The sequence below is a fragment of the Cannabis sativa genome, chromosome 7 (assembly GCF_029168945.1).
Source record: "Cannabis sativa cultivar Pink pepper isolate KNU-18-1 chromosome 7, ASM2916894v1, whole genome shotgun sequence".
Lineage (NCBI taxonomy): Eukaryota > Viridiplantae > Streptophyta > Magnoliopsida > Rosales > Cannabaceae > Cannabis > Cannabis sativa.
The window spans coordinates 10642502-10714590 of NC_083607.1; the positions used below are offsets into that span (position 1 = coordinate 10642502).

General features: G+C 31.8%; 5 protein-coding genes across 5 annotated transcripts; 3 read left to right on the forward strand and 2 right to left on the reverse strand.

The window, feature by feature from the left end:
- Positions 1 to 11800: 11800 nt before the first annotated feature.
- On the forward strand, positions 11801 to 12154 carry LOC115696398 (glycine-rich cell wall structural protein 1.8-like). The gene has a single exon (XM_030623299.1). It carries the CDS (start codon positions 11801 to 11803, stop codon positions 12152 to 12154), a length of 354 nt encoding a protein of 117 aa, XP_030479159.1.
- Positions 12155 to 24232: 12078 nt separating this feature from the next.
- LOC115696399 (uncharacterized) lies at positions 24233 to 27035 on the forward strand. The gene is made up of 2 exons (XM_030623300.1): positions 24233 to 24293; positions 26782 to 27035. Exons 1-2 carry the CDS (start codon positions 24233 to 24235, stop codon positions 27033 to 27035), a joined length of 315 nt encoding a protein of 104 aa, XP_030479160.1.
- Positions 27036 to 29057: 2022 nt separating this feature from the next.
- Positions 29058 to 31828, reverse strand: LOC115696859 (uracil phosphoribosyltransferase-like). Its single transcript, XM_030623741.2, has 9 exons — positions 31674 to 31828; positions 31400 to 31477; positions 31225 to 31306; positions 31069 to 31117; positions 30854 to 30915; positions 30636 to 30703; positions 29600 to 29655; positions 29471 to 29518; positions 29058 to 29351 (listed from the first exon to the last, which is right to left on the reverse strand). The coding sequence occupies exons 1-9, from the start codon at positions 31722 to 31724 to the stop codon at positions 29300 to 29302; spliced, it is 546 nt and encodes a 181-aa protein (XP_030479601.1). The 5' UTR covers positions 31725 to 31828; the 3' UTR covers positions 29058 to 29299.
- Positions 31829 to 33131: 1303 nt separating this feature from the next.
- On the forward strand, positions 33132 to 33419 carry LOC115696401 (uncharacterized). Its single transcript, XM_030623301.1, has one exon. It carries the CDS (start codon positions 33132 to 33134, stop codon positions 33417 to 33419), a length of 288 nt encoding a protein of 95 aa, XP_030479161.1.
- A 1864-nt stretch (positions 33420 to 35283) lies between these two features.
- On the reverse strand, positions 35284 to 39276 carry LOC115698078 (uracil phosphoribosyltransferase). Its single transcript, XM_030625258.2, has 12 exons — positions 39048 to 39276; positions 38831 to 38926; positions 38462 to 38540; positions 38312 to 38370; positions 38038 to 38115; positions 37861 to 37942; positions 37699 to 37747; positions 37484 to 37545; positions 37266 to 37333; positions 35790 to 35845; positions 35661 to 35708; positions 35284 to 35538 (listed from the first exon to the last, which is right to left on the reverse strand). Exons 1-12 carry the CDS (start codon positions 39186 to 39188, stop codon positions 35487 to 35489), a joined length of 870 nt encoding a protein of 289 aa, XP_030481118.1. The 5' UTR covers positions 39189 to 39276; the 3' UTR covers positions 35284 to 35486.
- Positions 39277 to 72089: the final 32813 nt, after the last annotated feature.

The following is a 72089-nucleotide window of genomic DNA, read 5'->3' on the forward strand; positions in this document are numbered from 1 at the left end:
ATTGAGCATCAATGGTTGGCTTTGCCCCTTCCTCATCAAGATTTTATGCATCATAGTTTAGGGGCTGATCCCCTTGATATTTGCCAATGTAATCCAATGGCTCTCATGTGTTTCCTTATAACCCTCAACAACTTTTCTATCTCCGTAGTAGAAAGGGAAGCTGACACAATGACTAGAAGTGTCTTATTTTCTCCCAAATACTCATACCTCAAGTGATCTCGCAAAACTTTTAATTCAAGTTCTGGTGACTTCTCGATAGATGGAACTGACTTTGTTGGAATGACTCCTAGCTCTTCATAATATTTTTTGTTTAATGGCCCATAAGAGTCAAGCCACATAGCATATTCCATCACTTTTTTACCATCTTGTTCAACCACCTCCTCTTACACAAGTTAGATTAAAAGGGTCTTCACTTTATTCTTTGTACTCCACCAATTTGTCTACCGTATCAATCGAAAAACAATTATCACTAGCTTTAGGATAACTCATCGCCTTGAGTACATTAAATACTACATCATCTCCTTGAACTCTAAGATTTAACTCTCCCTTTTGAACATCAGTTAGTGCTTTCCCTGTTGCCAAGAAAGGTCTTCCCAATATGATAGGAACATTGTTGTCTTCTTCCATGTCAAGGACTATAAAATCAGCAGGAAATATAAACTTGTCCGCCTTGACAAGGACATCTTCGATTACTCCACTTGGATGGGCTAAAGAGCGATTAGCTAGCTGTAGTGTTACACTTGTTGGTTTTGCCTCTCTGAGTTGTAGCATCTCAAATACTGACAAAGGCATAAGGTTGATGCTAGCCCCCAGATCACAAAATACATGGATATTTTCAAGCCTCCCAATAGTGCAAGGTATGGTAAAACTTCCAGGATATTTCAGTGTAGGAGGGAGTTTCTTTTAAAGAATTGTACTACACTACTTTGTTAGAGCTACTGTCTCAGATTCTTCCATCTTTCTATTCTTGGATAGAATCTCCTTCGTGAATTTGACGTAGCTTGGCATTTGTTTCAAGGCCTCCGCAAAGGAAATGTTGATATGCGGCTTTTTAAATACTTTAAGGAATTTACTAAACTTCTTATTTATGTTATTCTTACGCAGGCTTTGAGGATAGGAAATTTTTATGTGATGATCAATTCTAATAGGAGGTGAAGTTTCTTTTTGTTGAAGACCGTGAGTAGTCTTCTTCTTACCTTGTGTTGGTGCTAATTCTTGTTGATCATTATATTCATCCTCTGACTAGTCTTGGCCTTGCCCGGCATAGCTCTTACCATTTCTCAAGGTAATTACCTTACAGTTCTCTTTTGGATTGACTTCAGTAGTGCTAGACAAGTTACCTTGAGACTTGTTAGTATTTTGAGTAACCAACTGCCCCATTTGAGTTTCCGAGACATTAATGGAAGATTTAATCTCTGTCATAAATTGTAGTAACATATATGTCTTAGGATTAGACCCTCCACTAGATCCTTGCTTTTTTTGATTCTATTAACTTTGATGAGACTGATTTCTCTCTGGGTAGAACCCTTGCTGCTGCTGGTTTGGAGACTGCCCTTAAAAATTTTGCCGACGACCCCCTTGGTTGAAACCATGATTGTTGTTCTGATAGTTCCCAATGGCTTGGGCTTGCTCCATTGGCAAACTGACTACATCTACCAGGCAAGTATCATAAGTATGAGGTCCTCTACATAGCTCACAAATAACTTGAGCTTGCTTTGCCTGAGCAGTGACCAACTTAGTTAAGGCCTCCACTTGGGCTGTCAACTTTGTTATAGCATGAACTTCATGCATACCTGCAACTTTTTTAGATTGGCTTGTTGACCATTGTTGGTTAGTCATGGCCATCTCTTCAAGTAGTTCAAAAGCCTCATTTGCACTTTTCCTCATAAAAGCCCCACCAGTTAGGCATCTATGAGTGTTCGGGTGTTTCCAACCAATCCATTTGTAGAAGTTGTGCACTTGCATCCACTTTTCAATCCCATGGTTCGGCCACTTTCTCAATATGTCCTTGAACCTCTCCCAAGCTTGGTACAGAGATTGTTTGTCATGTTGGGTGAAGTTGTTGATTTCAGATCTCAACTTGCCAATCTTTGCAGGAAGAAAGAACTTGGAAAGGAATTTTAGAGCCAATTCCTCCTAGGTGTTGATAGAATTGGGTGGCAACGATACCAACCAACTCTTGGCCCACTCTGTTAATGATAATGGGAACAACCTCAGTCTAATGGCGTCATCACTAACTCAATTCATCTTAAATGTTTGACAAAGCTCTTCGAAGTTAGGGAGATGCAAGTTTGGGTCTTCTGTTGGCAGCCTCCCAAACTAGACTGAGGATTGGACCATCTGCAGTATGGTCGGCTTGATCTCAAAATTTTGGGCATGAACCAAAGGTGGCCTTATATAGGATCTGGCCCTTGTCATTTTGGTTACGGCCATTAACTTGGTCTTAACAGCACCTCCACTTTTACCATTGTTGTCGACGTTGACGTTGTCAACCATAACTACTTCTTGTTCAATCTCTATGGTAGCTTTTTCCAATCTTTTCCTTCTTTTATTCTGTCTGCAAGTATTCTCAATTTCAGGATTAATAGGCAATCTGATAGTTTCTCCTTGACGTCTCATAAACTAGTTGTTCCAGAGAAAAGAGAGAAATTTGAAACAAACAGAATTAGTACTAAAATTGAAAAGAAAAAAACTAAATTAGAACAAAATTTAGTTTTTAATAATATTACCTAACAATCCCCGGCAACGGCGCCAAACACTTATTGTGGTATTTTGGACATGCAAGTATACATATAGTTAACAAGTAATAGACTCACAAAGAGTGAGGTCGATCCCACAAGGATTGTAGTTAAGTACTTTAAAATTAAACATTTACTTCTTTTTGGCTATGTCAAAATTAAGAGAAAATTAAATTTAGAAAACAATAAAGATACAATGAAAATAAGAAGCAAATAAATCAATAAGAAAATTAACGATGATTAAAAGTTAGTACTTTCGATTTCAATTGCATCTATTGATTATGGTTTAACATGATTCTATTTCTATTACCGAATTCTATACAACAGCGGGTTTACTAAGGTAATTTATAGTCTTCTCAAATATATAAACCTTAAATACATGCAAATTTTTTACTCTCGTGATAAATTAAACATGTAAAAGGCATTAAACACAAAAACTCTATAAGCTATCCAAGCCATATAGGTACTCTCATCCTATATCAAAATTTGGTTCTATCTCACTATAGCATAATTGACACTCCTTAGATTTTATATCAAAATCATAAACAATTAATTGATGGTCAGGCAATTGAAAGAAATTAAGTACGAATAAAATAGAATACATAGAAATTGAGGAGAAATTAAATCATATCAAAACAAAAAATTAATGTCAAACAATCTCCATCTAAACCCTAATGAACTATTTAGCTACTCATGTTCATCGTAGCAATTTCATAGATATTTATTTAAGAATAAAAGAAGAAAATAGAGAAGAAAAGAATGATGAAAACCCTCTTAAAAAAGCCTCCCATATTGAATTTAATCTCCAAAATTCATACTCCTTGATTGCTTCTAAATTTCCTTTTGAATTGCTTGTTGAAAATAATTGAAGTCCACTTCTTTTATAGCCAATAAGGGATAAAAAAAAGATAACCCACACAGAAAACCTATTCTGCTTTCTATGTCACGACCCGTGTTCTGATTCCATGCAGCTCCAGGCTTGCCTTGACACGGGCCTAGGCATGGGATTTCCATGCATAGGCATGACCGCTATTTTGCGCACAATTATCTTTTATTTGATCGTTTTTTTCTTTTTTCATCTTATTCCTTCGATATTTTCTATTCTTCTTCTATTTTAAATATGCAAAAGAAAAAAAGATGAAAAGCGTAAAATTGCTCGAAACAAGAGTAAAACTAAATTAAAAATACACTACAATTAACCTAAAATTATCCTCTTTGGTTACAATAGTCCAAACATACTTGAACATTGCTGCTTTGTTCCACTTAGCTACATTCTTGAAACCAATGCATCTAGCTGTTGGAAATTATTTTACAAGGATCTTAGATCTACTCACAAGTATGTTGATTAACACCCTAAATATGAACTTCTAAAACGATTATAAATTAAACACATATAAAGTATGAGAAACCTTACATTGGGCGCAGCAGAATAATATGTCTCCTTCCACTCAGAACTCTAACCCTTGTATCCTTTCTGTATTATCAAGATCTGAGCCCGAATGTCCTTCTTGTTGAATGTCTTTCTTCACGATCTTCCTCACTATGATTGAGGTACTACTTGTTGTGTGTGGGCACTACTCTATCACTAAGAGGTTTGAAATTTACAATGAAGAAGAAGGAGAGGAAGGTGGCGGCTAGGTTAGAGTGAAAGGCTCAGGTTTTTCTCTGAAGGAAACAAGATGTGAAAGTCACTTTTTCCTGAAGCCATCACTATCTATTTATAGCATGCCACATAGGGTTAGGTTTGAATTATTTGGCATTGAAATAATGAAATATTAAATGATAAACCCTACAAAGGTGGCCGACCATGGCTAGTGGATTTGGGCCTCAGTTTTGCAATTTTGCTGTTTTATCATTTCTGCATCTCATTTTCTCAAAAACGCCAATTTTCAAATTCAACCATTTAAATGACAATTCTAACTATTTAATAACTATAAATAATTATTAAATAATATTGTCATTTATCATATTTATTAATTGGACCATACAAAGTATCTTAATTAACAAATATACCCTAAAAACTCTTTCTTTACAATTTCGCCCTTGCTTATTGAAAAATTCACAAATAGACATAGTCTAATTTGAGAATTATAATTGATTAATCAAAACCAATTAAATGAGTCTTACAAGTAATATTGTCTCAACTAGTTGGGGGACCATGGGTCTATATATCCGAGCTTCCAATAAGCAGATCAAGAATTTACAACCTAAATTCACTGACTTATTAATTCTTCGTTGAATCCACACATAGAACTTAGAATTGCACTCTCAGTATATAGAACGCTCTATATGTTCCACCATATAGACACGTCATTAGTTATCCATTGTTATAATCCTAATTTCATCAATGATCCTCTATATAGATGATCTACACTGTAAAGGGATTAGATTATCGTGACACCCTACAATGTATTTTATCCTTAAAACACTTAACCCTGTATAAATGATATTTCAGCTATGTGAAATGAGTACTCCACAATTTATTTTCGTTTGGTCAAGCTCGAAGGAAATTATCCTTTACTTTCTATTTGCTAGATAGAAGCTATAGATTCCATATTTATGTTAGCGCTCCCACTCAATTGCACTACCGTGTTCCCAAAATGTACGTATCACCCTGACCCAAAAGTAGGCTTAACTAACAAATCAAAGCACACGAATAACACTTTTGAGATTGAACCTAATCATATTAGGATTAAGATCATTTGATCTAGGATCAACTAGGCGATATTGACTTGAATAGATATTACAGTAAGTTTAATAAATCTATGTCAAAGTTCAATATCGGTCCCTTCCGATGCATACTCCATGCACCCAACCCAAGCTTTACTTTAACCAATGCTCTGGAAAGAACATAGCATTTTACCAAATGCAAGTAAACTCTGTTGTAGATTATCATATCAGTAAAACCCCGTGTTCTGATAAATCTAGGAATCTTTATTCACATAGTCATGTTTACTTTCCACTGTGTTGACAACACAATAAACAGGATCAAGTATGTGAAAAGGGTTTGGATGAATTTATAAATCAAATAGACAAGCAATTGATAAGATGAACCAAAACATACAAATGAATGAAAAATACCTCTGTTTCTTTATTGATATTGAATAAAATGGATTACATTGAAATGGAGTTTTATTTAGGGCATAAAACCCAACACTAGCCTCTTCAGGCTTGCAAATACTATCTCAGGCTATTTGTCTTGCACCAATCATCATATGTTGTCCCTTCCATAAGAAAGCTCTGCATATAGCCTCAATTTCTTTTAGAATATTCTTAGGTAGTAGCATGACCTGACTCCAATAAGAATGTATTGTAAGAAGCACCGAGTTAACTAATACTGCCCTGCTCGCAAAAGAATTATTCTTAGTGCTCTAGGATCTAATTTTATTAGTCATTTTATCTACCAATATGTTGCATTCTTTAGAAGAGATTCTTTTAGCACAAAGTGAAATCCCTAAGTAGGTAAATGGTACTTCACTCCTTGAACCCCGAGGCATCAAGTATGCGTTTTACCTCTTTACAAGACATCCCACTACAATATATAGTAGACTTGGAAGCATTAGGCTGCAAACTAGAGGTTTGAGAAAATAGCTTGAGGCCTTGTAAGAGATAATGTATGCTCTTATAATCCCTATTGCAATACAGTATTACATCATCAACAAAGATAAGGTGATAAAACTTTAGATCTTTACATCAGTCATGAAAAACAAAATCAGACTTCTATCAAATCTTCCCAGAATTCTAGTTAGGTACTCAATTCCCAAAACAAAAATTACTGGTGACATCGGATCCCCTTGGCAGAGCCCCCTCTTTGCTTCAAAATAACTGTGAAGTGAGCTATTGGTCAAGCGGGAGAATTGAAGGGTTCGAACACAAGTCATAATAAGCTGTATAAATTGATCAGGGAATTGAAATCCATACAACATTTTTTCCATAAAGCTCCATTCAATTGTGTCATAAGTATTTCGCAAATAAATATTGGGTTGGGAATAATATTTTACCAAGATCTAGATTTACTAACAAGTATGTTGATTAACATCTAAATATGAATATCTCTAAAACAATTAAATTAAATACATAAGATTTTAGGAAACCTTACATTGAGTGCAGCAGAATATTATGACTCCTTCTGCTCAGATCTCTAACCCTTGTTCTTTTTTCCCAGAGTATTATCAAGATCTGAGTTTGGATCTCTTTCTCTCCTTCAGGTTTTTGTTACCACCGTCTTACCCACTATGATTGAGTACTTGACTTTCTATGTGTGGGCATAGGACTCTATCACTAAGGGCCGACTATGAATTAAAGAAGGCTTGAAAAATTGTATAGAAGGTGTCTGTCATCTACTAGTTGTCTGACAGAGATAGAAACTAGATTTTGGCAGGTTAAAAAGTTGGATGAGATGAGAGCATCATGTTCCTTATATAGTGTTTCAACTAGGACCTAGGTTTAAATTATATGGATTAAAAAAAGAATTAAATAATGGGCAATAATTCACACTAGTGGCCGGCCATAAAGGGACCATTCTCTAGTTACAATTTTGTCACTTTATTTTGACCACTTATTCTTCTTTCAATAATACCATATTTTCCAATTCAATCCTATAAATGCAAAAACTGTTTATTTAATAATTATAATTAATTATCAAATAAAATTTCCATTTATATTATTTATTAATTAAACCATATAAAGTCTCTTAATTAATAAATAGACCTCAAAATCTCTTTTCTTCACAATTAAGTCCTTGCTTATTGGAAATTCATAAATAAGATATAGTATAATTTTAGAATTATAATTGATTATTTAAAATCATGGGCCTATATAACCGAGCTTCCAACAAGTAGATCTAGAATTTACCAAGTAAATTCTCTAACTTATTAATTTCGCCTTGCGCCACTATAGATTTGGAATTGAATAGCACTCTCAATTATATAGAACGATATATATGTACCAAGATATAGATACGTTATGATTATCCATTGTTACAATTCTAATAGTCAAAGATCCTCTATAGATAATCTACACAGAATGAGAACAAATTTACCATTCTACCCTTTAATGTATTTTATCTTTAAAATACTTAGCTACCTATAAATAATATTTTAGTAAACTAATATAATCACTGAAATGAGGCCTCAATCATTTATTTCTATTCAGCCAAGCTCGAAGGAAATCATAGTTTCACTTCTAAATACTTATAGAAGCTATAGAATCCATATCTATATTTAGCGCTCCCAGTCAATTTAACTACCATGTTCCCAATATGTAAATATCCGCCAGAACCATTGATTCATAAATCAATTATAGAGTCCTACAAACAGTATAATCTCAACTAGAATGGGGACCATGGATCTATATTCTGAGCTTCCCATAAGTTGAACCGATTTACCAAGTAAATCCCTAACTTATTAATTCCTCGTTGAATCCACTCTTAGAACTTGGAATTGCACTCTCAGACTTATATAGAGCATATCATATGTTTCACGATATCAATATGCTATCTCATTTAACCATTGTTATAATCTTAATATGATTTAGAGATCCTCTATATAGATGATTTACATCGAGACGGGACTAATTTACCTTTTACACCTCTCAATGTATTTTGCCCATTTGAACACTTAGTTACCTGTAAATGATGTTTTAGTGATCTAATATATAGTCACTGAAACAAGAGCTCATCCATTTACTTCTATTTAACTAAGCTCAAAAGGAATCATCACTTTACTTCTATACACCAGTAGAAGCTATAGATTTCCATATTTATGTTTAGCACTCCCTATTCAGTTATGCTATCATGTTCCCAAAATATATGTATTATCCTGACTCAAAGCAGGCTTTAACTAATAAATCAAAGAACAAGAATAGCACTCCTGAAATTGAGCCTAAGCATATCAGGATTTAGATTCTCTTAATCTAAGATCAACTTCTGACATTGACTTGGAAAGATACAACGGTAAGTTTACAATATCTTTAACCAAGTTCAATATCGGTCCAGTCTAATGCATACTCCATGCATTCGAAACCAGTATACTTTACCAATGTTCTGGAAAGAACATAACACTTACTCCAAGTGTAAGTATACTTCATCGCTGATTATGACATCAGTGTAAATCCAAAACACTGATGAACAGGGACCAAATCTTTTGAATCATATAATCACAATCACATTCCACTGTATTGACGATACTGTAATTGTGCATAACTATATGTTCTGGATTTAACTGATTTTGTGCACATATCAAGTATATGTATTAAACCATAAACATGTAACATACATGTAAACATACTTCACTTCTAAATTGATAACTAATCAGATTGTAATGAGTTTTATTTAGGGCATAAAACCCAACAGCTTCTTATTAAAGAAGATACACCCTCCTGATAGAATTTGGTCCCTATCCTCAACAGATCCAAATCACACCAGAAACACTCCATAAGACAACATTCATACGTTATCAGTCTTGTCCTTCCAAACACGATGCACAAAGCCCTCTAAGATCGACAAAGGGGGTTTCCACCCAGTACATAGCAGACAATGGAGGGTGTCCAATAATCCACTTCCTCTTGAATACTCATTCGCTATCTTAATTCCCTATTTTGAAGAAGAGCCAGAAAAGTTGTTGTCCAAATTTTGAATTATGTTTCTAGAACGCAATATAGGAGGAATTACATTCTTACCTTGAGCTATCACAGATTTTGTATGTATTTGAGCTTCCCTGAATTGCTTTGCCTCCACAAACTGAGCAAATTCTAAACGAATTTCTTCCCTCTGAATATGTTCATTCATCGCTACCCCAAGTGAAAACTCCTCCGTGCTTTTCACATATTACAAATGCCTCTTGACAAAATCAATGTCAGATTCCTCATTTGAGAAGTGGATAGGTTCAATCCCTAGCACTTCATCCATGGACTTAGTCTTCCTTACAATAGTACTCGAGTTAGGCCATAATTTTTCTTTTTCTTAGGTGATGATCTAGGTTTGGTCTACTTCGTTGCCCTTGTCCTTGCCATAGCACCGCCAGCTCAGGGAGCTGAGAGAAAGCTCCTATCAATTGGTTTTTTGTTGTTCATTTGTTTAGATTTTGGAAAACATACATATTTTTTGTTTTGGTAAACAGTAAGAAATTCATATTATGAATTCATAAATATTATGTTAAATTTATTAAAATATTTAAAAAATAATTAATAAAATTTTTCCATATTAAAATTTGAACATAGTTGCAATAGAAAGTGTAGGAAAATTTGCTCTAATACATAGGAATTAACCTCTGAAATTCTAGGTTCAAGATCACACTTAAACAAATAAAAGTTAAATCAAAATAAACAAATCAAGAACTAAAAACCAAGAAACACATATGAACTCCAGAAACATAATACAAATGAATCTAGATAGCTTCCAGACACAACAACACACGAGAACTATACGGGTTCTGATCCTAAGTTCAATGTGAACTTGGTCATACTCCAGTTTGAAAGCATTGCTACCAATCTTTATTGATAATAAGAATTAGAGATATCAATCTCAAGAGGTACAAGGAAATAATCAGAGTAAGTCATCTATGGTGTTATCCCTCAATACTCATTAACTCATTTACCCGAGCCAATGATGAGTAATTGGTTAAATTATGGTCGTGTTACTTTGTTTTATATGCATTTTCAATGATGAGTAACAAGTTGCACTAGGTAGAGGTATTTTTAATATCAGGATGACCATTTGTTTCAGATTTCTTTTTCGTGATAGATCAGATTTACTTTTTTGTTTAACCTATTTTTAAGTGACATTTTCTTTCAAATTTAATTTTATAACTTTACATTTTTACATATACTTTTATCAAATAATGTTTAAAAATTTTTATTTAATTTTTATTCTTCAAATCATTATTTATTTACTTTTTTTAAAAAAATGGTTATAAGCAACAGTTACTTATACATTATTTTTTAGTTCAAACATGCCTATATTATAGTATTGGTAACTACTTACTATATCAAAATAACCTAAAAGTGATGATGCCAAATGTTTATATTTTTACAAACTCTTTATTTAAAGGCCACAAAAATGATAAATTCACGTTTTTTTTTTTTTGAGTTAGATAAATTCTGTTGGGAAACTTACAAAAATAATGGAATTTGGGTTAACTTTTACAAAAATACTATAACACGGAAATTTTTTCAAAAATACTGTGTTTTTATAAAACACCAGTAAAACACAAAGCAGAACAACTCAAAACAACAGTAGAACACTAGTAAAACACCAGTAGAACACCAGTGAAAACTTAACACAATATACTACAGTATGAAACTTATAAAAAAATACAATAAAAAAGTAAAAAATACCGCCTAACAATATTTTTGTAAAAAAATAACAAAAGTTAATATACCATGTAAATTTCCCTCAAATTTTTGTATAATATAGATTTTATTTTTAAAGATATAATTTTTTATCAAGAAAATAAACATTAAAATTTGAGACGTATAAGTGCAAAAAGTGAGAAGAATATGTTAGGAATTTTGTCCTTATCATGTTATTATTTTAATAGAAAAATTGAATTAAAATGTAAAAAAAGACGCACAATTTTATAGTTTTTTTAAATAGGTTGGGGTTTTAAATACGAAAATTTGAGATTGAGGACCTTAGTCCAAAAGATAAGTAAGTCTTAAAAGAATAAAGCAATTATTGTGGGAAAGAGATATATTCGTAGTTTGAAATAGTCAAAGTCGCCATAGGTGAATTCGTGTCAAGCACCTACTTGGTAGGAAAAAAGTCAGTCAATAATATTGTACTTCTGTATTACTTATATAAATATTCCTACTCATGTGCCTAATGTTCTCACTAATCTAATCGTCACCATTACTTATGTTCAATTAATTGGATCATCAATAAAACTAATCTAATTTAATTAGTGTGTTCACATATTATATATACTACTAGCTACCTAGCTCCTTTCTCAACATTAGCATATAATATATATATATATATATATGTGTGTTTCTTATAGATAGTTACACAAACACAAAGGAGCAGATCACAAGGAAATATAAGAGACGATTTTTGGGAGACTATTATGGGTTGCTTTTTGAGCAGAGAAGAAGTGTTAGTAGATGAGAAGAAGAGTAAAAAGAAAGATAGAAGAAACTCATCAAAGCCATATAATTCAAGCAAGAAAAACAAAAGAGGTTATAATTCTTATGGCACTGGATGTACGGAGGACGGAGGCGAATATGGTTATGGCGGCGGCAACAGCGGTGATGGCGGTGGTGGTAAAGATGGTGGCATGGTTGTAATGTCAGCGGCTGCGGTAGTTGCTTTTAGTGCTATAGCAGCTGCTGCTGTTATGGATGATGGTGGTGGCGATTTTGGCGGCGGTGGTGATTGTGGTGGCGGTGGTTGCGGTGGCGGCGGCTGCGGTGGAGGTTGATTATTGGATCCAAATGTACTTAATTAATGTAAATATGTTGGGATTTTTCTTCTTTTTTAATACGGGGAATGATTTGTTTATGTATATATGAGAGCATATGTTCTATAAAGATAGAGCATGTGTAGGTGTAGAATAATTGATTAAATAAACACAATGTAACTTTTTTTTTTGGTTATATATTCTGATATTTTTGTACCATAGTCATTTATACATATATAAATAAGGAGTTTTTTTATTAGTGTACAACAAAAATTTATATTATAAAAAATGTGAAAAAAAACACACTTAATTATAAAAAGTTATTAAAATTCAAAAACACATTTACAAAATATATAACATTTATTAAAAAAAATATATATATACATATATAACATTTAAATTATCTAATATATTAAATGAAATAATTGCATAACTTACTATACATTTATTTTTTTTTATGTAACATAACACATATTTTTTAATGAATTAAATGAAGTTATTAACATGTGGTTATTAATAATTATAAAAGTTACTTCATTAAATATAGAAGTCATTTGTTTAATTTTTTTCTTCTACATTTGTTTATTAATTTAATATTCATAATAATGTACCCCTACAGTCCAGACGAGTCGTGTAACGCCCTAATGCTAAGACATGCTACAATAATTTTTCAATTACAGTGTTATCTTTGCTAATCAAAGAACTTAATCGAAAATCGTGTCAAATTAACACTTTATACTAAATATTAAACTTTATAACTTTACAAAATCATTTACAAGTACTGTGATTCTGATTTTAAACTTTTATACAAAAGACACAAAATGCATAACCAGGTCGCACAACGACTACAAAATAATAAACCCAGATGTCCCGAGACCGAATACTCCAGGTCGCGCCGCCATGACATGTACAACCTCATCTCAGCCTAGGCTCACTCCTGTTCAGCTTTCGCCTTTCCTTTACCTACACATAGAAGCAGAACTATGAGTCGACAAACTCAGTAAGAAAAGCATATAACATATCATATAATACCGACTTGTATCTAGGTGCCCATACACCTATTTACAAGGCTTAACAGATGAGTAAGAACGTTCTACTAAGATACGACCATGTACCAATGTACCACATGCACTCAGTACTACCACATACACCTTGAGTACTGTTAAGTGTTGTACCACATACACCTTGTACCTTCATGTACTAGTGCTGGTAACATCATGATGTACTTTACAAACATCATACACTTTACCAATGCACTCTGTATCGCTACTGTACAAGTGTTGGTAGTGTATGAATCACAACAAGCATGCATCTATATTAACACATACCTACATTCGCATATTCATATCACACATTATATACAGTTCTTACCTCCTTTCCAGATTCAAGTGAGTTGGCCGACCTGTACGGAAAGTCTTGTGCTCGATGAATGTCCTAATCACATATTAAAACTGGGTAAATCACATGTCCAAAACCCTAATCCGGGAAACCCGAGTCTACAACTCAAGGCTCTACTATACTCTCTAGGGATTACATTAACCTAGGAAACAGGGAAACACCCAACTAAGAAACTGAAATGGACAAGAATTGAGAAAAATCGGTTTCTCGGGGAACTTGCCAAAACCGATTAACCAGTTTTACAGGTACTGGGAAACCGATTAACCAATTTCTGCCCGTCCTCCACAAAAAAACCTCCAATTTGCTCAAAACTTGTCCAATTGCCTCCAAACTTTCGAGAGTACCTAAACAATGTATACACAACATATTCCAACCAGAAAATCCCAGAAAGGGTCACTGAATCAAATTATGCAATTAAAGATCAAAGCTTAGGTTTCAAAGCACAAACTTGTGAAATCATTACACCATACACTCAAACCAGCAATAAGCACCTAGAATCAACTTAAATTGAACACAAAAAATGAACCCTAAGCACTTCTAACCCTCGTAGCCACCAAAACATAAAATCACTACTTAAAACTTTGAGAAACACATAGCAAGAGAGTATCTAGGGTTTATCTTAATTGAATCCTCCTCTAATCCTTGCTGAAAATGCAAATTTCAGCAATCAAGCCCTTTGATCTTGGCTGGTTCGAAGAGAGAAAAGGGAAAGAAAGGGTTTTCCTTCAATTTTGATCTTTTTCTTATTTCCTTTATGTTCCTAAAATGACACTAAGGTTAATCACATTAACTTTGGCTGAATGTAGAGGCTAGGTGTCAACACCTAAGGCAGCCACCACTCACTCCCTTGGAAAAGACTAAAATGCCCTTGATACATAACTTAAGCCTATTTCAAACCTAGGGGTAAAATGGTCAAAAACCATAACCCCGCACAACCTCGGTATTTTATTTGCTCCAAAATATATTCCACTAATAAATAAGGTTCTAAACTTACCCATGTGATCAAACTAGCCATCCATCGCATTTTCTGTTGTCGTCGAGCAAAAATTGTAAAAATTGCATAATTTACATATAAGTCAAATAATTTTCCTAGAGTTTAATAAAATCTTCTGAATTGAGAAATTATAACTCTAGTGCCCATTTCTAATAATGGGGCCCATAAATAATTAAATTCATAAATAACTATAAAAATATCAGAAATTAGTGCTAATTGCCTTTACTAATCCAAATTACTAATGCGGTCATTACAATTATCTTCCCGTTAAAAGAATTTTGTCCTCAAAATCTCTAACCTGAATAGCTCTGAGTATTGAGTCCTCATGTCAGACTCCAACTCCCAGGTGGCTTCCTCCACCTTACTATTTCTCCAGAGCACTTTGACCAAAACAATTGTCTTGTTCCGAAGAACTTTTTCCATCCTATCAAGGACCTGAACTGGTTGTTCTTCGTAGGATAAGTCTGATTGTAGTTCAAGGACTTCATAACTCAAGATATGAGTCAGGTTTGAAACATATTTCCTCAACATTGAAATATGGAATACATTATAAACAGCTGACAGTGCTGATGGTAAGGCTAGCTGATACGCTACTGCTCGACCTTCTCAAGTATCTGAAATGGCCCAATGAACCTAGGACTTAACTTACCTCTCTTCCTGAAGCGTCTAATACCCTTCACAGGTGAAACCTGCAGGAAAACTTGTTTTCCTGCCTGAAATGTGACATCTCTGCGCTTCAAATTAGCATATCTGCCTGCTTTGAGAAGCAAGCATCCGAGCCTTGATCTTGTCTATAGCTTCATTGGTCCTCTGAACTAATTTCGTACCTAAGTACTTCCTTTCTCCAGTTTCGTTTCAATAAATAAGGAAGCGACATTTGAGCTAATTTTGGGAATATGTACACTATGACCCATATTGAATTATACATTCCTGTGGTTCTAAGCAAACCAGTTACGAAATCCATTGCAATGTCCTCCCAGTTCCACTCAGGAAGGGCTAAAGGTTGCAATAGCCCTGCCAGCCTTGATGTTCAGCTTTGATTTGCCGGCAGGTTAAGCAGTTGGACACGTAGTCTACCACATCTCCTTTCATCCCATACCACCAGAAGTAGGGTTTTAGATCCTGATACATTTTGGTGGTTCTCGGATGCAGTGAATAAGGTGTGGTGTGAGCTTCATCAAGGATTTCTTTCTTGAGTTCATCAACACTAGGAACACAAACTTGAGCTTTATACAGTAACATTCCATTATTCAAGATTGAAAAGTCTTCAGGCCGACCAGCGCCATCACCTCATCCCGAATCCTGACTAGCTCGGGATCTTCTAATTGTGCCCATCTGATTCTCTCTAGCAAATTAGAGTGAAGTGTCAAGTTATGCAACTTTCTAACTACAAACTCAATTCCCGCATTAACCATCTCTGAAGCTAGGTGAGGGGCTATCATAGCAGTGGTGAAACCTACCCGGGACCCCTTCTACTTAGTGCATCAGCCACAACATTGGCTTTCTCGGGGTGATACAGAATCTCACAGTCATAGTCATTAACCAGTTCTAGCCACCTTCTCTGCCTCATGTTTAAATCTTTCTGGGTAAAAAAGTATTTGAGACTTTTATAATTAGTATAAATCTCACACTTTTCATCATAAAAATAATGCTGCCATATCTTTAGAGCAAAAACCACGGCGGAAAGCTCTAGGTCATGAATTGGGTAGCGCTATTCATAGTCTTTCAGCTGACAAGAGACATAAGCTATAACTTTGTCAGCTTGCATCAGAACACATTCTAGAACCTTCTGCTTTCATCGCAATAAACAACGAACTTTTCTCGATCTGATGGCAAAGCTAACACCGGAGCTGTTATCAAACGTTGCTTCAACTCCTAAAAACTTGCTTCACATTTTTCTAACCATACAAATTGCTAATTTTTCTTAGTTAGCTCGGTAGTGGCATAGAGATTTTAGAAAATTCCTCGACGAAGCATCGATAATACCCTACTAAACCGAGGAAACTTTGAACTTCTTTCACTGATTTTGGCCTCGGCCAATTCTTCACTGACTCGATCTTGCTTGGATCAACCATAATTCCATTCTTCCCGACAATATGCCCTAGAAAAGATACCTCAAACAACCAAAATTCACACTTTTCAAACTTTGCATACAACTTATGATCTCTAATTCACTGCAATACCATTCGAAGATGATGCTCATGCTCCTCTTTAGACTGAGAGTACACAAGGATGTCATCAATAAACACTATGACACAGTTATCGAGGAATTCCTTGAATACTCTATTCATGAGATCCATAAAGGCCACGGGAGCATTAGTCAATCCGAATGACATTACCAGAAACTCGTAATGCCCATATCTGGTTCAAAATGTAATCTTTGGTATATCTTCTTCCCGAATTCTGAGCTGATGATAACCGAAACGCAGATCAATCTTTGAAAATACCGTCTTTCCTTGAAGTTGGTCGAATAAATCATCAATTCTGGGTAACGGATACTTGTTCTTAATCGTCAACTTGTTTAGTTCTTGATAGTCAATACACATCCTAAGGGAACCATCTTTATTTTTCACAAACAGAACCAGAGCTCCCCAGGGCGATACACTCGGTTGGGTAAACCCAATATCAAGCATCCCTTGAAGCTGTAACTGAAGCTCCTTGAGTTCTGCTAGAGCCATCCTATATGGATTTAGTTGCCAAAAAGTAAAGAATCCAGTATCCCTAGAGGGGTAGACATATAGAGAGGAATTTCACAATATCAAGGATTTTGTGATTAAGAATATGTAATGGTGGAAAAAGTTTGTATTGAATACAACTTGTTAGAACCTATTACAGAAAAAATACTACATACTACACTTGATCTAGATATCAAGGTGTTGAGATTACTTGAAATGTACTTTTGTTTTATATTAGTGCAAGTGGGAGTTTGTTGGGTTTTGTGCCCTAAATAAAACTTATTTCAATATAATTACACTTACTAATTAATAAAGATCAAAAATCGCTTTTATGTTGCATGGATCACATGATTTATTTCATGATTATGTTTAATGTATAAATTCTATTAAGTCCAGAACATATATAAATATATATATTTGTTCATGGTTATAGTGTCGTCACCACAGTGGAATATAATCATGATTATATGTCCAAAAGTTTAATTCCCATAATTTGTCAAGTCACTGGATTTAAACTGGCATGATAATCGGCGATAAGGTATACTTACACGCACCTTGGATAAGTGTTATGTCCTTTCCAGGGCATTGGCAAAGTTTACTAGTATTGGATGTATGGAGTATACATTGGAAGGGACCGATATTGATCTTGGACAAGATATCATAAACTTACAGTTATATCTTTCTAAGTCAATATCAATGGTTGATCTTAGGTTTATGGATCTTAATCTTGATATGGTTAGGTTCAACTTAGTTGTATTATTTATGTTCTTAGAGGTGTTTGTGGAAGCTAATAAATAGTTTTGGCAGATATTTACATCTTAGGAACATGGTAGTTCAATTGAGTGCGAGCGCTAATCATAGATATGGAATTTATAGCTTCTATAAGTATTAGAAGTGAAACAATGATTTTCTTCTAACTTGGCTGAATAGAGATAAATGATTAAGGCCTTATTTCAATAATTGTATTAGTTTATTGAAGTATAATTTTTAGGTAGCTAAATGTTTTAAGGATAAAATACATTGAAGGGTAGAACGATAAATTTGTCCATTTTCGATGTAGATCATCTATAGAGGATCTTTAACTATTAGGATTTTAACAATAGATAATCATAACGTATCTATAAAGTGGTACATATAGAGTGTTCTATATAATAGAGAGTGTACTCAATTCCAAATCTATATTGGCGCAAGGTGGAATTAATAAGTTAGAGAATTTACTTGGTAAATTCTAGATCTACATATTGAAAGCTCGGTTATATAGGCCCATGGTGTTGGAAATATTTGACCAGGATCTTAGATTTACTAACAAGTATGTTGTTTAACATCCTAAATATGAACTTCTAAAACGATAATAATAAACACATATAAAGTATGAGAAACCTTACAGTGGTTGCAGCAGAATATGATGTCTCCTTCCACTCAGATCTCTAACCCTTGTATCCTTTCTGTCGCAGAGTATCACAAAGATCTGAGCCCGAATGTCCTTCTGTTGAATCTGGATTCTTCACGATCTTCCACACCATGATTGAGGTACCACTTGATGTGTGTGGGCACTCACTCTATCACTCAAGGGTTTCAGTTTCAATAGTGAAGAAGAGAGAGGAAGAGTGGTGGCTAGGTTTAAGGTAGAAGGCACTCAGGTTTTTCTCTGAAGGAATAAGATGCATCATCATTTTTCCTGAAGCCATCATTACCTATTAATAGTATGCCACCTAGGGTTAGGTTAGAATTATTTGGCATTAAAATAATAAAAAAAAAATAAATGATTAAAGCCTACAATAGTCGTCGACCATAGCATTGGATATTGGGCCCCACTTTTGCAATTTTGCTGTTTTATCATTTCTACATCTCATTTTCTCAAAAACGCCAATTTTCAAATTTAACCATTTGAATGCCAATTCCAACTATTTAATAACTAAAATTAATTATTAAATAATATTGTCATTTAATATATTTATTAATTAGACTAACCAAAGTCTCTTAATTAACAAATGTACCCTAGAAACTCTTTCTTCACAATTTTGCCCTTGCTTAGCGAAAATTCACAAACTAGACATAGTCTAATTTTAGACTTATAATTGATTAATCAAATCAATTAACTGAGTCTTACAAGTAGTATTGTCTCAACTAGTATGGGGACCATGGGCCTATATATCCGAGCTTCCAATAAGCAGACTAAGAACTTACCAAGTAAATTCAGTGATTTATTAATTCTTTGTTGCATCCACGCATAGAACTCAGAATTGCACTCTCAGCTATATAGAATGCTCTATATGTTCCACCATATATACACGCTATTAATTATCCATTGTTATAGTCCTAATTTGATCAATGATCCTCTATAGATGATCTACATTGTATATGGATTATATTACCGTTACACCCTTTAATGTATTTTATGCTTAAAACACTTAGCCCCGTATAAATGATATTTTAGCAAAGTGAAATGAGTACTCAACCATTTATCTCTGTTTAGCCAAGCTCGAAAGAAATCATCATTTCACTTCTATTTGCTAGATAGAAGCTATAGATTCCATATCTATGTTTAGCGTTCACACTTAATTACACTACTATGTTCCCAAAATGTACGTATCACCCTGACCCAAAAGTAGGCTTAACTAAAAAATCGAAGAACATCTGTAATACTCCTGAGATTGAATCTAACCATATCAGGATTATGATCATTAGATTTAGGATCAACTAAGTGATATTGAATTGAACAGATATCACGGTAAGTTTAATATATCTGAATCAAAGTTCAATATCGGTCCCTTCCGATGCATACTCCATGCATCCAACCCAAGCTTTACTTTGACCAATGCTCTGGAAAGAACATAGCACTTATCCAAGGTACAAGTAAACTATGTTGTAGATTGTCATATCAATAGAACCTTGTGTACTGATAAATCTAGGAATATATCGTTAATCACATAATCTTGATTACTTTCCACTGTGCTGACGACACAATAAACAAGAACATAAATGTGATAAGGGCTTGGATGAATTTATAAATCAAATAAACAAGTAAATGATAACATGAACCAAAAGACACACAAATGAATGAAAAATACTTTTGTTTCTTTATTGATATTGAATAATAGAGATTACATTGAAATGGAGTTTTATTTAGGGCATCAAACCCAACACATGGTCCCCTCACTAGTTGAGATAATACTACTTGCAGACTCAGTTCATTGGTTTTAATTAATCAATTATAATTCTAAAATTAGACTATATCTTATTTATGAATTTTCACTAAGCATTGGCTTAATTGTGAAGAAAATAGGTTTTGGGGTCAATTTATTAATTAAAAGATATTGCATGGTCTAATTAATAAATAATATAAATGGCAATTTTATTTGATAATTAATTATAATTATTAAATAAATATTAATTTAAGCATTTATATGATTGAATTGGAAAATATCGTAATATTGAAAGAAGAATAAGTGGTTAAAATAAAGTGGCAAAATTGTAACTAGAAAGTAATCATTTTAAGTGGCCGGCCTTAAGTGTATTTTTGCCCAAAATTTTATTCTTTTTAATCCATATAATTCAACCCTAAGCCCTAGTTGAAAAAATATAAAAGGAACATGATCCTCTCATCTCATCCAACTATTCACTTCAGCCAAACTTAAATCTAGTTTTCATTCTCTGACAACTAGTAGATGAGAGAGTTCCTTCTATAGTGATTTCAGCCTCCTTCATTGTTCTTCATCATATTCGAACCCTTAGTGAAATAGTGCCATGCCCACACATAGCAAGTCAAGTACTCAATCATAGTGAGTAAGACGGTGGTAACCAAACCCGAAGGAGAGAAAGAGATCCAGGTTCAGATCTTGATAATACTCTGCGATAGAAAAGGAATCAAGGGCTAGAGATTTTAACGGAAGGAGTCATTAATTCTGTTGTAACTAATGTAAGGTTTTCTAAACTCTTATGTGTTTATTTCATTGTTTTAGAGATATTCATATTTAGGATGTTAATTCAACATACTTATTAGTAAATCTAGATCCTGGTAAAATATTCCCGACAGTAATTTGGTAGAAAACCCTAAATTTTACATATGGGTATTAGAAAGTGTTCTAAATTAGACACTAACCATTTTTATGTAAATGTGACATAGGGCATCTGTTCAGCAAGTGACATTTCTATTCAGATTGATCGACACACTTGAATTTAGAAATGAGGTAAGACTAGCATAAGATATTTATATGTATATGTATATGTATGTAGATTACATATTTTATGTGGTTCGTACGTATACTACCAAAACTAGTACAGTAGCAGTAAAAAGTGTATTGGTATAGTATATGGCTTTTAAAGAGAGTGAAACAGTATTACCAACACTAGTATGGGATGAGTACGTAGGGCATGTGACACAATACAGCGATGCGGTTCATCCCTACCAACACTAGTACAGGATAAGTGCTTAGTGCTTGTGGTACAGAGGTCATACTTCTGTTAAGAACGTTCTTGATCATTTGAAGTCTTTTAAATAGGTGTATGGCGCCTAAATACGCGATTTCTAATAAACTTGTTGATTACGCCTAAGCTAGTAGGGTCTTACACTCAGTCTCACTTGTTTCTTTTCTATTTTTTTGTTGGAAATATCTAAGTTGCATCGCCACACTAGAGCTCCCTCTCACCACGAACTCCTTTGTTAGCTGCACCACCAGGAGCAATACAAGCCACCAACATGCTCACGCAAGACAATAAAGGTATTCGTTTGTAATTTTTTTCCTTTTTGCTAGAAATCTTATTGTGAGTTGTGGTTTTAAACTGTGACCCTAGAAAAATATTGTCACGTATCGCTAGAAATCATACAGTAACAGTTTTGGTTTCAAACTGTAATAATTAAAAAGGAAAAATATGTAATTATTATTTTATCTGACTGAATATTTAGAATTCTTTTATAATTTAATTAGTATATTATTCATAATAATATGGTACTTTTTTAATTATAGAAAATTAACCTAATAAAGAAGCCAAGGCCAACAACAAAGGAGAACTCAAGAGATGACTATTAGGTGGATTCTATTATTTTAGTTTTATTTTAAATTTTTATTCACTATAATTTTTTATTTGGAATCGGATGACTGTATAATAATTTTAAGTTTATATTATTTTGTGTTAACATTTTGGATACTAAACTAAGATGTGAATTTTTTTGCATTAAATTTTAATTTGATGATTCTTATATGAATATATAATGGTAATATAAAAATTAAACTTAGGACAAAATTTTAAAAGGGTTATTATCCAACTCGATGTATAGTTTGTTGGGTTGGGTTGTACAAAAAAGAAATTTTGAATGGGTTAGAAATTTTCAGGCCGACGTAATTGGGTTGGCTCATTAAAATACTGTTGGATTATAATTTACCAAGACCAAGATTTACTAACAAATATGTTTTTAACATCCTAAATATGAACTTCTAAAACGATGAAAAATAAACACATATAAAGTATGAGAAACCTTACATTGGTTGCAGTAGAATTAAATGACTCATACTGCTCAGATTTCTAACCCTTATTCCTTTCTGTCGCAGAGTATAATCAAGATTTGAGCCCGACACTCCTTCAGTTTTTTGGATTCTTCACAGTCTTACACACTATGATTGAGGACTAACTTACTATGGGTGGGCATACACTCGATCACTAAAGACTTGAATTTGTTTTTGAAGAAGACTATAGAATTCGAATTAGAAGAGAGAAAAGAAGAAGAAGAAGAAGAAGAAGTCTAAAACTCTCTAGTTGTCTAACAAGATGAAAACTAGGTTTAGAGTCATTAGTTAGATTATGAGACAATTCTTTTCTTTTTATACTAATTCACTTAGGGTTGGGATTGAATTATATGGAATAAAAAATGATAAAAATTAGCCAAAAATAGAGATAAGTGGCCGGCCATATGTGGGCCCATCACTAGTTATATTTTTGCCATTTTTCTTAACCATTTATCTATTATTTTACAAATGCCAAATTTTCTAATTTTAATCTTATAAATGCCAAAAATATTTATTTAATAATTATAATTAATCATCAAATAAAATTATCATTTTCATTATTTATTAATTAGACTCCACAAAGTCTCTTAATTAACAAATAAACCATAAAATCCTATTTCTTCACAATCAAGCCATATCTTAGTGAAAAATCATAAATAAGGCATAGTCTAATTTAGAATTATAATTGATTAATTAAAATCAATTAACTGAGTCTTACAAGCAGTTTGTCTCAACTAGTATGGGGACCATGGGCCTATATAACCGAGCTTCCAATAAGCAGATCTAGAATTTACTAAGTAAATTCCCTAACTTATTAATTCTTCCTGGAAAATTTGCGGCAAAAGTCCCCAAAAAGTTCACGTTGATGCTGATTAGTCCCCAACGTCCAAAAATAGCGGCAATAGTCCTCAAGGTCACACTTTTTATTTGTCTGTTGGTCTCCAAGTTAACAGATCTGTTAAACCCAATTCAAATGCCACGTGTCGAAATATTATTGGTGGGTATTATTATTTTAATTTAAAAAAATAAAAATAAAAATAAATAATTTAAAAAAAATTCTTTTTTTTCTTTTTTTTTTTCTTCTTTTTCTTTCTTTTCTTCTTCATCTTCTTCGTATTCTTCTTCTTCTTCTCTTCTCATTGCCAACACCACCAACCACCAACCCCCAACTCTCAACCCCAAACCACCACCACCGCCGCCCCAATCGTAGCCGACGAAATATTAGAATCCCCAAACCCCGACCGACGACTTACTGTGGATTTTTTCTTGCCGGAGATGAAGCCAGTGGTGGAGATGACAGTCGCCCAGTCGCAACCTATCAACCAGCCACCAAAAGCTCATCCTCTCGATCTCTAATTTGTGGGTTTTTCTGCTGTTTGTTTTTTTATTTTTATTTTGGCGATTCTTTGTGTGAATTTGGTGTTACAGATCTAACAATTTATGGGTTTTAATTTGGGGGTTTTGATTGAGGGTTTGTTGATGGAAAATAGAATGGAACCTTAGATGTTACTAAAGGGGGTGGCTGGGAATGGGTGTTGGTCAGTTGAACGGGGGTGAGGGTGTGGTCGGAGATGAAGAAGACGAAGATGGTCAGAGAAGATTGGAGATGAGATTTTTTAGTTTTGTTTTTTTAATTTAAATTATTTTTTGGGGTTTTGTGATTTTTTATTAATGCATTGGAAATTTATTAATGCATAGGAAATTATTTGGGAGTGGTGGTGGTGGTGGTGGTGGTTTGGGGTTGAGAGTTGGGGGTTGGTGGTTGGTGGTGCTGGCAGTGAGAAGAGAAGAAGAAGAAGAATACGAAGAAGATGAAGAAGAAAAGAAAGAAAAAGAAAAAAAAAGAAAAAAAAAGGAATTTTTTTTAAAATTATTTATTTTTATTTTTTAAAATTAAAATTAAAATAATAATACCCACCAATAATATTTCGACACGTGGCATTTGAATTGGGTTTAACAGATCTGTTAACTTGGAGACCAACGGACAAATAAAAAGTGTGACCTTGAGGACTATTGCCGCTATTTTTGGACCTTGGGGACTAATCAGCATCAACGTGAACTTTTTGGAGACTTTTGCCGCAAATTTCCCATTCTTCCTTGCAACACTATAGCTTTGGAATTGCACTCTCAATTATATCGAACGCTCTATATGTTCCACGATATAGATACGCTATAAATTATATCTATTTGTAATAATTCTAATAATCAATGATCCTTTATAGATGATTTATATTGAGTTGGGACAAATTTATCGTTACACCCTTCAATGTATTTTGTCCTTAAAACACTTAGCTACCTATGATATTTCAGTGAACTAATATAATCACTCAAATGATAGCTCAATCATTTATCTCTATTTAGCCAAGCTCGAAGGAAATCATCGTTTCACTTTTATGTCTAGATAAAAGTTATAGATTCATCCATAATTAGCGTTTCCACTCAATTGAACTACCATGTCCTTAATTTATACGTCACGAGAAGAACTATTGGTTGACTTTAACGAACAGATTGAAGCACAAATAATACAATTGTACTGGAACCTAACCTTCTCAGGATTGAGATCATTTGATCTAAGATCAACTAGGTGATATTGAATTTATAAATATTACGTATACGGTAAGTTTATTATATCTGATCCAAGTTCAATATTGGTCCCTTCCGATGCATACTCCATTAATCCAACCCAAACTTACTTTAACCAATGCCTTAGAAAGGACATAACACTTATCCAAGGTACAAGTAAATTACAGTATAGATTATCCTATCAATTAAACCATGTGTAGTGATAAATCATAGGAATACATTTAATAACACAATCTTAATTACTTTCCACTGTGTTGACGACACAATAAATAAGAATATCAGTGTGATAAAGATTTGGATAAATTTATAAATCAAATAAACAAATAAATGATCACATGAACTAAATAACACATTAAATAAGTAATGAAAATAAATCTATTTCTTTATTGATAATTGAATAGAAAAAATTTTGAAATAAAATTTTATTTTGGGCACAAAGCCCAACAAATGCCTCCAACCCGACCAACCCAACCCAGGCACAGCCCTATTCCAATGAAATTGATTTTGTATTTAAGTTGGAATGGATGGTCTAGATGACTTAAATTTGGTATGTATTAGTTAGAAATGAGAAATGATGGATGGTAGATATTATTTTAGTATTTTATTAACTTATTAAATCTATTTATTCGGTGATCCTATAGGGATATTATTATTTTTTTATATATATATTAATGGTCGTGATTTATCACTAATATTTTTTATCGATATAGGGATTAATCTATTATTTTTAAATAATTATTTTGTAATATACATTAAAGAATTATTTATAAGTGTTATCTTTTAACAAGGGTCAAAGTATGATTTTGACCAGCTAAATTAGAACTCGTCGTGACACGGGATCTTACTACAATTAATTATCGGAATATTTTAACAATTAATTAAAAACCAAAATTGGGCAACAAGTCAATAGTAACCATTAATATTTAATAATTTGTCATATGTTAAATCAATTAATTAACCGTACGTGAAATATTCTATGAATTCAGCAAAAGCAAGCTGTTATTAATTTGTCACGACTTTTCTCTCCAAGTTTCTTTTTCATTTCGTGTTCTCTCTCTTCTTCATTTAATAATCTGCTATCACAGTACTTTCTGTTGATTTGACTCATTAAAACATGAACAACAATTACCCAAAAGAAATATGAGAGATTGAGAGCAATCATTTTGAGATTGAAATTTCCGAGAAGTGGAAGCTTCCTTAGATATAATGCCCAAGCCCACCTATACATTGGAGATAAGAAAGCTATACAAATTTTTATGAAAACTTTGATAAGGTCAACTCGTTTTTAAAATATTGAAGTCAAAGACTTACCAGCCTAAAACAGAATATTCAAACATTATTATATAGTTTTACCGAAGTCTTAAAGTAGGACTATAAAAGAAGAGAAGTTCCTTGTATATTTACATATTTTATAATAAAAGAAAAAAATGGTAGATTCAGCCTTTATCATAACACCCGTAGTATTCTCCTGCTTTGTTATTATTTCGATTTTAGTTTCTATATGTTGTAGAGGTCAAAATGGAGAAGCCACAGGAGCAACTGGATTTCATGGTAGAATGAGTACTACCAATGGAGGAATCGAAGGTGGCATTATATCTAGTAGTGGTGGTTGGGCTGGCGGCGGTTGGGCTGGTGGCGGTGGAGATTTTGGAGGTGGTGGCGGTGGTGGAGGTGGAGGTGGTGACTGTGGTGGTGGCGGTGGTGGTGGAGGTGGTGGCGGTGGCGGTGGAGGTGGCGGTTGTGGATGAGCATTGAACATGATTATGTAAAGCTGTTTTATTGATTTCATTTATTTGTTACGTACTCAAATTAAATTGTTTTGTATATTCTGATTTAATTTTACAAAGTTGTAATATTTTCTTGTATAAGTGGGTCGAATGGAAAAAAATTGGTTTTAAAAAGTGCAATTTAGCTAATTGTTTATTTATATTGGGAGTGGAGGATTCGAAAAATCCTCTGTGAAGAGAGGAATTGCCAGTTGAGTAGTATCTATATTTAGGGTTTATTTGGCCTCGAGAAACTAAAAATCATGTCTCAACTTTTACATTTACACAAATTTAAAGAGCATTGTTATTAGGCACTAATGGTGCCTAGTACCTTCTCGACATGCCGCGCTGCGATTGGCTAGCGATCCTCCCTAAAAACTACTATATTAAATTATATGGAACCCCATACTTAGTTTAACCAATAGCGATATTGACACATAAGAGAGTGCTATACACCATTGGTGTCCTTTTTATTATTCCATTAAAATATTAACGTAATTTTATAAATTAACAATTTTGCTCAAAAATTCAACAATTTTTTAGTAAATCTTAACAAATTAACTTAGATTTAAAAATAATATCATTTTAAATAATTAAAAAAATTTTAAAAAAAATTAAAATTTTTTAACTAACTAATAAATTTAAAATATTTTTGTTTTTTGAATAAAAATTTAAAATATTATTTATTTTTTATTACAAGACCTATTTAGATATAAAAAATATTTTTAAATTCAATATTTGTAAAATCTAAATTTTATAAGAACAAGTTTGAGTTTATATTTTTCCTCTAAAAATTTAAATTTATTTTAAGTAAGCATAACTTTTTTATTTTAATTTCTAATTTTTTTCAAAATAATTTTATACTTTTATTGAATTTTTAATTATTTTTTTTTTTAAGATATGAGTTTATAAATATAAATAAGCTTGATTTTTTTCTTCAAAAAAAAAAAAGAAATAGTTTGTTTAAATTATTTATTGGACTTTCAATAATTTTAGTTTGATTTTTTAAAATACAAATTTATAAATATAATAAAGTTTGAAAATATTTTTTTAACAATAATTTAAATTTTTTTAAGTAAACTTAATATTTTTTAATTAATTTAATATTTTTATTAAATTTCTTAATAATTTTTTTAGAATTAATAAAACATTACAATTTTTAAAATTTAATTTTTTAATAAAAAGAAGCAAAATTTTATATTGATCAAAATGATAAAAAAAAAATACTAATTCTTAATAGCAAAAAAAATAAAATCTAACAAAAATACGTCATTATATAACTATTACATTTTAGGGGAATTTTTAACAAATCTTATATTTTAAAAGATAAAATTAAGTAGTGTTAAAAATTTAAAGGGCAAAAATATTAATTAGTAGTACATAAATTGTTAGTTATTCAGATTCTATATTTAATTGCCGTATATGTAAGAGTAATTCCTTTAATCTTCATCTGTCACACTCTGTTATATGTAAGAGAGTAATAGCAACTATAATAACACGATGGTGGCTGCGTGATGATGGAAGTTTTCGAGACGAAACGCCTTGGTAACCTCTCCAAAGTCAGTAGAGCTCATCTCCATATAGTATAATTGACCAATTCAAATACAAATTCATATTCCTTCCAAAAATATATTTCAAACTTTTAGCGATTAAATCTTCCCAACTATTTACACTCCGAACAACTACACTGTAACAAATTTAAATTGTCATTCATTTATTATTGTACATATAGCTAACTTAAATTAATACATCTAATATTATTATTAAACAATTATATAAATAAATATTTCAAAATTCATTTAAAAACTAAACAAAACCAAGCTTGTTAAGAACACCCAAACCCATTTGATACAAGACCTAGAAAATACACTTGGCTAGTGTTGAATTCGTCTTTACAGAACACTACCAAAGAAAAATCTTCTTAACCGAACACTACCAAAAGTACTTTAATTCTAATAGCTAAAATCAGCTTTAAAAAATCTAACCCAATATAGTCAGTTCTCATAGTACTAAAATAAAATCAAGTTTCATGCCACAAGAAGATTTGTTTTGAATTACTTTCACCAATCAAAATGTCCATCACATAAAAATAATAACTCTCTACACAAATTTGATACCCTTCCGAGTTTTGTTTCTCAATTTCGCTTAATATGTTGCTCATTAGCATAGTAAAAAAAAACTCAGCTAATTCCTGGCTAATGATGGCCTCAACAAAACAAAATTGGAAAAATATTACAATTATCAGATTATGTACCAAAGCTTCTGTCCCCTGCATCACCCAGTCCAGGAATGATGTACCTTGTAATCAAAACAAGAAAAACAAAATATTATTTAGGTTTTCTTTTTCTTTTTTTGATGATACCAATGAATCACAGCATAGAAAATCACAAAAGAAAAAAAAAAAAGGAGACAAATACCCTTTGTCATCAACGGTGGGATCGATAATTCCAGTGTATACTTGAAGCCTGAAACAAGAAGACAGAAATCTAAGGAATGATGAATGTAATTAAAGTTAAAATATGTGATTAGTCTCTCAAAATTATTACCCTGGAAAAGTCTCGCTCAGCTTTTGAAGAGCAGGTGGGGCAGCAATGGCAGATATCTGCAATACATAAGCTTCTTTTAGTTGAGACTAGACTAATAATATTAACTAAGCACTCTACTTTCCAAAGGCCATAGGCAATGTTTGTTAGCCTTTGGAGTCAATAGAATGTCTTAACGATAAGCCACAAGAAAGTGCATTGTCCTCCATTGACCAAAAAACCAGAAAGTTGGTGCGTAAAAAAGTCTGCAGTCTACCTCCAAAGGTTGATTGATCATTAACGGTGCTCTTCTTCCCACTTTGTTAATTTACTAAATTAATTAATTCGTTCATCCCTTTGTCACTTTCAAAACCACTTTGTTTGTAACATTTTCAGTGAGAATATAAATGATTATATAAAGTGAAATTCTACTCAATTATATTCTTAGTTTTTATTTTGGTTATATATGTTTTAGTTGTATAATTAATATTTTTTTTTTATTATTATTCAATAAACAACATATCTTTTATTAAAAAATTATTTAATTTAAGTGTTATTTATATTTAAAAATATATAATAATATTCAAAATTTGTTATTAATTATAATTTTAGTTTAATAGTAATACTTTTTAATTTATAATAATTTTAATTTTTTTTAGAAATATTACACTTTTTTTATTTTTTTTAAAACAATAATAATAAAAAAAATATTATTTTAGTAACTAACGATGTCATAGTAATTCTTTAAGAAACATAAATATATTTTTCTATCTTATTATTTTGAAAAAGAACAGTAATAGAAATATATTTTTTTATATTATATAATCATATAAAATATAAAAAAAATATTAATAAAAGATAAGAGAGATATGTGGTGAATTTAATTTTAATTGTAATATCTAAAAAAAAATAACACTCTGTTCAGCAAAAAAAAAAATAACACTCTTATATATAGCCATAGATATATGCAACTCAGTTCCAACTCCATCAAGCTAAAGATCCAAAATTATTAGCTACGAAAATAAAATTGACAGAAATAGTGAAGTTGTATATAAGTTACCACTTTAATTTGATTGTTCTCAACCCCACATTCTTTTATCAAGTTGAGAGCTGCCACTATTGTGCCACCTAGTAGTCAATACAAAGAGATTACGAAATAGTTGAAAAACCAAACCCAGTTTATACACATAAGAAATTAAGATTCAAAACAGATACTGTAATATGCAAGAAACTATTTTGCAAAATATAGAGATCATTTTGGAGCCATTAAATTCATACCTGTTGCTAACATGGGGTCAACAACAAATACGCGAGAGTCTTCAGGAAACTTTTCAGGTAGCCTATAAAAGAGGCAAAAGATTTATAAGAACCTACTCCAATTCATAGGATTTAAACTGTTTATGCAGAATGAAAAAGGTTATTTCCACATTTCATGAAAAATAAGTAAAGGGAAACTGAAATCACTGAACATAATTATGACAGGAAAGTCTTACTTGTTTAGATATATTGATGGTTGAAGTGTCTCCTCGTCTCTGATTATCCCTTAATATGCAAAAAAAAAAACAAAAAAAAAACCATGAATTCAAATACCAAGTTTCAGAATCAAATGCCGAATAGTGAAGTGTAATCGTGAGTATGAGCTTTCTTACCTAGATGATATGTTTTTGTTGCAGGCAAAATTGATGAAGCATGCTCTGCTAGAGCTAGACCAGCCCTTAAAATTGGAATGACCTGCAGAACTAAAAGAGGAAATGAATACATGATAACATATGCATAGACAAAAGTACATAAACAACCAAAGAGAGAGATAAACATTAAACTAACCGCAACAGGTTCTCTTGGGTCTATGAACTCAACCGTTGCAACATCCATTGGTGTCTGAATCTCTCCCACTACGGTAGGCTGACATCCATAAGAAAGACCGGTATCTCAGGTAAATCTTCCCAAAAATTAACAACCAAGTAGAGAACTCCTAACAAAAGTGTAACATAAAAACTAAAAAAGAACATGTCTGGGCTTCAGTCCAAGTTTAGGGGTGTAAGACAAACAGGATTAAACAAAAACTAAAACTAAATGATGAGTTCCAGTAACAACTAACCAACCAATCCCTTGCAGCCTCATACATAAGTAGCCTCCCCAACTCAGCCATAGCATTTCCTACATTTAAAGTTTAAAGCATTCTAATTAGAATTACAGCTCAATTCACTTCAAATTACACACTTATTTAAATATTGGTCCCTTCCGATGCATACTCCATACATCCAACCCAAGCTTACTTTAACCTGTGCCTTAGAAAGGACATAGCACTTATCCGAGGTACAAGTAAATTACAGTATAGATTATCCTATCAATGAAACCCTGTGTAGTGATAAATCATATGAATACATTTAATAACACAATCTTAATTACTTTCCACTGTGTTGACGACACAATAAACAAGAATATCGGTGTGATAAGGATTGGATAAATTTATAAATCAAATAAACAAATAAATGATCACATGAACTAAATAACACATTAAATAAGTAATGAAAATAAATCTATTTCTTTATTGATAATTGAATATTAGAAAAGATTACATTAAAATAAAATTTTATTTTGGGCACAAAGCCCAACAAGTACCTCCCACCCGACCAACCCAACCCATGCACAGCCCTATCCCAATGAACTTGATTTTGTATTTAAGTTGGAATGGATGGTCTAGATGACTTAAATTAGGTATGTACTAGTTAGAAATGAGAAATGATGGATGATAGATATTATTTTGGTATTTTATTAACTTATTAAATCTATTCATTCGGTGATCTTATAGGGATATTATTATTTTTTTTTTATATTAATTGTCGTGATTTTATCACTAATATTTTTTTTATCGATGTGGGAGTTAATCTATTATTTTTAAATAATTATTTTGTAATATACATTAAAGGATTATTTATAAGTGTTATTTTCTAATAATGGTCAAAGTATGACTTTTGACCAGTTAAATTAGAGCTCGTCGTGACACGGGATCTTGCTACAATTAATTATCGCAATATTTTAACAATTAATTAAAAACCTAAATTGGGCAACAAGTCAATAGTAACCATTAAATCAATTAATTAACCGTACGTGAAATATTCTATGAATTCAGCAAAAGCAAGCTGTTATTAATTTGTCACGACTTTTCTCTCCAAGTTTCTTTTTCATTTCGTGTCTCTCTCTTCTTCATTTAATAATCTGCTATCACAGTACTTTCCCTTGATTTGACTCATTAAAACATGAACAACAATTACCCAAAAGAAATATGAGAGAGCAATCATTTGAGATTGAAATTTCCGAGAAGTGGAAGCTTCCATAGATATAATGCCCACCTATACATTGGAGATAAGAAAGCTATACAAATTTTTATGAAAACTTTGATAAGGTCAACTCGTTTTTAAAATATTGAAGTCAAAGACTAGCTTAAAACAGAATATTCAAACATTATTATATAGTTTTACCGAAGTCTTAAAGTAGTACTATAAAACAAGAGAAGTGGCTTGTATATTTACATATTTTATAATAAAAGAAAAAAATGGTAGATTCAGCCTTTATCATAATACCCGTAGTATTCTCCTGCTTTGTTATTATTTCGATTTTAGTTTCTATATGTTGTAGAGGTCAAAATGGAGAAGCCACAGGAGCAACTGGATTTCATGGTAGAATGAGTACTACAAATGGAGGAATCGAAGGTGGCATTATATCTAGTGGTGGTGGTTGGGCTGGCGGCGGTTGGGCTGGTGGCGGTGGAGATTTTGGAGGTGGTGGCGGTGGTGGAGGTGGTGGTGGTGGCGGTGGCGGTGGAGGTGGCGGTTGTGGATGAGCATTGAACATGATTATGTAAAGCTGTTTTATATTGATTTCATTTATTTGTTACGTACTCAAATTGAATTGTTTTGTATATTCTGATTTAATTTTACAAAGTTGTAATATTTTCTTGAATAAGTTGTATTTTATGTATGGATGGCCTCGAGCTAATTGTTTATTTATATTGAGAGTGGAGGATTCGAAAAATCCTCTGTGAAGAGAGGAATTGCCTGTTGAGTATAGTATCATTATTTAGGGTTTATTTGGCCATAAAATATAAAAATCATTCCTCAACTCTTATATTTACAAAAATTTAGATTAGGTCTCCTGTTAAAATATTGACTTATCTTTGTTAATTATCAACTTTGACTAAAAATTCAATATTTTTTAAGTAAATTTTAACAAATTAATTGAAATTTAAAAACATATTATCTAAATGATTAAGAAAATTAAAAACGAATTAAAATTTTAAAACTAGCTAATCGATTGAAAACATTATTTATTTGTTATTAGAAGATCTATTTAGATATAAAAAATATTTTTAAATTCAATATTTGTAAAATCTAAATTTTACAAGGACAAGTTTGAGTATATTTTTTTTCTCTAAAAATTTAAATTTTTTTTAAGTAAACATAACTTTTTTATTTTAATTGTTAACTTTTTTTCAAAATAATTTTATACTTTTATTGAATTTTTAATTATTTTTCTTTATTTTTTTAGATATGAGTTTATAAATATAAATAAGTTTAATTTTTTTCTTCAAAAAAAAATTTAGTTTGTTTAAATTATTTATTGGGTTTTTAATAATTTTAGTTTAATTTTTTAAAATATGAGTTTATAAATATAATAAAGTTTGAAAATATTTTTTCAACAATAATTTAAATTTTTTTAAATAAACTTAATATTTTTTTAATTAATTTAATATTTTTATTAAGTTTCTTAATAATTTTTTCAAAATTAATAATACATTATAACTTTTAAATTAGTTTTTTTTTTAATAAAAATAAGCAAAATTTCATATTGATCAAAATTCAGATGATAAAAATACTAATTTTTAACAGTAAAAAAACAAAATCTAACAAAAAAAAAAAAGCATAATTATATAACTATTACATTTTAGGAAGATTTTTAACAAAACTTATATTTTAAAAAATAAAAGTAAGTTGTGTCAAAAATTTAAAAGACAAAAATATTAATTATTCTATCTATTAAATACATAAATTGTTAGTCGTTCAGACTCTATATTTAATTGTCGTAAATGTAAAAAAGTAATTCCTTTAATCTGCATCTGTCACACTCTGTTACATGTAAAAGAGTAATATCAGCTGATGGTCGCTGCATGATCATGGAAGTTTTCGACACCAAATGCCTTGGCAACCTCACCAAAGTTAGTAGAGCTCATCTACATATAGCATAATTGACCTATCCAAATACAAATTCATATTCCTTCCAAAAATATATTTCAGCCATTAAATCCTCTCAATTATTACTTTATTTACATTTAATTTTCCAATCTGAAATTATAATAATATAACATTCCGAACAACTAAACTATAACAAATTTAAATTGCATTCATTTATTATTATACATATAGCTCGCTTATATTAATACATCTAATACTATTATTAAACAATTATATAAAAAATATTTCAAAATTCATTTTGAAACTAAACAAAACCGAGGTTGTTAAGAACACCCAAACCCATTTGATACAAGACCTAAAAAATACACTTGGCTACGTCTTTACAGAACACTACCAAAGAAAAATCTTCTTAACCGAACACTACCAAAAGTACATTAATTCTAATAGCTAAAAGCAGCTTAAAAAAATCTTACCCAATAGTCAGTTCACATAGTACTAAAATAAAATGAAGTATCATGCCACAAGAATATTTGAATTACTTTCACCGATCAAAATGTCCATCACATAAAAATAATAACTCTCTACACAAATTTGATACCCTTCCGAGTTTTGCTGCTCAATTTCGCTTAATATGTTGCTCATTAGCATAGTAAAAAAAACTCAGCTAATTCCTGGCTAATGATGGCCTCAACAAAACAAAATTGGAAAAATATATCAGATTATGTACCAAAGCTTCTGTCCCCTGCATCACCCAGTCCAGGAATGATGTACCTTGTAATCAAAACAATAAAAACAAAGTATGATTTAGGTTTTTTTTTTCTTTTTTTGATGATACCAATGAATCACAGCATAGAGAATCACAAAAGAAAAAAAAATAAAAAGGAGACAGGTACCCTTTGTCATCAACGGTGGGATCGATAATTCCAGTGTATACTTGAAGCCTGAAACAAGAAGACAGAAATCTAAGGAATGAGGAATGTAATTAAAGTTAAAATATGTGATTAGTCTCTCAAAATTATTACCCTGGAAAAGTCTCGCTCAGCTTTTGAAGAGCAGGTGGGGCAGCAATGGCAGATATCTGCAATACATAAGCTTCTTTTAGTTGAGACTAGACTAATGATATTAACTAAGCACTATATACATTCCAAAGGCCAAAGGCAATGTTTGTCAGCCTTTGCAGTCAATAGAATGTCTTAAAGATAAGCCACAAGAAACTGCACTGTCCTCCATTGACCAAAAAACCAGAAAGTTGGTGTGTAAAAAAGTCTGCAGTCTACCTACAAAGGTTGATTGATCATTAACAGTGCTCTTCTTCCCACTTTATTAATTTACTAAATTAATTAATTCGTTCATCCCTTTGTCACTTTCAAAACCACTTTGTATGTAACATTTTCAGTGAGATAATACAGTAGAACCTCTATCCAAGAATACACTTGGGACCAAGTAAATTATATTCTAATTGGGAAGTTATAATTAAATAGAGTTACACTAGAAAAAAAAAATTAAAAAACCAAAAAATATCAATGTAACAATAATAACAATAAATAATCATTAATACTATATCATAATAGAAATATTTTAGAGTAAATATAATTTCATACATGTATTATAATTTAAAATAAAATTATTAATTTTATATAAATAAATTTACAAAATACACGTATATATATTTTATTAAGATGTAATTATTCTTATATAGAGGTATACTTTGTTAATACGGGACTTAGAAAATGTATAACTAATTACAATTTAGAGGTTATTCTTATTTATAACTGACCCAAATCGGGACTTGATTTTCTTATAACAAATTATAGGTTATTCTTGAATAGAGTATTCTTAAATAGAGGTTCTACTGTATAAATGATTATATAAAGTGAAATTCTACTTAATTATATTCTTAGTTTTTATTTTGGTTATATATGTTTTAGTTGTATAATTAATATTCTTTTTTGTTATTCAATAAACAACATATCGTTTATTAAAAAATTATTTAATTTAAGTGCTATTTATATTAAAAAATATATAATAATATTCAAAATTTGTTATTAATTATAATTTTAGTTTAATAGTAATACTTTTTAATTTATAATAATTTTAATTTTTTTAAAAATATTACACTTTTTATTTTTTTTTTAAAACAATAATAATAAAAAAAAAATATTATTTTAGTAACTAACGATGTCATAGTAATTCTTTAAGAAACATAAATATATTTTTCTATTTTATTATTTTGAAAAAGAACAATAATAGAAATAAATATATTATATAATCATATTAAATATAAAAAAATATTAATAAAAGATAAGAGAGATATGTGGTGAATTTAATTTTAATTGTTATATTTAAAAAAAAAATAAATAAATAAATAAAAAAATAACACTCTAAATATATAGCCATAGATATATGCAACTCAGTTCCAACTCCATCAAGCTAAAGATCCAAAATTATTAACTACGAAAATAAAATTGACAGAAATAGTGAAGTTGTATATAAGTTACCACTTTAATTTGATTGTTCTCAACCCCACATTCTTTTATCAAGTTGAGAGCTGCCACTATTGTGCCACCTAGTATTCAATACAAAGAGATTACGAAATAGTTGAAAAACAAAACCCAGTTTATACACATAAGAAATTAAGATTCAAAACAGACACTCTAATATGCAAGAAACTATTTTGCAAAATATAGAGATCATTTTGGAGCCATTAAATTCATACCTGTTGCTAACATGGGGTCAACAACAAATACGCGAGAGTCTTCGGGAAACTTTTCAGGTAGCCTATTAAAGAGGCAAAAGATTTATAAGAACCTACGCCAATTCATAGAATCTAAACTGTTTATGCAGAATGAAAAAGGTTATTTCCACATTTCATGAAAAATAAGTAAAGGGAAACTGAAATCACTGAACATAATTATGACAGGAAAGTCCTACTTGTTAAGATATATTGATGGTTGAAGTGTCTCCTCGTCTCTGATTATCCCTTAATATGCAAAAAGACAAAAAAAACAAAAAAAAAACAAAGAATTCAATACCAAAGTTTCAGAATCAAATGCCTAATAGTGAAGTGATAATGGTGAGTATGAGCTTTCGTACCTAGATGATATGTTTTTGTTGCAGGCAAAATTGATGAAGCATGCTCTGCTAGAGCTAGACCAGCCCTTAAAATTGGAATGACCTGCAGAACTAAAAGAGGAAATAAATACATGATAACATATGCATAGACAAAAGCACATAAACAACCAGAGAGAGAGAGAGAAACATTAAACTAACCGCAACAGGTTCTCTTGGGTCTATGAACTCGACCGTTGCAACATCCATTGGTGTCTGAATCTCTCCCACTACGGTAGGCTGACATCCATAAGAAAGACCGGTATCTCAGGTAAATCTTCCCAAAAATTAACAACCAAGTAGAGAACTCCTAACAAAAGTGTAACATAAAAACTAAAAAAGAACATGTCTGGGCTTCAGTCCAAGTTTAGGGGTGTAAGACAAACAGGATTAAACAAAAACTAAAACTAAATGATGAGTTCCAGTAACAACTAACCAACCAATCCCTTGCAGCCTCATACATAAGTAGCCTCCCCAACTCAGCCATAGCATTTCCTACATTTAAAGTTTAAAGCATTCTAATTAGAATTACAGCTCAATTCACTTCAAATTACACACTTATTTAAATATATATAAATTTACTTACTAAAAATGGGAGAAGGAGTCTGCTCATTTCTTAAAACCGAAACCCAATGCTTAATCAATGGATGCGGCGGTACATACACCTGGACAATTAAATAAACAATGAATTGACTTATCCATCGAATTTTATAAACCAACAAACACTATCTACAAGATAATGTTAGTTCTTCAAGGCAAACATATTCTTTAGAAACAAATTTCTTCTATCTTCCCAAAAACATTATAATCAAATAACACCAAACGAAAACAAACAAAACAAAAAGTACTTAAAAGAATTCCATCTTTGTTGTTATTATCCTACATTGTATTCTGGGTCGTTTTCTAAATAATATAGTTAAACCCTGAAAAGGGTTTAGAGTAAGAGTGAACTAACAAGCATTCGTTCCTCCGAAATAGGTTTTTTCTCCCCGGTGGCCATGTGAGACTTCACAGTAAAAGAGCTACGACGCCTAGCAAAGGAATAAGAGATCTGCACGCATAGGATTCTGGCTCAAGCGAATTCGCATATGACCCAATTATAATTAAAGGAGTTTATTCCATTAATTAAGGGAATTCAAAAGTAACAATTAATTAAATTTAATGAGAATTACCTTTTTGGGATTAGGTGACGAGGGATTTGTGGGAAGGAGGTTATATAGGCGAAGATTACTAGGGTTTTGGAGATGACATGATGACGCGAAACGACGCGTATCAGAGGGGCACCGGAGAGAGAATTTAATGCAGCACGCCATGGATTCGAATCGAAAGGGAGAGAGAGGTACACAGCATTTTCGAGTGGGTTGAGAAAGAGGATGAATCTCCCTCGGCTGAAACAGATTGGGCTCAGTTTAACGATTGGGCTTGTGTTTGAACTAAGGCCCATTTATCCATTACCAAAAACACCATCAATCCTAGGGGTGTTCACAAAGTATCCGATCCAATCCAATCCGCACGATCCAATCCAATCCAATCCGCAAAATGCGGATATCCGCACTTGTGCGGATTGGATTGGATTGAAAAATCTAAAATCCGCACTTGTGCGGATTGGATGTTGTTTGACCTCAAAAAGTAACCGATCCAATCCAATCCGCACTTAATTATATATATTTCTAAAAAATTATAATATGTAATATATATTAATTAAAAAAAGACATAAACTTCTAATTTCTGAATTTTTTTTAGTAATATATTGAGTTGGTGCATTTTATTTATTTTGTAATAAAAAACACAAGAAAAATAATTCTTATTCACATAGACACATAGGAGTGTTCACAAAGTATCCGATCCAATCCAATCCGCACGATCCAATCCAATCCAATCCGCAAAATGCGGATATCCGCACTTGTGCGGATTGGATTGGATTGAAAAATCTAAAATCCGCACTTGTGCGGATTGGATGTTGTTTGACCTCAAAAAGTAACCGATCCAATCCAATCCGCACTTAATTATATATATATTTTTAAAAAAATTATAATATGTAATATATATTAATTAAAAAAAAGACACAAACTTCTAATTTCTTAATCTTTTTTAGTAATATATTGACTTGGTGCATTTTATTTATTTTGTAATAAAAAACACAAGAAAAATAATTATTATCCACATAGACACATACACATAAAGTTTAAATATATATATACTAGCTTATTTATTTTAGTAATTAGATACATATATATTTTAGTGTAAATCTAAAAATAAGTATATATATATTGATATATATGTATATTGGTTTAATTTGTATATAAATAGAGATGGAAATAGATTAGTATTGGAGATTAAGAAACAATAGTCTTTTTTTAATTTTTTTTTCTATAAAATATTAAATAATTTATTATTAAAAAAGTAACCGATCCAAAATAACCGATCCAATCCGCACTATTGCGGATTGGATTGGATTGGATTTAAACTCTTATGCGGATCGGATTGGATCTAAAATATGAAATCCGCACTTAGTGCGGATTGGATGTTGTTTGACCAAAAAAGTGCGGATTGGATCGGATGAACACCCCTAATCAATCCTAATTGTTTTTTTACAATTATACGATTTGCGTTGGAAAAAATGCTCTCAATTGTAACAAATCATCAGTAATGAGTTAAACTAATGATATATGCACACATTGTTACACCAAAACACTATACATACTTATGTGGCATTAATTTTCAACTTAGTGTTTACATGAATTTTGATTATTAGAAAATTTTATTTACGACATGGGTGTGCAGTGTCAACAGTGCGTTCTCAAATTATTTGGACAATAAGCCACTAAGGCTAGCTTGGTGAGGGAGGGATGGGAAAAAAGGAGAGGTCGTGGGTTCAAACCTAGGACCTTGAAGCTATTAAGCTATTAACTGATTGTAAAATACCATTACGCTTGAAGAATGATTCCAGTACTGTTGTATTCAAATTAGCATACATTATAATTTCTTTATTCTTTTATGAATGTAAACGGCTTGAAAGGGTATAGCATTATATTCCAGTGTTAAACATGTCTAACCAAGTGATATTTATATCCCCTTGTATTATAAATATGTATAAATTACATTTTTCATGTAGAAACAAACATTATTTGTTGTCGAGTGAATTTCGCAACACCAAATTATATTATTTGATTAATACAAAAGAGAATTTTCAGAGAAACGACAAGTGCGAGTATTCAACCTAGAACGGCGAGTACTCGACTGGGAATGTGAGAACAATCAACAAAACTGGAAGTTATCAATAAGACAAAGAATTATAGTGGTTCAGTCAGATTGTGATCTGCTTAGTCCACTGTAGCAAAGGATTCGTAGGTGCCATTTCGTGGTGGATCACCCCTTTATATACAAAGCAGGTGTCCAATCGGTTACACAAGGATACATTCATGGTTAATCCATTATTTACATATTTAATTGCAATAATTAAACCCAAGCAACGTTAACATTAATAAATGAATGACAGTTACTAAGTCCATCAACGTATGCGTCTTCCGCATCTGCGAGTTGACTGTTCATGTTCCGTTGTTGAGCTCGCAGGGTTATCATTACGTTTGGAATGTCTGCGTCCTTAGGTAATCGCCTCTTGTAGACATCGCATGTTGAGCTGATAGAACCTAGACATGCGAATCTATACCGGTTTATCAAGGCTATTGGGTCGTTGGGACCAAATCACATCATAGAGAGTTGGCCTCTACGCTTTCGCAGAAGTATAGAGAGGATACTCGCATATGTCCCGACACATGCGAGTTGGATCCATCCTCCCATCCTGCATAATGCGAGTTACAGTTATGCGATCCGACTTTGGTCGTACTCGCTGGCTTTATCCTGGCGAGGTTCAAACTTCGAGGAGTCTCTTATGGACATTTCAGCTTCCATTGGAAATCTGAAAATACGTTTCCTCTAAATAGGAGTCTTGTCTCGAGTTTCTAGGTGAGAGAAATCTCACTATAACATTATTATATGATAGTTTGGTAAATATAACACAAAATTCACATATTGAACCAAATATTATTTACATATGAATATTTTGTGAGACTTTTATTTGGGCTTATTAAACCAAATTAGCATAGGGTTAAGATACAAAATGGCCCTAAATTTAGAAACTAAGTTAGTAAATGTCCACTTTTTAAAAAAATTAAGTAAATGGCCAAATCTAATAAATTAGCTAATAAAAATTATTAAAATACATTTCACATATATTTTTTAAAAAATATATATAATAATAAAATAAATAAATATATTAGATCATTTAAATATATACAGCAGTATTAGATATATCATAGTACTGAAAATTAATATACCGTAGTAATAAAATTATATACCACAAAAAAATTATAACAATACTAAATTAATACTCAAAAAATATATATCATGCTAACAAAATTATATATACCACCATTAAAATATGAATACATACAAAAAAAAAAAATTATATACAATAAAATAGAAACTAAATATCATATTAAATAAATGATATATTATAAACAACAAAAATCATATACCATACAAGAAAACGTATATACCTACAATAAAAAATAAAATAAAAGAATATAATATTATTAAAAAAATTATATATATCATATTAACAAAATTATATATCACCTTTATGTATACTAAAATAAAAACTAAACATACATTATCTAAAATAAAATGTTATACTATACAATAAAACTGATATACCATATAACATAAAATATATACCTTACAATAGAAATATATATAATAATAACAACAAATAAAAATAAAATTATATAGCATGCTAATAAAATTATATAGAAATTTTTACATTAAAAATACAAAATGTTAATTTTATTACCAAAAAACCACTACACGGTTACCCAAACATTTATATCCTTTTCTTTTAATTTTTTACATTTGTACCACATGCACACACAATAAATGCTTTCTTGATTGACACGTGAGATTGATGTACCACATCAATCTTTCTATATATCATTTCTCTCTTTTTTTTTCTCTTCTTTTTTCTTTTTATTTTTCATTTCTTTTCAGTTTTTTTTTTAAATATTAACCTCCATAGCTAAACACTTCCCCCTCCACGATCCCAACTCGATTTCCCTCTTCTTTTTGTTCTTTAATTTTTTTTCAACTCCCATTACCGAATCCCATAACTGTTTTCTCTCTTTTTATTTTTCTCTTAATCCATATATAAATATGGCTGTAACTCGTCCTTCCCCTGTTCAGAAGAAAAATTCTAAAATGGAGTTGAGGAAGATGACTCTGATTTTGCTCCTCCATCGTCGAAATGTGGGTGAGCTCCTCCAAAGAAGAAATCAAAGGTGGTTGCCCAGGAAAAAATTCATCAAGATGATGCTCAAAAAATGATTAAGATGGAGCTGGTCTTCGATCTCAGGTTTGTTTTCGGTTTCTTTTTCGTTTCCCCCCTTTTTGAAATTTTTTTCGTATTTGACATTATTGTGTTTTGTGTTTATCGATTTTACTATTTTAGGTTTTTCATTTTAACATTTCTTTTAGTTTTGTTTAGTTTTTTAGGGCTTCTATTTTTTAGTTTAATTTATTTGTTCTTTTTATGAGTTTTTCATTTTCGTTTGTTTAGTCTTAATTTCTGTTTTTTTTTTTTCGTTTTTTTTTTCTGTTTTTGTTTTTTCAGATGTTTTATTGTTTTTCATTTCAGTTTCTTCATTTAATTATTTCTCATTTTGTAATAGTTTTTTCATAGTTTTTTAATAGTGTAAACACCTTCTGTATGTATTTTTTTTAAATATGTTTTTTGTCTAGTTGTTTCTTGTCCATTTTTATATCATCAATGGGTAACAATGAGATTTATCATAGATGTTGATGTTCAAAGAGTTTTTTCTGTATTTTAGTTTGTATACAGTTGTTTAGTAGTTTTATTATAGTTTTGCTACTTGCATATGTTATTTCATTATAAAACTAATATGCAACTATTTCATTATAACTACTATTTTTTGGTCCCCGTCAAATTAAATTCATGCATAATATAAATAAAACGATAATGCAACTATAAGGCAACCAAAACAAAAAATAAACAGACTTATACGTAACTGGTTGTACCTTAATTCAAATTTACTCTTCTTATTGTGTTTCTAAAAAAATATATTTATATTGGAAACCAGTAATCAATCAAAATGCAACTGTATATAACGTACATGTATTATTCATGAGATTTTTTTTAAAAATTTTCACATCATACATTGTTTTGGATTTGGTGGGAGCTCCAGATCTGTTTGTTACAGATCTACATTTCATGAATATAGATTTCGATATTAGGGGGAGTTATTTTGATCGAATAAAATAGAAAACAAATGTGTAATTTCAGTTTCTTCACAGTTTTTCTAATTTTTTTTCGTCATTTTCTGTTTAGATCATTGCAGGTCTTCTTTTCCAGTTTATTTCGCAAGAATTAATAGTTGTATTTTTATCGTTTTGGTTTCATTTTTGTTGTTTTGCAGTTTTGAAACGATCGCGGTATTTTCACCTTCATAGTTCGCTCTGTACAACTGAAGACTTAGTGCATGTGGTATTTTTGTAAATATTTATATGTGGACTGTATAAATGTTTAATGGGCCGGCCCACAGTATTTTTGTAATTTTTTTTTTCCTTTTTTGTATTTTTCTGTTTTTTTCCCAATTATATATCATGTCAACAAAAGTACAATAGAAAATAGAACTTAAATATTATTTTAAAAAATTATATACTGTATAACAAAAAATACATATACCATACACCAAAACATATATACAAATAATAATAATAATAAAAATATAGATTACTAATTTATATATATGCAAGTATACTGTACTAACCAAATTATATATATACCACAATTAAAATATATATACCATGACCATTGTATATAATAAAATAAAAACTAATTAAATATTATTTAAAATAAATAATCATACAATCAAAAAATATAAAAATAATAATTTAATATATGTAGCATGGCAATAAAATTATATACATACAATAAAATATTTTATTATGCTAATAATATTATTTACCACTATTATACACATCATAATAAAAAAGAAATATCATCTAAGAATAATAATATACCATACAACAAAATAGAAATATACCCTACAACAAAATCTATATACCAATAACCCAAAACAACTCATAAAAAATTAAAAAAATTGACATAACTTTAAAATAAAAAAGATTTTAACAAAACTAATATAGATATACCATAGTATTTAAATAATTTGCTTCTAATTCTAAAAAAATAAAAAAAAATTAATGATTTTGAAATAAGGACATTTACTAACATAGTCTTATGATTTAGGGTCATTTGCTATATTTTTTTAAAATGAGGACATAAACTAACATAGTCCTATGATTTGTGGTATAATTTTCCATTAGCATATGGATACAAACAACATTTTGTTGGGAAGCCATACCAAATTATAAATTATATCTTAAGGGAAACTTACAAAAATACTGTTTTTTTCTCAAAGTTTTACAATAATACTGCCACACGGCAATAATTTCTTTTTTACTGTCCAAGCCCCTTTTTTTTCTTTCATAATGTCCAGACCTAAAATATTTACTTTTATACTGTTAACAGTAATAAAGCACAAACGGCACCTCCTTCGTGGTGGGGGACGGACAAATCAACACCAGAATTATAGAAACACCAGGAAAAAACCATAAAATCTGGCAAAGAGAAAAAAATTACTAAATCAACAACAATCCTATAAAAAAAAAAATAATAAGAAAACACTACTAAAACAACACAAAAAAACTACAGAATATATAAAAAAAAAGCATAAAAAACTTTGGAATGGTAGTATTTCGATCGGGTGTACTTGGATTCTCATCCTATAAAAAAACATAAGAAAACACTACTAAAACAACACACAAAAAAAAAAATTAAGAACATAAACAACAAGCATAAAAAAAACATTAAAACTAAAATAATGAAATGACACACCTCGACAACCCTTTTCCTAATTATGTCTTCGAACAGATCAGTTGATTGAACAATCTTCACTTGGTATTTACTCTTTCCCTAAGAGTTAACAAAATAAAACCAAAACAACAACAAGACATAGAGTCAAACAAACATAAAACTATAAAATAAGACTAACAAAAAAAAAACATGCAAGAAAAAAAAATAAGAAATATAATCAACTTGAAAAAACTCTTAAAACAACACAAGATCAATAGAAAAAAAACCTTATAAGATTTGGGAGACTTTTGAACTTTCTTTCGGCTGTTTGCAACAAACAGAAAACTATAAAATAAGACTAACAAAAAAAACATGCAAGAAAAAAAAATAGGAAATATAATCAACTTGAAAAAACTCTTAAAACAACACAAGAACAATAGAAAAAAACCTTATTAGATTTGGGAGACTTTTGAACTTTCTTTCGGCTGTTTGCATCTTTTATATATATGCTTGTCTATCTTCACCGATCTAAAGAAAAACCAATGTCAAATTAAGTTTTTCTCTTAAACCCCTTATATACAGATGGAGAAAAGGTTGAGATAGAGAAATATTTGTGAACAGGTTTACTACACCAAAAGGACAGTCAAGAAGAAAAAAAAAAAAGAAACGTATATAGAGAGAGAAGGAAAAGAAGAGAGGAAGTGAAAGAGTTTAGGAGGTGGGTTTTGCTAGTGAAGCACTAAACAAGATCTTATGCCTTATAGTAATAGAGACACAAGGATAAAGGAGAGAGAGAAACAGATTTTTTTTACGGGCAAAGAGTAAATATGAAGGGAGTTTTATGAAAAAGAAAATTAAAATTAAAAAAATAAATAAATAAATAAAGTTGATGAGAGGGTTGTTTTAGTGAGTAGTGTGTTGTCACATCTCAAGTCCAAATCAATCACTCTAATAAAACAAAAAAAAATTAATTTTTGATGTAGGGAGACACAACTACTCATTATTTTCCGGAATCGTCGAAAAAATCACGGTCGCCGGAAAAGTCGTCGGAAAGTCAACAGAAAAGTCAACATCGCCGGAACAGTCAACGTCGTTAGAAAAGTCACCAAATTAAATGTCTCATATATAACTAAAAATATAACCAGTTATATGAATAAAAACTAATAACTCAAACCTGTTATAATTGAAATATAACCAGTTCTGTAACATAATAAATAAATATAAATAACATAAAATAAAATAACTCAAATCAGTTATAATTAAAATAGAACCGGTTCTATAACAGTGTTATAATGAATAAAAAAAATAACACGAAAGAACTCAAACTATATATAACTAAAATAGAACCGGTCATATAACATAATGAATACAAACAAGTAACAATAACTCAAACCAATTACAATTAAAAACAAAGAAGGAATCAGTTCTTAAAACACTGAAATATAAATTAAAGATAAAATTAGTTTCATAATAAAATACTTCATAACACATGATACCTCATAAAACCGGTTACAATTTTTTTTTTTAAATGTCTTAGATATAATAAAAATAGAACCGGTTCTATAACATAATGAATAAAAATAAATAACACAAAATAACTCAAACCGGTTATAATTAAAATATAACCGATTTTTTTATATTATATTTTTAGTTATTGTGTGTTATTATTTGTGTTATTTATTTTGTTACGGAGTTGATTCTTTTCATATTTATGCTTCAGTATTTTTTCAAATTGATCCTCACCTTTTAAAAGAAATTATAATCGGTTTTATGAGGTATTATGTGTTACGATGTAGAACTAATTTTGTTTTTAATTTATGTTTTTCGTGTTTTAGGAATTGATTTCCCCTTTATTTTTTAATTGTAATCGGTTTAAATTATTGTGTATTACTTGTTTATATTCATTATGTTATATAACCGGTTCTATTTTAGTTATAATCGGTTTTGAGTTATTTCGTGTTATTGATTTTTATTCATTATAACACTGTTACAGAACCGGTTCTATTTTAATTATAACTGGTTTAAATTATTTTGTGTTATTTATTTTTATTCACTATGTTACAGAACCGGATATATTTTAATTATAACCGGTTTGATTTATTTTGTGTTATTTATTTTTATTCATTATGTTATAGAACCGGTTCTATTTTTAGGAGACATTTGATCCCCACTTTTTTTAAAAAAAAATTATAAACGGTTTTATGAGGTATTATGTGTTATGAAGTATTTTATTATGAAACTAGTTTTGTGTTTAATTTTTATTTCATTGTTTTAGGAACCGATTTCTTCTTTGTTTTTAATTGTACTCAGTTTGAGTTATTGTGTGTTACTTGTTTGTATTCATTATGTTATATAAACGATTCTATTTTAGCTATAACTAGTTTGAGTTCTTTCGTGTTATTTGTTTTTATTTATTATAACACTGTTATAGAACCGATTCTATTTTAATTATAACAGGTTTGAGTTATTTTATGTTATTTATATTTATTTATTATGTTACAGAACCGGTTATATTTTAATTATAACCGGTTTGAGTTATTAGTTTTTATTCATATAACCAGTTATATTTTTAGTTATATATGAAACATTTACTTTGGTGACTTTTCCAGTAACTTTCCCAGCGACGTTAACTTTTTCTTTGACTTTTTTGACAATGTTGACTTTTCTGTTGACTTTCTGACGACTTTTTCGCCGACCGTGATTTTTCCGATGACTTTTCTGGTGCCGATGACTTTTCCGGTATCGGTGACTTTTCCGACAAAACTTATTGTTGTTTTACAAATATGAGATTTCTACTTTTTTTTTAGAAAAATATGACATAAAAAAGCTGTATAAATGTAAAAAAATTAAAAAAAACCCATAACCACTTAGCTTTATTTATTTATGCCATAAAAAAGTAAACTCTTAAAATTTTCTCATATTTTGGGTAATTTTTACTTTTATTAAATCAAGAAAGAGCTTATAAAAGACTCATGTGCCAATAACTACGCAGAAAGTTTTTAAAGAAATGTGACCATCTTTTATGGAAAAATCAACAATTCTTCATAAGTCTTCCTTTTAAGTTTAATGAAGATATAAATCTTACAAGGGCTAGTCATTCAGGCATGAATCCAGAGCATTAGAAAATGGCATTCACTGAATGCAAAGAGTTACAACAATAGTGTTTCATAGACTCAACTTCTTCTCTATGGGCATGTCATGCCTTTTATGTCAATAATCGATCAGAGTAAGCTCGAGGATAGCAAAAGTTGGTCATCAATTACAAGCCCCTAAACAAGTTCTTAGCAAATGATAAATTTTCATTACCAAATAATAATTTATTGTTTGCTAGTTTATCCAAAGTTCACATTTTTTTCAAAATTCGATCTAAAAGCGGGATTTTAGCAATTAGGCATTAAACCAGATTGTAATACCTTAAGGTTTAATAATCGGATTAACAATCCTAACTAGGTTAATTATGTATTTATGAGAAATTATATTATTATATTTATTATGTGAAACAGTTATGAATTATTGCATTTTAAGACTAGGGATGGCAATTATACCAGCGGGTTCGGGTACCCGTAGGTACCCGCCCTTAATGGGGCGGGTACAGGGGTTGACTTTTGGGGGCGGGGGCGGGGGCCGGGTATGGGTTTAAAGATTCATACCCGAGTCGGAAATGGGACGGGAGCGGGGGAATAGAAACCCGCCCCGATATGATATATGTATATATTTAAGTTTTAAAATCATAACTTCTACAATTAAAATAACTTCATGCTTTAGACTTTTTATTGATTATACTCTTTTTTTTTCTACTGTACACACTATTCCACTTAAGTTTATTGTTTTACTAAGTTTTTATGATTATTTTTTTTAATTCTCTTTGAAACATTATTTTTTTTCAAAAATATATATGTAATGGGTATCCGATGGGAATCCTTCCCCCGTTGGGTAATTCGCGCCCCGCCCCCGCTTTAATTTAAACAGGTATTGGGACGGGTATGGGAGTGAATTTAAAAAGAGGGTATGGGGGTGGGGAGCAATCCCCGCACCCCACCCCGCCCCGTTTACATCCCTATTTAAGAACATGTTGGTGTGTTAGGGGTATTTTTGTAATTTTGACACGACAAAGGTAAAATTGTATTTTTATGATATACGGTGCTTGTAGACTATAGTATTATATAGTATGTTTATTCTGTCTATCTACAGGTATTTTTTTGACAAGTTGACATGGTATAGTCGCAATCGGGTTTTTTGGGCCAAACCAAGTTCGGGACCTAAAATATATATTCGGGATTTATTTATGGCATTTATATGATATATGAGAAAATGTGATTTATGTGATATATGTTTGTGAGTTGAATGACAAAACTACCCTTGTTTATATGAGTATGGTAATATATGGCCTTGGGGGTATTTTGGTCTTTTGGCCAATTAAGACAATATTCAACAAATAAGATTTTTGAAGATTAGAAACCATATTTTATGGTTTTTGAATCCCTTTGACCGCCTCTCTCTCATTCTCTCTTTAATTGGTATTTTCAAACTCAACTTGTGAAAGACAAGGCTTGATTTTGGTGTGAATTCTTGTGCTAGAAGCTTGAGGTAATTTCTTGATCTATTTTCTTGTTGAAATTTTTGGAGTATGGGATGATTCTATTGGTGATTTTTATGTTCTTTAGGTTTATGGTTGCATGTTGTTGTGAATTGTATGAATTGTGGTATTTTTGGGTGTGTTATTGCTATTAAGTTCATGCTAGTTGCATCTTAATTGTCTTGGGAGGTTTGGTTGAGTTTGGGATGTGTAATTCTAGGTTTACACTTTGATTTCTGAGTAGAACACTTGAAGTTCTGGGATTTTTGCTTTGAAGGTTTAAGTTTCGAAGCTTACAAGATTTTGTGCATGTATGTTGTTGTGTGACATGTTTTAGTTATGTGTTGGCTTTGAGTTGAGCTTTAATTTAAGCTCAAAGTAATACTAAGAGATAGTGAGGATCTTCTGATAGGTTACAAGAGGTATTGTCTCTCTATTCATTCGTCTAGATTTAATCTTTATACATTATGTTGAGATTCTTAGGCTTATGGTTCATATTAGATTAAACTAATTTTAATCAAATCTGCTTCCACTTTTCTAACTTTAATATGGACCATAAAAACTAACAATTGTTTGAAAAGAAATTATTTATTGGACAGTCGCAAATAGAATTCCTTAGGATGAAATTATCCAAAAGACAATATGAAACCCAACCACATATAGTCCATGAACTACTCAAATTCTCTGATAAAAATCTTACTAAAGTTTAGGTCCAACAATTATTGGGTATCATTAATGATTTGCGAGACTTTGTTTCCTAACTTTCTGTACTGACAAGACCACTTAGTAATATGCTTAAAAAGAATAATCCATAATGGTCATATGACCATACTGTAGTAGTCAGAAAGCTAAAAGAAATCATGCAAAATCTACCACTTTCACAGATTTCCTCTGATAGAAAACATGTTCTTCAAACAGACGCTAATTACCAACATTGGGGTGTTATCCTTCTCGAGCAAGATGAACTATGAGAAAGAGAAGAATATCTGGATATAAGAGTGGACACTTCAAAGATTCCCAGCTCCATTATCATTCAACACTCAAGGAGTTAATTGCAATCAAAATGGGAATCACAAAATTTGAGTTCCACCTCATAGGTCATCATTTTTTGGTGGAAACAGATTTTGCTACATCAAAAGGAATGATAAACCTGACAAAGAATATGCCAACCAATGCTCAAATTTTGAGATTAGCAACATGGTTCGATGATGTACTCTTTTGAAATAAAACACCTTCTCAGAAAAGAAAATATTTTGGTTGACCTTCTATCTATACCTACGTCTATAAATATGGCCTCTTCACATCTGCTCCAAATCATCCCCTTAATCTCCTACAACTTTTCTTATACTATTCTATACATATATATATATATATATATAATGGCATCATCACAAAAGAATTACTCATTTTCTTGAGATGCAAAGCTCATCCTTTCCAAATCTAAAACTCAGCAAAAGAAAGGGCTTCTCCAGGACTGTTTATACTCACATCCAACTTCTCCCTAAACTTGGCCCTATTTTCAACATGATTTTTTAATTCACCCTAAGTATCTTTTCGCCAATCTAGTACCCCTCTAGACTGCACTTTTCGCTCCAAAATCCATAGCCATCTTTTTCGGGTACCTAACATGGATCTGTATGATTAATGTTGAAGTCCAAACTATGGCTCTTCACACTTCTATACAGTCCTTTCTCAAACAAGAAAAAATTAAGTCAGCTTACCAAATCCAAAAGGATATTTTGTTTTGGTACGCTCCTCTAGAGAAGTGGAAAAAAATCTTTTGGGATGAATGGGAAAAAATTCGCAACATTAGACACGTCTTTGTTTCTCTATCAGGGCCACATACCGCCAATATGATGGATCACTACACTGATTTCCTTATCAGTCTTAATGCAAAATTGGATGAGAATAAGAAAATAGTTTACAATCTAACTTTTGAACTATACTGTAATACTCGGTAAAAATATACATATATTTTAAATTTTATTTGTTATACACTTTATGTGAGAATAAGTATTTTATTTATTTCTACTAATAGTGAATAGAGATAATTGCATAGAATAGTATTGACAGAATTCTAAACATAGTTGAAATTGTAGTAAGTGTCAAGGTAAAATTATGGCGTTTTTACGAATTAGGATAATTACTCAATTAAAGCGCAATATGAAAGTCTATTAGAGTTTTATAAATTATTTAGTGGGTTTAATTTATTGTATCAGTGCATTAAATAACATTATAATGAAATTAATGTTAAAAAATTCGTAGGTTTGGATAAATTCGCAGGATTAAAAACTGTTTTAGTAAAATGATCATATCTAGAGTTTTAGAACTCCGATTGAGGTAATTCCAGTGGCGTTGGAAAGATAATTCAAAGATCTAAAAATTATGTAGAAATAGATTTATCGTAATTTTAGTTTATTGGGGTCAAAATTAAGCTACAAAGTGATGACCTGTTAAGCTTAGAAATCCTATGTTTTAAAATTTAAATTTAAAACTTATATCTAACAAATACAATTTTTATTTAATTATTTTATTTAGAGTTAAATTAGTATCAGATTATAAGGTTTATTTTATTATTTTCTTTTACATCATTATTAGATTTAATTAGAATCAGATTATAAAACCTAAATCTCTCAGATTCTTGTTACGTAATATGCAGAGAGTCTCTAACCCTAAGAAAAACAAAAATTCAATCTCCATCTCTTTCTTTCAGCCTGAACACAATTCTTAGAGAAGACACTCATAAATTCCTATACCCTACAAGTTATTCATCTCGCTATCTATCAAAGATTTATTATTTTTCTTCTTGTTTCGTTCTCTTCGCCAAACAACACTCATGATTTTCAACATACGATTGATATCATTATCACCATTCTAATTATTTGAGATTTCAAGATCTAGGACTGATTAAGAAGAGTCATCAAGAGGTAAGAGAGTTCTTCCACTTATTGTTTGTCAATTTTTAGGTTAAACTATGAAATCTCGTTTTTATTTTTCTGAAAGTTATTGTCTTAGTAAAATATTCGTATCTCTCTCAATACTCATCTGATTCCAGCGATCTTGGTACCGTTGCAAAGATAATTAGATGATCTAAAATTTTTATGAAGAAACAATTCACCAATTCGATGTTATTCTGTGTCGAAAATTATCATCTTTATGCTGCTATTGTAATTCGTTATTCTTCATGTTTCTAGAAAAAGTACTTTCACTTAAAATATAATAACTCTCTCAATTCTAATCCATTTTTTAATGATCTATATATGGTTTCAAAGCTTAATCGATTTTCCATAAGTTTGATGGAGGAACCTTTTGTTAATTCAGAGTCATACTATATCGAAAAGTTAGTTTCCTTTTATATCATGTGATTCGTTTCTTGAATATTGTGCTTTGAGAACTGTTTTGGTAAAATTGCAATATCTCTCTCTCAATATAATTCCAATATCAAAGATTTTTGTGTCATTGGAAAGAGAATTAAAGTTACTAAAACTTTCATGAAGATATTATCCTCTTTTTCTGAACTTTTCAATGTCAAAAGTTTGTATTTTCACTGAGCCATGTAATTCGTTACAACATATTCCTTCTCAGAAATAGTTTCAGTAAAACTATGATAACTCTCTCATTTTTAGTCCATTAGTGATCTTTATATCATTGGAAAGATAATGTAATTGCCTATATTTTTTATGAAGACAACTTTTACTGAATTAGTGTAGTTGTTGGTCAAAAATAGTAAGTTTTCTGCTGTACTATAAGAGTACGAATTTTAATATTAGGACCTTGACCCAGGTCTTATTATAGGTAGTAGTGTTGAGATAACAAGTCTTAAGCAATAGGGCTTTGAGGTAAGGAAATTAGATAGTTTTGTATATGTTTATCTACATAAATTTAAATTCTTTATGTATTGGAATATGATTTATGATTTGTTATTAAGAATATGTATATGGTACTGAGAATGTGTGGTATGGACACAATATGAGTTTGTGAATTGATATATATATTATGGTTATTTTGACTTGTATATGTTGTATGTTGTATTCAGATATTGTATGTTGTATGCTGTAAGTTGTATGCTAACGTCTCAGGTAAAGTGAGGGACCATGGTGGGGTATGATACGGAGTAAGGCCGTTGAATGTAGAGATACCCTACCCTGCATTTTTCTGAGTCGTTATGAAATTGTTATGGTGGGGTATGATGCGGGATAAGGCCGTTGAATGGAGAGATACCCTACCCTACATTTGTCCGATTTGTGTATGACATTGTTATGGTAAGGTATGATACAACGGCAGTGCTGTTGAGTATAGAGATACCTTATTCCATAGCAATGGTAGGGCTAAATGTGCCAATGTTATTGTACGGCCAGTTAAGCCCAAGTTGTGTATGGAGTGGCTATGATACGCCACATAATGGTAAAGACATGATATGATTGAAATAATTATTATATGTTATTGCTATGATTGCGCTATGAGTATGATGTCAGGATTGTGATCCATACTTATATGTAATAGTTTCGTTTAGTACAAGTATATGATATATGATATAGCTTTCCATATCTAGAATTATTTAAATTACAATTATGAGCTAAGGTATATAATATTGTTAAGACTGGATACGTTAATATTATAAAGAATCGTATTATTGTGAATTTTAAGATATGTTTAGTGTATTGAATGCTATTGTATATGTTAAGCATTTCCTTACTGGACTTTTAGCTCACCTCCTTACTTTCCCCCTACAAGCAATAGACAGGGAACATTGAATGTAAGTTTGATGAGCTGGGTTAGTTCTGGTATGTATACTGCGAGGGGCTATGGACGAACAAACGGTCTAGAACGCCGGTAGAGCCTTGGTTTTTTTTTTTTTTTTTTTTTTTTTTTTTTATAGTAAAGTAATCCGAGCTCAGTGGGATGTTACAAATTTATTTTAAAAAAAATGCACTCAACTACTTATTTTGTTTTTAATATGAATGATCATTCGTTATTTTTTTTTTTTTGCATATTTATTGTAAAATTCACTGTGTATTTTCAAATAGCTTTGAATCTTTTTAATTAATGCATCAAAATTAGTATTTCGTAAAATAAGGTAAAATATTAAGGCGTTACAGTACAACTCCCAAAAAAATACCTTTCAAAGAAAGTTCAGAGTATAAGAATCTCTAAAAGATTATTTTTGAGAAAAACCAGACTATTCCACTAGAAATTTGGCCAAAAATAGAAGATGATCATCATGAGAAATGTTTACCTCAGATTATTCACGACGCTTAACAAAGTCCCTAAAAAAAATTCTAAATCTATGAAAATAGTCACAATTAGGACCAAGCCTCTGAAACAAAGAAGAAAAATTCATTACCATTCAAGGAAACAGACATTGTAGGGGTCCTACTCCGTAAGATAAGCACTTTTGAAGATTCATAAGACCCATACATAGACCAAGATCCTTATCTTTCTCGGTACACTGGATTAGAATGAGAGATTATTTATTTTGATTATGATGAATGTCCGCTAGCGAAAAACGATGAAGATGATGAACTATTTTTTTTTGTGTCGTGTCTAAATACATATTTTTTTTTTTTTGTGACAGATTGTGTTCATGTCCAAGGTCGTCCCAAGTTTTTTAGGGGCCTGGTGCAAAAATTTAAAAAAGAAAATGCCTTCTGTTAAATTTGCTTGTCGTGAAAGCATCTCATAAAAAAAAGTACTTGGAAAGTACACGATTAAAAAATATTTTTATGGCGAAAGTATCCAAGTAATACATAAATTTTTATGGCAAAAGTATACATAAACTTAATGGTAGAACAAACACATGCACCAATAAAAAATATTTCCTTGCTAAAAGGATTACTTGATAATAATTTTAGTACTTTTGCCAGAGTTATTTCTTTTACATGGTGTTCAATAATTACATTTAACATAAACAGTCTCATCAATTAAACATGTTTGAACTCCTCTTAGTCTTACAAAAACAAACAAAACAAACTCTATTATTTTAGGAACTAACATGTGAGTTAGGTATTGTTGAAGTGTCAATTTGCACATTTAGGCATTAGGTATTTGTATTTACTAGTAGGTAATATATACGTTTAACTACTGATGGTATGCCAACAAAAAAGAAAAAACTAAACATGTTATGTATCATGTTGTGCATGTGCCTTAGAGTTTTTTCCTTTTTTTTTTTTTTTTTGTTTTGACAAGCTTTAAGTTTTTTATTTGGAATGTTTTTCACCGAATTTCTGTACTTGTTATAATTTGATACATAGAATTACTAAATATTAATTATTTCTTAGTGTTGCTAGTGCGGCTCTAGGGTATAGTCATCAATATTATATATGAGTATGTCCCCCTCTTTTTTTTTGGCCTATAAATAAGTTACCTTGGTGCACATAGCGGGCATAATTCAAAGGGAGAGTCTTTGGCTTTTATCAAGTAACCTAACATTTATTTTAATGTGCAGAAAGGGATTTTGAATCTTTATTCCATTTGGCATTTCAGCAATTATACTTACATAGATACTCATATTCATGTTTTTTTTTTAATTTATTTTACATAGTACGAATAATTAATAATTCATTCATGCTACTAGTCTAGTACTATGTATAATTATATTCTCCATTCAATGAATTATGAATATAGGATGGTCCACAAAATTTCATTGCTTTTTGTCTATTTTCAGTGGGTGGACTGCATTGGATGATTCCTCCCTATATTTATATATTTCATGATATGAATGGATTAATGATAAAATAAATTCAATTAGTGTTTGAAGTTTTTATTGTGTGCGGTCTCCCCAAGATTACTAATATATGATACACATACACCCTTTTCGAGGGTAATGTGAAGATGCATAAAATATATAAAATATATGCACCAAAACATTAGTGTTTTTTCTTTTTTTTTTTTTTTTTTTTTTTCATTTTCCTTTTTGCAGAAAAAAAAAAAAAAGTTAGTGTTTTTTTTTTTTTTGATATTGTGATTAGAACCACTCATGAATTTACGATGTAAATATCCGTAATTAGTGCAGAACTTTTCTTTGATCTAAGATAGCTCATCAGGTTATATATTTGTTATTTAATAAATATATAATGAAGATTAAAAATGGCATATTATATATTAATATGAGATTAATATATATTATGTGTTGGAGGTTGTATTATATCGTATATATAGTATAATAATACACATAAAAGTTATAACATATGAGGAGTTATAAATCTGAAAATAGATTGTAATCTAAAAATCACAATTGATAAATATGTAATTATGTGAGTTATTACATATAAGAGTTATGGAATTAATGGGATAAGTTTCTAGCTGTTAGAAACTGTAACAATACTCAATTATATCATTTAAATGAGTATTGAGACGTTGGGAAAATATTTAAATTGGAGAGGAATTACATTTTGAGTTCTCTGGAAACAGTTGTTTTTATGTTATTTTATGGTTGTTTTCGAACATCTGGAACCAGATTTTTGAAAACACAGATATTCGAAAACGTTCATAAACGTATATAAATTAATTGAGCATGTTTCCAACTCTCTTGTCCAACGTTTTTATCCCATTAAAGACAAATTAATGTGTTGGTAACAGCCATGCGACGAAAGAATTTGATTTTCAAATGTGATCCTCAAAACACTATAAATAGAGGTCTTTGGTTCACTTGTAGACAACAACAATTTTCTATATTCTAAACACTAAGCTAGAAAATATTGTGAGGCTTGTTTATTCCCAAAAGCATTTCCATTCTATTCCCTAAGTGTTTTTTATAAGGGGAAATAAGCTTTTTGGACAAATGTGCTTAAACCTTGTTCAAGCCTTTGGTGATCTCCCTTTGCTTATACTTGTGTTCTTCTTCATCCTCTATTTTCTATTTTTTCATGCTCTCTTTTCCTCTTTATTATATATTCATATATTATATCTCTTTTATATACACTAATACACTATATTTCTACTATATATCATACATATATATCTCTTTATTATATATATTTTCTCTTATTGCTTTTACATTTATGTGTATATTTTGCTTTGAGTTGTAACTTTGTCCTCATTCTTTCTTTCTCTTTATTTATATTTTGTGCTTGGAGATTGTAACTTTTATTTAATCTATAGTCCTTGTAATTTTGTTGCATAGAGTTGTAAATTTTCTTGGTCTCTTCGTTCATCTTATTGTTATTCTTCTATTGATATCTCATATTTTCCTAACAATCAAAAAGCTTATTGTTTTCTATTGAAGGAGAAACAATCAAGATGATGAACCAAGACTTGGTAAGATTGGACCGTTTTGATGATACCAATTTTACTAGCTAGGTGGCAACATAAGGTGAGGTTCCTCCTAACCACACTCAAGATTGCCTATATTCTTGAGTCCACCTTGGAGGCCTTACCGGCGCCTACCGACAAGGATACCAATGAGGTCAAGACACAAAGGAAGAAGAGAGAAGATGACAATCTTCTATGTAGAGGACACATCCTCAACTCACTGTCGGATAGGCTTTATGACCTATACACCGACACTAAAGATGCCAAAGAAATTCGGGATCACCTTGAAAAAAAATTTAAGGCCGAGGATGAAGGTGCCTAGAAATTTTTAATTTCTCAATATTTTGATTTAAAATTTCTTGATGGTAAACCTCTTTTATCTCAAATTCATGAGTTGCAAGTTATTGTTAATAAATTGAACTTCCCGAGACATTCCAAGTTGGTGCAATAGTGGCAAAATTGCCATCATCTTGGAAGAATTATAGGAAGAGAATCCTTCATAAAAATGAGGATTACTCTTTGGAAGAAATCTAAAAACATATTCGAATCGAGGAGGAATCGATATGTAGGGATAAGCTTGTGGAGGGGTCTAATGAAGAGACTTCCAAAGCAAATGCAACTTCCAAAGTTCCTATAATAAGAACAAGGGAAATACCAAAAAGGGTAATACCTTGGGTCCAAAGTCTAAACCAAACCAATTCAAAGGTGGAAAAAGTCTATGTTTTGTGTGTGGCAAACTTGGGCACTATGCTAAGGATTGTACGCATAGAAAAGACTTTAAGGAACCCAAAGTAAATGCTATCGAGGAGGATATCATTGCTACTAGTGAGGGAATAGTGAAATTATGCACCAATGATGTAACTTTCAATGTTAGCAATAATAAAGTATCTAGTTCCACTTATATGATTGATCATGATTCTTTATTTTTGTGGCATCTTAGATTAGCTCATATCAGTTTTTTCTACTATGAAAAGAGTTAAAAAATGTGGTATGATTGATTGTGATATAAGAAATTATGGTAAATATGAAACTTGTGTAAAAGCAAAGATGGTCAAAAAACCTTTTCCAAATGTTGAAAGAAATTCAAAATTGTTAGATTTAATTCATAATGATTTATGTGAATTAAATAGAATTCTAACTAGAGGTGGTAAAAGGTATTTTATTACTTTTATTGATGATTATAGTAGATATACTTTTGTATATTTGTTAAAGCAAAATGATGAGGCCTTTAGTGCTTTTAAGATTTTCAAAGCAGAGGTTGAAAATCAACTCAACATGAAAATAAAAGTGTTGAGAAGTGATAGAGGAGGTGAATACTTCTCTAATGAATTTATCCATTTTTGTGAGGAAAATGGTATAATTCATGAGAGTTGGGCACCACATACACCACAACAAAATGGTGTCGCTCATAGTGTACTCCAAGTTGAAAAATAACTTATTGGGGGAGGCACTTTTAACCGAATGTCATATTCTTACTAGAATATCTATGAACAAAAATGACATGTCTCCATATGAGTTATGGAGAGGAAGAAAACCAAATATTGGTTACTTCATAGTGTGGGGTGTCTTGCTTATTATAAGAAGACCGAACCAAATAGAACCAAGTTGGGTTCAAGGGCCATAAAATGTGCATTTGTTGGTTATGCCAACAATAGTAAGGCATATAGGCTATTGGATGTGGAATCCAATATTGTACTTGAATGTAGAGAAATAGAATTTTTTGAGAATAAGTTGTATGAGGACAACTCTCAAAGTTCCACTCCTCTAGGTGAGAATATTTTATATGAAAATAATTCTCAAGCTTCTACTTCTAAAAGAGGATCTCAAGAGGAGAATACTGCTAAAGTTGTAGAACAACCCATTGAACTTAGGAGAGGTCAAAGGGTGAGAAAAAAAAAGTTCTAAATAAGGATGAAATAGATTCTCAACTAATTTCTTTCTACGTGGTAGAAGGAACTAGAGAAGAAGTAATAAGGAAAATTCATTTAATACTTCTTATTGAGGATGATCCTAAGACATTTCTAGAAGCCATGCAATCTAGAGATAGTGCATTTTAGAGAGAAGCAGTTGATGATGAGATGGACTCAATTCTCTCTAATGACACCTATGAAGTTGTGGATTTTCTGCAAGGATGCAAAGAAATTGGGTGTAAGTGGATATTTAGAAAGAAATATCACACTGATGGCTCTATACAAACCTTTAAAGCTAGGTTAGTAGCTAAACATTTTAGGCAAACAGAGGGTATTGATTATTTTGATACTTATGCTCCTGTTGCTAAAAAAACTACCATAAGGGTGTTATTTTCATTGGCTTCATTACACAACTTGTATGTTCATCAAATGGATGTAAAAACGACATTCCTAAATGGTGACCTTGATGAGGAGGTCTATATGGAACAACCCGAGGGGTTTGTCCTACCAAACAATGAACATAAAGTGTCTAAGACATGGATATGTAAGTGAGTTGATTCAAAGAGGAGTCATCTCAATATCCTATGTGAGATCAAGTGAAAACTTTGGTAGATCCGTTTGCAAAGCCACTAACTAGAGATTTAGTGGAAAAGACTTCTAAAGGGATGGGATTAAAACTCCCTAAATCAGTTCACAATTGAGGGTAATATATCTTAATAGTGTTAGGTTCAATAGGTAAGAACAAATCAATGTGTGAACAAATGTAATAAGTACTATATGTCCCATCTTACAAATTTGTGAAGTACTTAGTGAGTTACCAATTTGAAGGTTAGACTTTTAAAGTCTTTAATGGAATTCAGTTTGGAAAATAAGTATTTTGGTAACAAATACTGTAAGAATTCTACCTATATTGACCTAAGGGTGGTGCCGCCCTAAATGAGAAGTAGGGAGTATATTTTCTCAAAAGATCAATGAATGGAATGTGCACAAGGCCATTAACAGTGCAAAGCAAGACATGAGGTCTTCGGTGAACCTTGCAAAAGTGTGTGTGTCATCACCGTTTTATTATAATGAAAAGTTAGTTCAATGCTTTGTCAACCAAATTTTCAATAAAATTTGTGATGATTACACTATAGTAAAGTTCAAGTTGAAAGACACTTTACTTTATGCACTTGAGCAAAGTCTCTATGGATGGTGTTGATTTATTCAATCAAAGTGGGGGATATATGAGATATTTTGATTGATTAAATAAAGGGTTACAATGAGATGTCACAAATTTTAATCTAGTGGGGGAATGTTATATATTTGTTATTTAATAAATATATAATGAAGATTAAAATATGGCATATTATATATTAATATGAGATTAATATATATTATGTGTTGGAGGTTGTATTATATCATATATAGTATAATAATACACATAAAAGTTGTAACATATGAGGAGTTACAAATCTGAAAATAGATTGTAACCTAAGGATCACAATTGATAAATATGTAATTAAGTGAGTTATTACATATGAGAGTTATGGAATTAATGGGATAAGTTTCTAGCTATTAGAAACTGTTACAATACTCAATTATATTATTTAAATGGGTATTGGGACGTTGGGAAAAGATTTAACTCGAAGAGGAGTTACATTTTGAGTTCTCTGGAAACAGTTGTTTAATAGTTGTTTTTATATTGTTTTATGGTTGTTTTCGAACATCTGGAACCAGATTTTTGAAAACGTTCATAAATGTATATAAATTAATTGAGTATGTTTCTAGCTCTCTTTTCCAACGTTTTTATCACATTAAACACATATTAATGTGTTGGTAACAACCATGTAATGAAAAAATTTGATTTTCAAATGTGATCCTCAAAACTATAAATAGAGGTCTTTGATTCACTTGTAGATAACAACAATTTTCTATCTTCTAAACACTAAGCTAAAAAATATTGAGAGGCTTGTTTATTCCCAAAAGCATTTCTATTCTATTCCTTAAGTGTTTTTTATAGGGGGAAATAATAAGCTTTTTGGACAAAGGTGCTTAAACCTTGTGATCAAGCCTTTGGTGATCCCTCTTTGTTTACTTGTGTTCTTCTTCATCCTCTATCTTTTATTTATTTTCTGCTCTCTTCTCCTCTTTATTATATATTCATATATTATATCTCTTCTATATACACTATATTTCTACTATATATCATACATATATATCTCTTTATTATATATATTTTCTCTTATTGCTTTTACATTTATGTGTATATTTTGCTTTGAGTTGTAACTTTGTCCTCATTCTTTCTTTCTCTTTATTTATATTTTGTGCTTTGGGATTGTAACTTTTATTTAATCTATAGTCCTTGTAATTTTGTTGCATAGAGTTGTAATTTTCTTGGTCTCTTTGTTCATCTTATTGTTATTCTTCTATTGATATCTCATATTTTCATAACACATCGTTTAATCGAGAAGTATATTTGTCAAATCATGGGCTGCTTAATTCTCAATGAGAACCACATGAGACAAAACTGCTCCTAAAATTTAGACAATAATACTATAACGTCTTCAAATAGTACCCTAACACATTAGAAAATACCTATTAATTCCTCCTTGCACCACTATAGATTTGGAATTACACTCTTAATTATATATAGCGCTCTATATGTTCCACGATATAGATACGCTATGAAAATTTAACCATCGTTCTAATCCCAATAATCAAAGATCCTCTGTAGATGATTTACACCGAGTAGGGACAAATTTACTGTTTCACCCCTCAACGTATTTTATCCTTAAAACACTTAGCTTCCTATAAATGATATTTCAATAAACTAATATAATCACTGAAATAAGAGCTCTTCTATTTATTTCTATTAAGCCAAGCTCGAAGGAAATCATCATGTCACTTCTATGTCCAAATAGAAGCTATATATTCCATATCTATGATTAGCGCTCCCACTCAATTGTACTATCATGTTCCCAAGCTGTATGTGTGACCCAAACCAAATGGTAGGCTTTGACTAACAACTTAACGAACACAAATAACACTCTTGAGATTAAACCTAACCATGTCAGGATTAAGATCTTTTCATTTAAGATCAACCAGTGATATTGACTTAGATTGATACAACGGCAAGATTTTAATATCTTTACCAAGATCAATATCGGTCCCAATCCAATGTATACTCCATACATCCGATACTAGCATACTTTGCCAATGTTCTGGAAAGAACATAACACTTATCCAAGGTGTAAGTAAGCTTTATCGCTGACTATCACATTAGTGTAAATCCAGTTCACTGATGAATCATGGGACATTAACTTTTGAAGCATATAATCACAATTACCTTCTATTGTGTTGACATCACTGTAATTGTGAATAACTATATGCATCTGGACTTAATAGAAATTGTACACATTAAACCATAAACATGAAAACTACATGTAAACATAAATGACTTCTAATTTTCTATTGATAACAAAGAAAATTATATTGAAATGTGTTTTATTTAGGGCATAAAATCCCAACAGGTGGCTTCTTCCCCTGCTGTGCAGGCAAGGCCGATTGCTGCAGTGAACCGGATGGAACCACTGTATGAAAGATTCAGCAAGCAGGCATCTCCAGTCTTTTTGGGAGGTCTCGATGTGAATTCTTCAGCGATAGTTCTTGGATTGGATGATCGTTTATTATACTAAAAGATATCGAGGATCTCCTGATAGACTACAAGAGGTATTACCTTCTTTTTATTAGTCTAGATTTAATCTATATATATATTATATTGAGATCTTTGGGCTTATGAATCATATTGGGTAAAAACTATTTTTTATCAAGTTTGCTTTTGCTTTTCTAACTCTGATATGAACCATAAAATCGAACACTGTAATGACATCATTGTAATTTGTGAACAACTATATGTTCAAGATTTAACAAAACTTATATATTAAACATATAATCAAGTATAAAACTTGTGAACAAAGCATATGATAAGGTCAAGATATGATTTCTAATCTATATTGAAAGTAAATAAAATTACAATAAAATTGAGTTTTATTTCGGGCATAGTATCCTAACAGCAGTAGCAAGACTACAATTAGATGAAATTGGTATAGCTACAATGGAGTTGTGTAGAACAAATGACTTTGAGGAAGAAGCTTACTAAACAATTGGAAGAGATTCTAATGAGAAGGAATACAAATCATTATGGAGCTCGCCCTCCATCAGAATGTGGTTGGAGAAACATAATCCTCAACAAGGCAAATATCATGATGGAATTCAAAGAAAACTTGATTATCATGAGCAAAGTGCGAAACCATAATGAGATTATGAGTTATTTATAAGATAGGAAGGAGTTAATTAAGAATAAGAACTTTAAAATTAGGATATGGTTGAAAGAATGACTTACCAATATTTTGGATTGCGAGTCCAGCTCAATCACCAACATAGATCTTATATGTGCCAAAGTATTGTTGGTTTTTGCATTACGTTATGATCATTGGAGGTGCAATGATTTGTGTCACCGAAGTCACGATACCAAAAAGTTTCATTAATAGTGTCAGAAGAAGTAATTATAGCTTGCATTGGGGTAAATCCTTTGTCAGGCTTCCCTGCACTTAAATGAGATATGTTTAACTCTTCCACGCAGTTGATATGTTGGAGGAGGACAAAAGCTAGCCTAACTAGAGAATGAACCTTAAGAGGTTCCAGAATTATATTGAGAACCTCCACAATTACCTGTAGCATATGGATGCCAAGAAGGAGCATGTGAAGGCGCTAGGGGTAAGAAACCACGATTGACGCAGAGGAATTATTGTTGAAATTTCTAGCTAACTGATTAGAGTAGCTAGATCTGATCATGAAAGTTCCTCTATTATGATCTAAATTAACAGCGAGATTAGAATTTAGCTCAGTAGAGTGCTTTTCTATACGATGTTCTTGAGCCATTAAAAATGACTCGATCTCAACCACAATATACTCCTCACGATGGGAGTTGATAGAAATTATTAAGGTATCATAATTTGAGAAAAGACCACTGAAGATCGAAGTAATGTGTTCTTTTGGGGTGAGAGGATGACCAACAGATCCAAGTCTATCAACCAAGATTTTGACTGAAAGAAGATAATCATTGATCGTCAAAGATCATTTCTTGAAATTTATGAGTTGAGTTGGGTACTAATCAGTTTTTGTAATGGTTTGAGATGAGAAATGCTGATCAAGAATGCTCCATACATGAGAACAACTCTCACAACCAATGATTCAAGTAAGAATCATATCAGACATAAAAGAAAAAACCAAGCATACAACAGTTGACCATGTAAAAAGAAATTGAACATCTGCAGGGACCTTTTTGTAATTCTCCTCAGTGATGATCTGTCAGCCTCCTCATTCCTTGGAGAGGGAATATTCCTCCTCTATGTTTTTCCTAAAAATGCCGTTGTAATTAAATCCTTGTGATTCTCCTTTTGTAACAAACTAATGTCGTGTCAAGAGCTGATTTGCTCTTGTTGATTCTGTATTGATTGCCTTTTCATTATAAATACAAAACCTCTGCCTCAGCTACGATTGAGCTGAGTTTTTCAAATTAATCTTGTTACTATCAAAACTTCACTTGGTATCAGAGCATCGCAGGCGTCGACGTCGCCATGGCCGATCCAAATATTCCAGCTCCAGACAATGACGAAGGGATAGCCACCTCTGAGGCGTCTCAACAGAACCCCACAGCTCCAGGAGTTTCAGTCGCTGCAACACCACAGACGACTCTACCAACTTCCTTCACTTCTCCGTTCAGCAGTACACTGAGTCAGCCCTTTTCGTTGAGGCTCGACAGAAACAACTTCCCTCTATGGAAGACTATGGTGTTCACCATCATAAGGGGACACAGACTTGAAGGCTACATTAATGGACAAAAGCCCTGCCCAGATCAGTTCATCACCACAGGTATACCAAACTCTACTAAATCTCAAGTTTCGGTTAATCCTGATTATGAGAACTGGCTTGTTCATGACCAGTTATTGATGGGATGGCTTTATGGTTCCATGACCGAGGGTATAGCCTCAGAGGTCATGGGATGCCAATCTGCATCTAGCCTATGGGCTGCTCTTGAAGAGCTTTATGGGGCTCATTCAAGGGCTCACATGGATGAACTTCAGACCAAGTTGCAGACCGTGAGAAAAGGTTCTGCATCTATGGCTGATTACCTGAAACAAAAGCGCATGTGGGCCGATTCACTTGCACTGGCAGGGGAACCATACCCAGAAAAACTCTTGGTTTCTAATGTTCTTGGTGGTTTGGATGTAGAGTTTCTCTCAATTGTTGTGCAGATTGAAGCCAAGCCTCAAATATCATGGCAAGAGCTGCAAAACACCCTAATCGGCTTTGATAGTAGACTCGAGAGGCTCACGGGTCTCTCAAACTCGAACAAACTCAATCATACACTTGGAGGGCCCTCAGCTAATTATGCTCAGAAACCTGCTCATAACAATGGTCCTCGGTACAAAAACTCACCTCATCCAGGAGCAAGAGGAAGAGGTAGTCAGAGAGGTCGAGGCAGGTCAGGCCGGTTTGGAGGGGGGCCAAAACTAACGTGCCAGGTGTGTAGAAAATACGGCCATTCAGCTGCGATTTGCTATAATCGATATGATGAGAATTTTATGGGACAACAACCATCTACCAGCCGAACCAAATCTGGACAAACAATTCAATGCTCTCATTGCCACTCCTCAGACTTTGAATGATGAAACTTGGTACGCCAATAGTGGTGCGAGCAACCACCTTACATCCGATGAGGGACAAATGAACTCCAAAACTCAATATGGTGGTAAGGAAAAGATAACCATTGGTGATGGTAATCAACTAAACATTTCTCATGTTGGTACTGGTTTACTCAAAGCTAATGCATCTAGATCTTTATTTCTTAAAGATATGCTTCTTGTTCCATCTATCTCTAAGAACCTTATCAGTGTATCAAAACTTACTAGAGATAACAATGTGTCGATTGAATTCTTTCCCACTTTTTGTTGTGTGAAGGACCAGGTGACAAAGAGGGTGGTTCTACAAGGGGTGCTTAAAGACGGCCTATACCACCTGACTACTACAAAGACCAATCTCAATACCAACCATGTTAGTCATAGTCAACCGTTCTCCTTTACAGCAGCCACTAATATCGAGTCAAATAACAGTAGTGTATCTCCTTCTATGTCCGATCTATGGCATAGAAGGCTTGGTCATCCATCTAAAGTTGTCTTGAGTCAAGTTATGAAGTCTAGTAATGTAAAACCTGCTATGAATGAAAGTGTTTTATTTTGTGATGCTTGTCAATTTGGGAAGTCACATGCTTTACCCTTTAAAAGCTCTAATTCTAGAGCCTCCACTGTCCTCGAATTGATACACACTGACCTATGAGGGCCTGCCCCTATTGCTTCACACACTAACTTCAAGTTTTACATTCACTTCATAGATGATTATAGTAGGCACACTTGGCTCTATCCACTTAAACACAAATCTGATGCTCTTGCTGCATTCAAACATTTCAAAGTGTTGGTTGAAAATCAATTTGACAAGAAAATTAAAGCCATAAGATCCGACTGGGGTGGTGAATATGATGCCTTCTCGGACTTAGTTACTGAAAATGGCATTGTTTTTCAACACTCTTGTCCTCACACCTCGGCTCAAAATGGTAGAGCCGAGAGGAAACATAGACACATAGTCGAGATGGGCCTAACTCTCCTTGCACAAGCACATATGCCATTAAAGTATTGGTCAGATGCTTTCTTCACAGCTGTATACTTGATAAATAGACTCCCAACAACTGTTTTGGCAGGGAAATCACCATATGAAATTTTGTTTGATAAAATTCCTGATTACAAGTTTCTTAAGGTGTTTGGGGTTGCATGTTTTCCGTGTCTAAGAACATATCAAACACACAAATTCGAGTTTCATTCGGTCAAGTGTGTGAATTTGGGATATAGTGAAACATACAAAAATTACAAGTGTTTGAGTCCACACGGTAGAATATACATTTCTAGACATGTTATATTTAATGAAAACGAGTTCCCTTTCAAGGAAGGGTTCTTGAATAACTACCAGAAAGAAAACATAGTCACCCTTCCAACACCACAGTCTTGGTATGTACTGCCCTTTGTGTCACCAACAACAGCCCCATACACCACTTCTCAGTCACAACAGCCAGCACCTTCAGTAGAACCATCCTCTCCCGTCACTGCGGCAACACCAGAAGAGAGAAATGTTCGAGACATTGAGCCTGGTTCACCAGTTTCTAACTCACCAGATGTTACTGTTAGTGTTACTAATGAGCAGGTACAGCCGTTGGTTGAAAATTTGCCTCTAACTCGTCCAACACCTCCACGGCATCCCATGATAACCAGGGCTCGTGCTGGTATCTTCAAGCCGAAAGTGTATCTTGGACAAACAAAGTTTGATTTATCTCTGCATGAACCTTATTCGGTTGATGACGCACTCAAGCACAGTGGGTGGAACAAGGCTATGAGTGTGGAAATTGTTGCTCTTCTCAAGAATGGAACTTGGGTTCTCGTACCACCTGATGAAGCTCACTCCGTTGTTGGCTGCAAGTGGGTGTTCAAGATCAAATATAACGCTGATGGTAGCTTCCAAAAATTCAAGGCGAGACTTGTAGCAAAGGGCTTCCACCAGCGGCCAGGGGTGGATTTCAAAGAGACCTTCAGTCCGGTCATTAAGGCTTCGACAGTTCGAGTTGTTTTAACACTGGCAGTGACAAAAGGATGGGAGATAAGGCAAATTGATATCAATAACGCCTTCCTTAATGGCATTCTTGAGGAGGATGTTTTTATGACACAACCCCCGGGTTTCGAAGACCCTTCAAAACCAGGCTTTGTGTGTAAACTGAAGAAGTCGATTTATGGCTTGAGACAAGCGCCAAGATCCTGGTATGATCAGTTAAAGAAAACGCTCATCGATTGGGGTTTCAGCAACTCTAAAGCAGATTCATCTTTGTTTATGCTACAACACCCCAAATATGTCCTCATGGTGTTGGTGTATGTCGATGACATAATAATAACTGGGAGTTGTGGCAGGGAAATAAATGCCTTTATTTCTAAACTAGACAAGAGTTTTGCATTGAAAGATTTGGGGCCCTTGAATTATTTTCTCGGAATAGAAGTTTTCAGAGACAACACTGGTATTTACTTGTCTCAAGCAAAGTATATATCAGAACTCTTGCAGAAACACAATATGATGAATGTGAAGCCGTGTCCTACTCCTATGACAGCAGGGAAGCCACTGTCCATAAGCGATGGTGAGTTGCTGAACGATCCTTTTATGTACAGAAGCTTGATTGGGGCATTGCAATACTTAAGTCACACCAGACCAGACATCTCTTACTCTGTTAATAAGCTTAGCCAGTTCTTAAAAGGACCTACAACTACTCACTGGAATGCAGCCAAGAGAATAATGCGATATTTGAAAGGGTCAACACATCTCGGTCTGCATATTACACCAAGTGATCACCTTAATCTCATAGGCTTCTCTGATGCAGATTGGGACTGCTGCCCCTATGATAGGAAATCAGTAGGAGGATACTGTGTCTTCTTTGGTGAAACCTTAGTGTCCTGGTCTTCGAAGAAACAAAGTGTCGTTGCAAGGTCAAGCACAGAGTTTGAATACAGAGCCCTGGCACATCTTGCCACTGAAATTGCTTGGTTACAGGAGCTGTTAAAAGAGATGAAGTTCAAAGTGTTCGAAAAATCGGTTGTGTGGTGTGACAATATGGGTGCAAGTGCACTCGCCTCAAACCCTGTGTACCATGCAAGAACGAAACACATTGAGATTGATGTTCATTTTATAAGAGACAAAATTCTACAGAACAAGCTTGAGATCAGATTCATACCATCCCACGATCAAATAGCCGATTGCTTAACAAAAGGGCTGACACACTCCAGATTTCAATTCCTTACGAGCAAGCTTGGTCTGATGGAATCACCTCTGTGCTTGAGGGGTGGTGTAAAAAGAAATTGAACATATGCAGGGACCTTTTTGTAATTCTCCTCAGTGATGATCTGTCAGCTTCCTCATTCCTTGGAGAGGGAATATTCCTCCTCTATGTTTTTCCTAAAAATGCCGTTGTAATTAAATCCTTGTGATTCTCCTTTTGTAACAAACTAATGTCGTGTCAAGAGCTGATTTGCTCTTGTGGATTCTGTATTGATTGCCTTTTCATTATAAATACAAAACCTCTGCCTCAGCTACGATTGAGCTGAGTTTTTCAAATTAATCTTGTTACTATCAAAACTTCACTGACCATGTTTAATGCAAAAAGAATAGGATAGATTTAGATTACCAATACATTCATCTTCTTCAATGAGATGCTTTCTTGGCAGAACTAGAGTAGCAGAGATGAAGGCAGAAAGATCATGGTGCCATAACAAAAAGTTTTAATTATCCAATTTGGCCAAGAGCTTGTGTGAGAAGATGATCTAAGCTGATGGAGCAATTACAGTCCCCTGAAATGGAGCTACCATTGAATAAACAAAGATCGACTAATCGAAATAGAACAGAACGATAAATCAGCAAGATCGAGATGAAAAATACTTCAATTAAAGCAAGAATGGTCAGAAAGAAAGAGAAACTCTGATACCATGTTAAACAAATGAAATGGGAATGAATTAAATTGACTTCATTAGTTTAGAGTGAGCTATTATAATAGTGTATTTATAGTAGAAATTAGTTACAAAATTAGTTAGAGTTAGTTGCAACAAGTTAGTTGATTGGGCTGAATACAATAGTTAAAACTAACTCCAACTAACTGAAAGTATCTGTAAACTGTTGCTCATTAACAATTAATTATAACAAAAATATTTAAATATGGAGTACGAGTTTGAGCACGTATGAAAAATGGGCCCATTTATTTAAGAAAAATTGGTAGATCCGAGTGAAGCACATTACAAATTTAAGCATGACATGAAAATACCAGGCCTATAGAATATGTCAAGCTTACCTTATAAAATTATTGGCACAACACAATACGTACTATATTTTTTTATGGTCCAGCACAACACGACACGACTCGATCCATATTTTTGCAAGCTAGCTTTTCAAAATATGGGTCAGCTAGGATGTTACACATGTATTTGCATCACCGCTCACAAAGTTCTAACTACACAACAAGTTAATCATATGCTCTCTATTAATAGAGTTGTCACTCTCATTAAAATATAGATGAGAACCATAAAACCTTAGATGTTACTAATGTTAAATTGGATGTTTATGGACTTCAATGAGTGATTTTTAAATTATGAGAGTTGTTAGAATGAACACAACATTTATAAAAACGTTCAAAAACACATGCTAAAAATTTGGCATGGCGCAATCGTACCTACTCTTGCTACCTTTAACTTTTCACCATTTACAATTTTAATTGGAAAAGTGTCACACTTGAATTTGTACCACTTATTTACACTATAAATCATACAATTAAATCTCTTGTCAACTATATTTTAAACAGTTATCCTTTAATCACATTCACTTACATTTGCTAATTTAATTTACTAATTTAAGACTAAGTATTAAGAAGAGG

Coding starts and splice junctions, on each gene's coding strand:
- LOC115696398 (XM_030623299.1), top strand. CDS start 11,801: ATGGGTTGCTTTTTGAGCAGAGAAGAAGTGTTAGTAGATGAGAAGAAG.
- LOC115696399 (XM_030623300.1), top strand. CDS start 24,233: ATGGGTGTTGGTCAGTTGAACGGGGGTGAGGGTGTGGTCGGAGATGAA. Junction 24,294..26,781: donor AGATGAAGAAGACGAAGATG/GTCAGAGAAGAT, acceptor TTTCGATTTTAG/TTTCTATATGTTGTAGAGGT.
- LOC115696859 (XM_030623741.2), bottom strand. CDS start 31,724: ATGGCTGAGTTGGGGAGGCTACTTATGTATGAGGCTGCAAGGGATTGG. Junction 31,307..31,399: donor ACCCAAGAGAACCTGTTGCG/GTTAGTTTAATG, acceptor TTAGTTCTGCAG/GTCATTCCAATTTTAAGGGC. Junction 29,352..29,470: donor CCCACCGTTGATGACAAAGG/GTATTTGTCTCC, acceptor TTTGATTACAAG/GTACATCATTCCTGGACTGG.
- LOC115696401 (XM_030623301.1), top strand. CDS start 33,132: ATGGTAGATTCAGCCTTTATCATAATACCCGTAGTATTCTCCTGCTTT.
- LOC115698078 (XM_030625258.2), bottom strand. CDS start 39,188: ATGGCGTGCTGCATTAAATTCTCTCTCCGGTGCCCCTCTGATACGCGT. Junction 38,927..39,047: donor CGTCACCTAATCCCAAAAAG/GTAATTCTCATT, acceptor CTATGCGTGCAG/ATCTCTTATTCCTTTGCTAG. Junction 37,943..38,037: donor ACCCAAGAGAACCTGTTGCG/GTTAGTTTAATG, acceptor TTAGTTCTGCAG/GTCATTCCAATTTTAAGGGC.